Raw genomic sequence first — 72,089 nt, 5'->3', positions numbered from 1 at the left:
CATGCTCGAGGATCAACCACGAGTAAGACAACATTACGAAAATCATTGGTTTTGATTTTGATTTGACGATAACCCATACTCAAATCGAAGGGTTGGGTAAGACAATAAATCCAACAACTGAACACGGAGGTCAATCGATGAGGAGTTCATCTTACTTCAACACACACACACACACAGACACACACACAAAAGATATCCCTTAGAATGAACTAAGTAAGGCAAAGCTTTTATCTTGCAACTCCCTAAGTTGTTGTTTAGCTCAACCAACTAGTTCAGGGTATCCAACACAGAATCTTGGAGAAAGGGTGGTTTAGAGGGATAAACCACTTGATCACGAGCTCAACATAATGGTCAGGGGTCAACCTGGTGATACTTCCGAGAAGATATTCGGAAGATCACGAACCACCGATATGCTACTAAGCTCGAGAACAATCTTGATTTTCATGGCAGGATGATATGATCAAAAGAGCGAGGGTTTGACACAATCCTAACTCATTGATCGAAAGTGCACCGAAAATAAGGACTAGGTAGCACGATCAGTCTTAGAATGAAAATTCAATAACCAACACACTAAGAATGAGATTGTTATCCACAAACTACCAAGCAACGGGGTTGCTAGGAGTATTGATTTCACCCATCACGCTTCATTTGTCGGTATTCCGGTCGCAATGACACGGGAACCGAGGAATGAATGAAAATGGTGAGAAGTATCACTACATCAAGAATTCATAAGTTGGTGTGCAATTCCTATGATATTCTTGACAAAAGAGGGTAATACTCTAGGTAAAACAGAACAAAAGCTGGATTGGCATTATGATCTGCGGAATACAACTACTTTGACCAGTCCAAGAAATGGATGAGGTGCTGAAGTTTATTTCTCCTAGTCATTCCGGAATAGAATGGCTTGACGGATCACAGGAATAATAGGCATCGATAACACGAATGCACAACTACCCTTGACCAACAATTGACAGACGAAGGTCAGATAACAACCAAAGAGGGACAACTCAAAGGAACATATATCTTTATGAGTTGTGGATGCATAGATTAGTATGTTGAACAATGCTCAACATATTTCTTCCGGATAACCCATGCAGAAGAGGTAGGACTGGCAGATTCACAATGTAGAATGGAGAACTCATCAAGAGCACTCTGGTTGTGATCTTTTGGTTCAAAAGAACTTCTGCCATAAGCAGTTCATGGTATTTGGAACAAGGAAATACCACTGACCTCGAGGACTATCGCAAAGGTTACTAATATCCTAAAGGAACTAGCAAACATTATCAACATGAATGAGTAGAGTGAATCTCGGTTCAAAAACCCAGGAATAGAATGCCTACTAACTAAATGGCATCACCGGATGCTTTCGAGAATGACGGCCAAAATCATCACACTGGGAACACAAAACATGGCTAGATTACTAGGTGATTCTCTAAGATACCCTAGTGTCATAATAATAGCCTCAACCTATATGTCGAGGCAATGTAGTGCCTCAACTCAACGATTAGTGTGGTTAATCTGGCCCAAAGGAACATCGTGATGGGAAGAATTGTTCTGCAAATGCATCAGATTATTTAGAAACCTGGGATGACTCGGATAGTATAACGGCTATAAATGCTCAAAACTATTTGAGACATCCTGCAAAATGGTGGCATAACCACTCAACATCACAATATCAATGTTGCGAGAGCAACTTTCAACACACGGAGGTAGTAGGAACTGGACTGGGACTTGAATCCATCAATCCTATAAGTCTCTATCATAGTAACTCGTCATCCTAATAGATAGATGAGAAGGCCTAGTTCCTTAACCCCGTACGAAAGAAGAGGATGACTCAGATCAGAAGGGCATAAGGTATAAGGAGTAAAAAGAGCCTTACGTTCCCATCCACAATCAATTCCCTTATATAACTAAAGCATTTCTAGACTTGACTTCGACCATTTTGGCTTGGTAATCCTACAGGCAGTCAGGCTCTGATACCACAGCTGTCAGGACCCTGATCCTAAGTCACACCGATCTAGCATGTAACACATCATATCACTTTGCGGCCTCACGCACGGTATTCCCACGGGTGCCACCTTACCTGGCCCGGGACCATTTGCGCCTTTTGGCTCACGTATATGATAGTGTCGCTAGAATCCATATGACAGAGAACCCGGGCCGACATGACTAGTCGTGAATCCAAAGTGGCACTAACTTATAGGGAGAGGCATACATGACCCGGCAACGAACGTGTCGGTCATCAGCGAGTGAAACCGGGCTGTAGCAGCTGGGCTAACAGGACTCCGGAGAATCCGAGCTGTAGCAGGCTAACAGGACTCCGATAGACACCGCGTGACATTTCCCTGAAGGGACAGACACAGGAACAAAGAAGGACACATGCAGGCCAGCCTAAGTGTTCCGGAGCAATAGCAAGCTACCATGGCTCAGTGGAAGCACTAGGAGACATTTCCCCATAAGAGAGGCTACCAAGAATAAAGAACTAGGTTGTCGGATCCCACACATACCAAGCATTTCAATAACATACACACAATATGCTCGATGTGTGCAAATACAACATGGCATCACAACATAACTCTATGACTCGAAGTATTGATTCATTAGGCTCCGAGGAGCCAAGTATTACAAACATGGGTCTCATGACCCAACATACAAAGCATACAAGCAAAAAGCGGAAGCATAAACATGTCTGAGTATAGACAACTACAGAAGAAAAAGGCTGAGAAGCCTGACTATCTAAAAGACCCTCCCAAGGGTACAAGATCGTAGCAGAGGTAACAAGCTAAACGTCGAAGTCCACTCGGAACTACTAGTGAGACTGGAGTCTCTCTGCAAAAACATAAATTAAGCAAACGTGAGTACAAATGTACCCAGCAAGACTTACATCAGAACTAGCTACATATGCATCAGTATCAACAAAGGGGGTGGTGGAGTTTGACTGCAGCAAGCCAGCTTTGACTCGGTGGCTATCCTGTACTACGACTGCAAGTAACTCTTTTGAGGTGGCGCACACGAGTCCACATATTCACCATATCAATACACCACTCTGGATCCGCTCCCGTCTCCCTACGAGAAGGCCATCCATAGCACTCACGCTTATCTTGCGCATTTTTGAGTATCCACTTTCACTTGTCTATGCACTGTACAGGCAACCCAGAAGTCCTTTACCGCGAACGCGGCTATTCGAATAGATGATGTTAACCCTGCAGGGGTGTACTTCTTCACACAGCTCTCGCCACTTACCACCATGTACACGTCGTGTATCTCGGCAACCTTCAAGCGGAAGCCTGGCGAGGGAGTCGGCCATGACCTGACTAACCACACAAGTCTCTAGTCCAGGTTTATCGCCTATTCGGGTTCCATCTGCAAGGAGATCCGGCCGGGGTGTCGCTCACGGCCACAAACGATGTGAGCAGGGTTCCCAAGCCCCCCAAACGGGCGGCGCTTGGTACACCATGCCACTGCACCTAGTCTGACCCAAGCCCACCTGTACCGAATGCCACTTGGTAGACTACTAGCACTACCTACAAACACCAGAAACTAGTTGCAACTCCTGGACAGAGATCAGGTTGATTAATAAGTCGAGAGGGGCCGAGTTACCGGAACCCAATGTGTGGTAGTAGCTGTTCATGGATCACAAACACAGAACTCAGTTCCTGAGGACGGTTTCAATGAGACAACCCACCATGTACTCCTACATGGCCTCTCACCGCTACCTTTACCAAATCGTGTTCACACACTTAGTTCTCAATAGTAGGCCATGTTCACAACTTTCCCATTCATCCCCGATGAATCAGACCTGACACAACTCTAAGCAATAGCAGGCATGACAAACAAGGATGAATGAGTAGGCACATCAGGGCTCAAACAACTCCTACTCATGCTAGTGGGTTTCATCTATTTACTATGGCAATGACAGGTCATGCAGAGGAAAGGGGTTCAACTACCGCAACATGTAACAGTTGACATTGTTGTCCTAATGCAGTAAAAGAGAGCAGGAGCGAGAGAGTGGGATTGTATCGGAATGAACAAGGGGGGTTTGCTTGCCTGGCACTTCTGAAGATAGTATAGTTATTCATCGGTGTCATCGATCTCATCGTCGGGACCGCGTCTACTGAGAGGGGACAAATACCCGCAAACAAGAAAGAACACAATCAATGCAATGCCCGAATATGATGCATGAATGTGACATGGCAATATGCTGTTGATTGGGCTAATGCAACTAGCAACAAGTTAAATGAAGTTGGTTTGAACCCTAGTTTCAAATTCAAACTCCATATGTGAAGGTTTAAATGCCCTTTATATGATTTGTCCTAAACAGCAGCCATAAGTTGTTCTAACATGCATGAAAATGATACAGATGGATAGATTGAATTTTTCTGATCATTTTTCATATATAAATTATTTCATTTGGAGTTATACATTAATTTCTATAAATTTTTTAAGTTTAACCCTTTTTCTGGATTTTCTGATTTATTTTAAAACTAGAAAATCAACTACTACGTCATGCCTGCATCAGCAGGTAAACTGTGCTGACTGGTAAAACCTGACGTGTGGGGTCCACATGTCAGTGACATAGGGTTAACAGGGGGTTTATCTTAGCCTAACTAAAGTTTAGGGGCGTCGGGGCCCACTTGTCAGTGTCAGTGAGGTTTGGTTAAGTGGTGATTAGCCTGGCAGGTCATGCCCACTTGGCGGCGGCGGGGCTCGTCGCGGGCGACCTCTGGTCGCGGCAGAGTCCGCACTACGGGCAACGAGGGCGGGGGATGAGAGCATCGGGGCGTAGCACGGGCTCGTCCGCATCCAGCGGAGGCGACGGGAGGACGCGGGGAGGTTGGAGCTCGCTGGAAGTGAGCTTGCGGCGGCGGGGCTAGCTAGCGGTCGCAAAAGACGGCGGGGTTAGGGGGAGAGAGCGACGGAGCTCACATCGGGCCGGTAGAGCAGATTAGCGGGCTCGGGGACGCGCTGACGACGGTGTACAGTCGCCGGAGATCTTCACGGCCGAGGGTTGAAGAAGCGGGCGAGGATGACGATAAGGGGCTTCCGGCATCGCGTGAGTCATCGGATAGGACGAGTATGCCATGGAGGACCGGAGAGGCGAGGCCGTGGCGGTGGGCGCGGCAACAGCGGGCGGCGGTGACGGGGGCGTTCGGTCTCGGGAGATAGAGAGCGGCAGAGGAGGGGATGAGCACTAGGGGAAAGTGAGAGAGGCCAGGGGGTTGCGTGGCGCTCGTAGCGGCCTCCAGCAGCAGCAGCAAGCAGGAGCTGGCCGAGCGCGTGCGCGCGCGCCGCGGCCACACGCCCTCCTGCCTACTGGCAGGAGGTTAGGGGTGACTGGCACCTGGGCCTCGTGGGCTGGCTGTCCATTGGGCCGGCCAATTGGGGCGCCAGGTTAGTTGGCCCAGGTAAGTTTCCTTCCCCTTTCTTTTCTGTTTTTGTAATTTCGGTAGTTTGTTTTGATTTTGTTTTCAAACCAAATCATTTTATATAATTCTAAAAATATTTTGGGCACTCTTTGAATTAATCCAGTGTCCCTCAATAATTCTGAGAATATTTTGAGCTGTCAATATATATATATAGCATTTAAAAGCCCCAATTCAAATACAATATGGGTTAATTCAAAAAGTCCATAAATGGCCAAGAAATATGCTCATCATTTTTGGCAAAGGTTTTCACCTTATCAGAAATCATGAACATTTTCAAAGGGCATTTTGGGTTCTTTGAAAAAGATTTTATTTGAACCTATTTTGAATTCTTTCTGGTGGTAGGGTTTGATCAATCCCAATTTCAACTTTCAAATAATTTAGACATGATGCATTGATGCTTATGCAGTGACAAACAAAGACTAAGCTAGGGCTGTGACAGGTGCGTGGCTAGGAAATGAGGTGGGGCGCTATAAGTAGCCAGAGCAAGGGGGGAACGTGTCGCCGTCGAAGCTCTCTGGATGTGCGGCGAACGGCAACGAAAAGCTCCAGTGCGAGGGGGCAAGCACGTAGCGTCAACGCAGGAACTGCCCACGCTCGCGGACGAGCACAGGAGGCGGTGGAAGAAGCGGACAAGGGCATGCGTGCACTATGGCTTTTGGCCGCGCGGCAGGCGTCGGCGAGCGCTGGATCAAGCACGCGCTGAACAGAGAGGAAGGCGCCATCCAGAGCGTGTCGAGACGATGCCAGGCACCGTGTCTTCACGCGGCACCACGCTGGCATGGTCAAGACGACGCTGAAACGCTGCCAAACTTTGTCTACGCTCTAGTCCACGCAGTGTTTAGTCTAGCAAAGTTGATAGCTCATAGCCAGGCCGACAAGACTTGACTCAACTAAGCTGGCAAGTTTCTGACCAGAAACTTGGTCGCCAAGTTTGGCTAGCTTCTAGATGGCCATTAGGGCTAATCTCCTGGGGTTTAGGTTTTCTTAGGAGGGTAATCAAGCTCAAGAAAGATCAGGGCCAAAAGATCAAGGAAAAATGTACTTGCTGTACAAACTGGAATTTTGGGCCAGAAGAGAAATGATTTTCTATAGCAAAAATATTGCAAAAAGTCATGCAATATTTTTGCTTGGGAAGGTGTGCCAAGGTTCGAAGAATATTCAGGAATTATCTCAGATTTTTGGGAGCAATAAAAATGAGGGTTGCTTTGGAGCACAAGTTTCTGAATAGAGTTTCAAAGAGAAAAATGAATATTTTTCTTTTGTGAAAAATATTCATTTGATTATTTTGGGGATTTATCAAAGGAATAAAGTTGAATGAGGAGTAGATATGTCACTTGGGTGAAAGTCAAGGATATGCCCAAGTGACAAGTCCATTTGAATTGATTCCAAAACCCAAATCAAAGCAAGGCAAAAACCAAGTCCGGAAACAGAGAGAAGGCAAGTCCGGAAAAAGAGAGAAGGCAAAATCCAGGCTGTCACAACCAGCGAGGAGGCAGCGCTACAAGAAGAAGGGTAGCCGGCGATGCCGGCGAGGAGGCTGAGCTGCCAGTAAGCAGCAGTGAAGGTTTGAACTTGGAAAGCAAGGAGGAACAGTGGAAATGTGGCTTTTGGTGGGAGGGAGGGGCGGGGAGATAGATATTTCGGCGGTGGCAAAAAAATCACTCGGTGCCGCGAGAAACTGGCGCGCAAGTGTGGTTCAAGCTGGGACGGTGGACTGTAGACGACGAAGCTTCCTGCGTAAGCCAGACAAGACGGTGCGCCAAGATATTTTATATCGCGTCCCACACGATTCTTTCTAGTAAACTGTTTGTGGTATACCTGATTTTTTTCATTATATTTTGAAAGACAAAATGGTGTTACGGAGGGAAAGGATGGTGTTTGAATTGCTAGAACATTTACGTACAGTGAACATGCAACTAGTACATGAGTGTCGTGTTTAAATTTTGAATTATTCCGGGTTCGTTTGGCATTTTTATGCATTAATTGAGTTTCTGGGCATTTAATGTGCATAATTCAAATTTGAACTACAAGCACATGCTCCAATGCACCAAAGTTTGCTGAGAAATCACACATGTGTCTTTGGTTAAATTTATAGGTCCCATGCAAGAAATGGGAATAAAATTCAAACATCTGGGTGTCGTGGCTCGGCCGGAATGATTGAGAAAGTTGGTTTTCTAATTCCTATAAATCCAAAACAAGGCTGAAAATCATGAAACTTGGCATGGTGTCATGACATGGCACCAACATGCTGCAGTAAATTTTTTGGCCAAATTGGGACAAGCTTTGGTGTAAGCTTCTTGCAAACCGGAGATTCCCTCAAGAAGGCTCCTGGTTCCGAGAGGGAACGTGTCACCTCCGTGCGCGAAACGACATACGTACACTCCCTTCTCCCGCCTTAATTTTTTTACACAGGCAGATTAGACCAAATAGAAGTACCGTGCTAAATTTTGGAATTATTCCGGGTTCATTTGGCCTTTTTTATACATGAATTGAGTTTCTGGGCATTTAATGTGGATAATTCAAATTTGAACTACAAGCACAGGCTCCAGTGCACCAAAGTTGTTTGAAAAATCAAATGTCTGTCCTTGGGTGAATTTCTAGGTCCCATGCAAGAGATGGGACTGAAATTCAAACATCTGGGCGTCGTGGCTCGGCCGGAAAGATTGAGAAACTTGGTTTTTTAATTCCTGTAATTCCAAAACACGCCTGAAAATCATGAAACTTGGCATGGTCTGATGACATGGCACCAACATGCTGCGGTAATTTTTTTGGCCGAATTGGGACAAGCTTTGGTGTAGGCTTCTTGCAAACCGGAGCTTCCCTCAAGAAGGCTAATGGTTCCGTGAGGGAACGTGTCACCTCCGTGTGCGAAACGACATACGTACACTGCCTTCTCCCGCCTTAATTTTTTTATACAGGCAAATTAGACCAAATAGAAGTACCGTGCTAAATTTTGGAAATATTCCGGGTTCGTTTGGCCTTTTTTATACATTAATTGAGTTTCTGGGCATTTAATGTGCATAATTCAAATTTGAACTACAAGCACAGGCTCCAGTGCACGAAAGTTGTTTGAAAAATCACATGTGTGTCCTTGGGTGAATTTCTAGGTCCCATGCAAGAGATGGGACTGAAATTCAAACATCTGGGCGTCGTGGCTCGGCCGGAAAGATTGAGAAACTTGGTTTTTTAATTCCTGTAATTCCAAAACACGCCTGAAAATCATGAAACTTGGCATGGTCTCATGACATGGCACCAACATGCTGCGGTAATTTTCTTGGCCGAATAGGGACAAGCTTTGGTGTAGGCTTCTTGCAAACCGAAGCTTCCCTCAAGAAGGCTCCTGGTTCCGAGAGGGAACGTGTCACCTCCGTGTGCGAAACGACATACATCCACTGCCTTCTCCCGCCTTAATTTTTTTACACACGCAGATTAGACCAAATAGAAGTACCGTGCTAATTTTTGGAATTATTCCGGGTTCGTTTGGCCTTTTTTACAATAATTGAGTTTCTGGGCATTTAATGTGCATAATTCAAATTTGAACTACAAGCACAGGCTCCAGTGCACCAAAGTTGTTTGAAAAAGCACATGTGTGTCCATGGGTGAATTTCTAGGTCCCATGCAAGAGATTGGAGTGAAATTCAAACATCTGGGCGTCGTGGCTCAGCCAGAAAGATTGAGAAACTTGGTTTTTTAATTCCTGTAACTCCAAAACACGCCTGAAAATCATGAAACTTGGCATGGTGTCATGACATGGCACCAACATGCTGCGGTAATTTTTGTGGCCGAATTGGGACAAGCTTTGGTGTAAGCTTCTTGCAAAACGGAGCTTCCCTCAAGAAGGCTCGTGGTTCCGAGAGGGAACGTGTCACCTCCGTGTGCGAAACGACATACGTACACTGCCTTCTCCCGCCTTAATTTTTTTACACAGCCAGATTAGACCAAATAGAAGTACCGTGCTAAATTTTGGAATTATTCCGAGCTCGTTTCGCCTTTTTTATACATTAATTGATTTTCCGGGCATTTAATGTGCATAATTCAAATTTGAACTACAAGCACAGGCTCCAGTGCACCAAAGTTGTTTGAAAAATCATATGTGTGTCCTTGGGTGAATTTCTAGGTCCCATGCAAGAGATTGGAGTGAAATTCAAACATCTGGGCGTCGTGGCTCGGTCGGAAAGATTGAGAAATTTAGTTTTTTAATTCCTGTAATTCCAAAACACGCCTGGAAATCATGAAACTTGGCATGGTGTCATGACATGGCACCAACATGCTCCGGTAATTTTTTTGGCCGAATTGGGACAAGCTTTGGTGTAAGCTTCTTGCAAAGCGGAGCTTCCCTCAAGTAGGCTCGTGGTTCCGAGAGGGAACGTGTCACCTCCGTGTGCGAAACGACATACGTACACTGCCTTCTCCTGCCTTAATTTTTTTACACAGCCAGATTAGACCAAATAGGAGTACCGTTCTAAATTTTGGAATTATTCCGGGTTCGTTTGGCCTTTTTTATACATTAATTGAGTCTCTGGGCATTTAATGTGCATTTAAATTTTAACTACAAGCACATGCTCCAGTGCACCAAAGTTGTTTGAAAAATCACATGTGTGTCCTTGGGTGAATATCTAGGTCCCGTGCAAGAGATGGGAGTGAAATTCAAACATCTGGGTGTCGTGGCTCGACCGGAAAGATTGAGAAACTTGGTTTTTTAATTCCTGTAATTCCAAAACACACTTGAAAATCATGAAACTTGGCATGGTCTCATGACATGGCACCAACATGCTGTGGTAATTTTTCTGTCCGATTTGTGAAGGCGCACACATTAACAATCAACAAAGTCATTTTGGAACAAGTGCTGTCACGTTACAAATCGGAAACACAAGTATTAATGAAACCGTGGGCGTTCGACTTACCAATTACGTGCGGCCACGCGTCCCCTTTTTTTATTGGCTAGGAGGTGCCGTGTGGGGTAGCTATTTGAGTACGGGAGGCGTGCGATCAGACCCCTGCGCGTGCTCATCGGGAGGAGAGCCCTTTTGACCGCTACCCGCCACGCACCTCCCTCCCAACGTCTCCATTAATGGCGCCCGAGCACCTGTTCTACGGCGTGGTTATATGTCTCACTGGACTGAGATTTAGGAGAGAAAAATTAAAATTTGAAAAGAAAGTTTTGCACGGATCTTGATGTAAGATCCGACGGACCTATATAGCATCGACTGCGACTTATAGCAAGCATGATTAATATAAGGACGATGACATTGGATAATAATTGTCTTACATATTTATAAACATAATTAAAAAAGGCCACATGCGGCAACGCCCGATATACACAAGGGCAAAAGAAGAAGGAAGACAACTAGTCTCCGCGGCGGGCGGCGACGAGCTCTTTCTTGTCCTCAAGATGCTGGTTGAGAGCATCCACGGATTCCTCCACCAGCCTTCTGCGCTCGTTGCGCAGCATGGCATTCTCGTCCATAACTTTCTCGACGATGACGCTGGTCCTCTTCAACAAGGCAGTGGTCTGCTCCTACTACTCCGCACTTCCGACGACCTTCGCCCTAGTAGGTCGCGCTCGGCCCGGAGCTTTGTATTGCTCTCATTTAGTTGCCGGATGACGTCAGTAGACTGTTCAAACGAGGCTTGCAGGTCATCCTGCAACCTCGCCCACCTGGAGATCTGATCCATCTGCCTAAGGACAAGGGCACGCATGCGCCTGTAAGAGTCCTTGCCTGCCCGCGAGGCATTTTCCCGCCGCGGCAAGGGAGGACATCTCTGCTGCATTCGCGGCGCGGCGGGACATCTCTTTTGCTTCTGTGGCGCGTCCGGACCAGTCTGCTGCATCGACGGCACGGCGGGTCCTCCGTGCTGCTTCAGCGGCGCGGCGGGACCTCTCTGCTGCTACGGCCGTGCGGCGGGACATGTTGGCTACTATCGCAGCGAGGCGGGACATCTCTCGTGCTCCCGCTTCCAGGCTCGCCTCTCCCTGGTGGCAATCTCTTGACCTAGAACTCACGCTGGCCATTGCGGACGCAAGGGAACAATGATGAATGACTTATTTGTTTTTGACTTTTTGTGGATGAGGAGTTGAGGAGGGAATGTGCAGTCATCTTGGAGTAGTAGTATTTATAACCGCGTAGTAATACGCTCCTAAGTGGGAAACCGTTTAGGTTTTGATTAGTGTGAATAGGTTTGCAATTTGGAATGTGACGGGACGCATGCTCAAAATTTACTGACAGTTATAAGTGCGGCACTATTCCTGGAAGGCGTAACGTGGGCACGTACGCCTTCTCGGCCGCGTACGTGGCGTTTGAACCATAGGGTGCACCGCAATAGGCAATGTCAACACCATCGCGCATGGTTCTTTTAGTTAGAATGTGTGTGCCCGTCTAGCGCACACACGTTGATCTATCTAACTGTTTTAGTTTGTTGTGGCTAATCGCAAACAGTTCATCCATGTGAAGTGTATGCCATCAATCGCAGACACTTTGATCTGGCTGACCCTTTTCTGTTCTGTTGCCTAATCGCAAACAGTTAATCCTTCTGAAGCGTATGCCCTCAATCACACACACCTTGATCTGGCTGAGACAAACAGTTAATCCGAGTGAACTGTATGCTGTGTATCGCACACACCTTCATCTGGCTGCCCGTTTCTTTTGTTCCTCCTCATCGCAAACAGTTAATTGAACTGAACCGTATGCCCTTCATCGCACACGCAACTAAAACCTGAACCACGTTTGATGCATCTATCATCGCAAACGTTTTATACATTTCTGACGTTTTCATACATCACCGTTTGTGATTATTGCATCGCACACAGTTTCTCGAAGGGTCTCTGATCGTAGTGTCGCGTTAGCAGCATCCTGCAGTAGTGCTGATAGTATTTTGCATGTCTATGTTGTTGTAGATAAATGGCCCGTGCTACTGTTTCATTTAATTTTAATGCGTTCCTAGAGAAAGATAAGTTGAAAGATGATGGTAGCAACTACATGGACTGGGTCCATAACTTGAGGATTATCCTCATTGCTGCACAGAAGAATATGTCCTGGAAGCACCGCTGGGTGCCAGGCCTGCTGCAGATGCTACTGATGACGTTAAGAACGTCTGGCAGAGCAAAGCTGATGACTACTCGATAGTTCAGTGTGCCATGCTTTACGGCTTAGAACCGGGACTTGAACGACGTTTTGAACGTCATGGATCATATGAGATGTTCCAGGAGTTGAAGTTAATATTTCAAGCAAATGCCCGGATTGAGAGATATGAAGTCTCCAATAAGTTCTATAGCTGCAAGATGGAGGAGAATAGTTCTGTTAGTGAACATATACTCAGAATGTCTGCACACCACAACCACTTGACTCAACTGGGAGTTAATCTTCCTGATGATAGTGTCATTGACAGAGTTCTTCAATCACTGCCACCAAGCTACAAAAGCTTCGTGATGAACTATAATATGCAAGGGATGGATAATACAATTCCTGAGCTCTTCGCGATGCTAAAAGCTGCGGAGGTAGAAATCAAGAAGGAGCATCAAGTGTTGATGGTCAACAAGACCACCAGTTTCAAGAAGAAGGGCGAAGGCAAGAAGGGGAACTTCAAGAAGAACGACAAGCAAGTTGCTGCTCAAGTGAAGAAGCCCAAGTCTGGACCTAAGCCTGAGACTGAGTGCTTCTACTGCAAAGGGACTAGTCACTGGAAGCGAAACTGCCCCAAGTATTTGGCGGATAAGAAGGATGGCAAAGTGAAAGGTATATTTGATATACATGTTATTGATGTGTACTTAACTAATGCTCGCGGTAGCGCTTGGGTATTTGATACTGGTTCTGTTGCTCATATTTGCAACTCGAAACAGGGGCTACGGATTAAGCGGGGATTGGCTAAGGACGAGGTGATGATGCGCGTGGGAAATGGTTCCAAAGTCGATGTGATCGCCTTCGGCACGCTACCTCTACATCTACCTTCGGGATTAGTTTTAGACCTGAATAATTGTTATTTGGTGGCAGCGTTGAGCATGACCATTATATCTGGATCTTGTTTGATGCGAGACGGTTATTCATTTAAATCAGAGAATAATGGTTGTACTATTTATATGAGTAATATCTTTTATGGTCATGCACCCTTGATGAGTGGTCTATTTTTGTTGAATCTCGATAGTAGTGATACACATATTCATAGTATTGAAGCCAAAAGAAATAAGTTCAATAATGATAGTGCAACTTATTTGTGGCACTGCCGTCAGGTCATATTGGTGTAAAGCGCATGAAGAAACTCCATGCTGATGGGCTTTTGGAATCACTTGATTATAAATCACTTGATACTTGCGAACCATGCCTCATGGGCAAGATGACTAAGACTCCGTTCTCCGGAACTATGGAGCGAGCAACAGACTTGTTGGAAATAATACATACCGATGTATGCGGTCCAATGAGTGTTGATGCTCGCGGCGGGTATCGTTATTTTCTGACCTTCACAGATGACTTGAGCAGATATGGGTATATCTACTTAATGAAACATAAGTCTGAAACATTTGAAAAGTTCAAAAAATTTCAGAGTGAAGTGGAAAATCATCGTAACAAGAAAATAAAGTTTCTACGATCTGATCGTGGAGGAGAATATCTGAGTTACGAGTTTGGTCTTCATTTGAAACAATGTGGAATAGTTTTGCAACTCACGCCACCTGGAACACCACAACGCAATGGTGTGTCCGAACGTCGTAACCGCACTTTATTAGATATGGTGCGATCTATGATGTCTCTTACTGATTTACCGCTATCATTTTGGGGTTATGCTTTAGAGATGGCTGCATTCACGTTAAATAGGGCACCATCTAAATTCGTTGAGACGACACCTTATGAACTGTGGTTTGGCAAGAAACCCAAGTTGTCGTTTCTGAAAGTTTGGGGCTGCGATGCTTATGTGAAAAAGCTTCAACCTCATAAGCTCGAACCCAAATCGGAGAAATGTGTCTTCATAGGATACCCAAAGGAGACTGTTGGGTACACCTTCTATCACAGATCCGAAGGCAAGATATTCGTTGCTAAGAATGGATCCTTTCTAGAGAAGGAGTTTCTCTCGAAAGAAGTGAGTGGGAGGAAAGTAGAACTTGTGAGGTAATTGTACCTTCTCCCGAAATGGAAAGTAGTTCATCACAGAAATCAGTTCCAGTGATTCCTACACCAATTAGTAAGGAAGCTAATGATAGTGATCATGAAACTTCAGATCAAGTTACTATTGAACCTTGTAGGTCAACCAGAGTAAGATCCGCACCAGAGTGGTACGGTAATCCTGTTCTGGACATCATGTTACTAGACCATAACAAACCTACGAACTATGAGGAAGCGATGATGAGCCTAGATTCCGCGAAATGGCTTGAAGCCATGAAATCTGAGATGGGATCCATGTATGAGAACAAAGTGTGGACTTTGGTTGACTTGCCTGTTGATCGGCAAGCCATCGAGAATAAATGGATCTTCAAGAAGAAGACTGACACTGACGGTAATGTTACTATCTACAAAGCTTGACTTGTTGCGAAAGGTTTTTCGACAAGTTCAAGGAGTTGACTACAACGAGACTTTCATGCCCGTAGTGATGCTTAAGTCTGTCTGAATCATGTTAGCAATTGCCGCATTTTATGATTATGAAATTTGGCAAATAGATGTCAAAACTGCATTCCTGAATGGATTTCTGGAAGAAGAGTTATATATGATGCAACCAAAAGGTTTTGTCGATCCAAATGATGCTAACAAAGTGTGCAAGCTCCAGCGATCCATTTATGGACTGGTGCAAGCCTTTTGAAGTTGGAATAAACGTTTTGATAGTGTGATCAAAGCATATGGTTTTATACAGACTTTTGGAGAAGCCTGTATTTACAAGAAAGTGAGTGGGAGCTCTGTAGCATTTCTAATATTATATGTGGATGACATATTGTTGATTGGAAATGATATAGAATTTCTGGATAGCATAAAAGGATACTTGAATAAAAGTTTTTCAATGAAAGACCTCGGTGAAGCTGCTTATATATTGGGCATCAAGATCTATAGAGATAGATCAAGACGCTTAATTGGTCTTTCACAAAGCACATACCTTGATAAGATTTTGAAGAAGTTCAAAATGGACCAGTCAAAGAAAGGGCTCTTGCCTGTGTTACAAGGTGTGAAGTTGAGTGAGACTCAATGCCCGACCACTGCTGAAGATAGAGAGAAAATGAAAGTCATTCCCTATGCTTTAGCCATAGGTTCTATCATGTATGCAATGCTGTGTACCAGACCTGATGTGTGCCTTGCTATAAGTATAGTAGGGAGGTACCAAAGTAATCCAGGAGTGGATCACTGAACAACGATCAAAAACATCCTGAAATACCTGAAAAGGACTAAGGCTATGTTTCTCGTTTATGGAGGTGACAAAGAGCTCCCCGTAAAAGGTTACGTCGATGCAAGCTTTTGACACTGATCCGGATGACTCTAAGTCGCAAACCGGATACGTGTTTATATTGAACGGTGGAGCTATCAGTTGGTGCAGTTCTAATCAGAGCGTCGTGGTGGGATCTACGTGTGAAGAGGAATACATAGCTGCTTCGAAAGCAGCAAATGAAGGAGTCTGGATGAAGGAGTTCATATCCGATCTAGGTGTCATACCTAGTGCATCGGGTCCAATGAAAATCTTTTGTGACAATACTGGAGCAATTGCCTTGGCGAAGGAATCCAGATTTCACAAGAGAACCAAGCACATCAAGAGATGCTTCAATTCCGTCCATCATCAAGTGCCTGAAGGTGACATAGATATTTGCAAGATACATATGGATCTGAATGTTGCGGACCCGTTGACTAAGCCTCTCTCACGAGCAAAACATGATCAGCACCAAGACTCCATGGGTGTTACAATCATTTCAATGTAATCTATATTATTGACTCTAGTGCAAGTGGGAGACTGAAGGAAATATGCCCTAGAGGTGATAATAAAGTTGTTACTTATATTTCCCTATATCATGATAAATGTTTATTATTCATGCTAGAATTGTATTAACCGGAAACTTAGTACATGTGTGAATACATAGACAAACAGAGTGTCACTAGTATGCCTCTACTTGACTAGCTCGTTGATCAAAGATGGTTAAGTTTCCTAGCCATTGACATGAGTTGTCATTTGATGAATGGGATCACATCATTAGAGAATGATGTGATTGACTTGACCCATCCGTTAGCTTAGCACGATGATCGTTTAGTTTGTTGCTATTGCTTTCTCCATGACTTATACATGTTCCTATGACTATGAGATTATGCAACTCCCGAATACCGGAGGAACACTTAGTGTGCTATCAAACGTCACAACGTAACTGGGTGATTATAAAGATGCTCTACAGGTGTCTCCAATGGTGTTTGTTGAGTTGGCATAGATCGAGATTAGGATTTGTCACTCCGATTGTCGGAGAGGTATCTCTGGGCCCTCTCGGTAATGCACATCACTATAAGCCTTGCAAGCAATGTGACTAATGAGTTAGTTGCGGGATGATGCATTACGGAATGAGTAAAGAAACTTGCTGGTAATGAGATTGAACTAGGTATTGAGATACCGACGATCGAATCTCGGGAAAGTAACATACCGATGACAAAGAGAACAACGTATGTTGTTATGCGCTTTGACTGATAAAGATCTTCGTAGAATATGTAGGAACCAATATGAGCATCCAGGTTCCGCTATTGGTTATTGACCAGAGACGACTCTCGGTCATGTCTACATAGTTCTCGAACCCGTAGGGTCCGCACGCTTAACGTTCGATGACGAACGGTATTATGAGTTTATGTGTTTTGATGAACCAAAGGTTGTTCGGAGTCTCGGATGTGATCACAGACTTGACGAGGAGTCTCAAAATGGTCGAGACATAAAGATCGATATATTGGAAGGCTATGTTTGGACTTTGAGATGGTTCCGGGTGAGTTTGGGCATTTACCGGAGCACCGGAGGGTTACCGGAACCCCTCGGGGAGTCTATGGGCCTTAGTGGGAGAGTGGAGGAGGCGGCCAAGGTGGGGGCGCCCCCCCCCCCCCAAGCCCAATCCGAATTGGGGTGGGGGCCGGCCCCCCTTTCCTTCTCCCTCTCTCCTCCTTCCTTCTCCTACTCCAACTAGGGAAAGGGGAATCCTACTCCCACCGGGAGTAGGACTCCCCCCTTGGGTGCGCCATGAGAGGGCTGTCCCTCCCCCTCCTCCACTCCTTTATATACGGGGGAGGGGGCACCCCATAGACACACAAGTTGATTGTTTAGCCGTGTGCGGTGCCCCCTCCATAGATTTTCACCTCGGATATCGTTGTAGTGCTTAGGCGAAGCCCTGTGTCGGTAACTTCATCATCACCGTCATCACGTCGTCGTGCTGACGAAACTCTCCCTCGACCTCAGTTGGATCTAGAGTTCATGGGACGTCACTGAGCTGAACGTGTGCAGATCGCGGAGGTGCCGTACTTTTGGTTCTAGTATCGGTTGGATCGTGAAGGCGTACGACTACATCAACCGCGTTGTAATAACGCTTCCGCTTACGGTCTACGAGGGTACGTGGACAACACTCTCTCCTCTCGTTGCTATGCATCACCTAGATGGATCCTGCGTGTGCGTAGGAAATTTTTAAAATTACTGCGTTCCCCAACAAAAAGACCTCTTCGGCCTTGACTAGGATCATATCGCTCGTAAAGTGGAGAAGTCTGTTGACCAGTGGCAAGGTAAACTCATGTCATGTGGAGCGAGACGGACCCTTAAGAACGTGTGCCTCTTGGCCATTCCATTCTATCCTATGGACTTGTTCCTCTTGGGTGGCGGGACGCACAACCAATTCGAAAAAGTTAGATCGTGTTTTTTCTAGAAGCTTACGCAATCAAGAAAAAGTATTACATCATCTGTTGGGAGCAGATTTGTAAGGTGGAAGCCCACAGAGGACTTGGCATGACCACCTCAAAGAAAATGGACCTCACCCTTTTAATCAAGTGGGTTTGGAATATTTCTCAAAACGAATCTAGTCTGTGGGCTCAACTCTTAAAGGCTAGATACTTTCCAAATTCATCTTTTTCACCTTCAAAGAAATAGGGCTCTCTATTCTGGAATGGGATCCAGAAATGCAAAGAGATTTTCCACATGGTTGCTCAGTTCTCTGTTGGCAACAGGTCCGACACCAAGTTCAGCCTCACCAAATGGCTTCATGATATGCCTCTTTACACCAAATACCTAGAGCTATTCGCAATTGCTTCTAGCCCAGATACCCTCATCAAGGATGTGCTACGATACAACTAGATCAACCTAGCCTTCCTTAGAAATCTTAGCAATGCGGAGAGAGCATCATGGGACACCTTGCTCCTCAACCTTTATCAGGTCCAGCCTTCGAACGATAGGGTTGTTATCCATTGGGGCCTTGAAGCATTGGGTTGCCTCTCGGTCAAATCTACATAAGCTAAACTTTTTCATGCTCTCCAAATCCGTTACACCAAGGCTCGTTGGGCCATTGCAGTCCCTCTCAATATTCACATTTTCCTCCATCAAGCAGCCACGGGTCGTCTCCCCTCGGCCATCAACCTCGAAAATGACATGGAGCTGGCAATGGTTCATGTGCACTTTGTGGGGCCCTAGAAGATGTGGATCATATTTTGTTCCAATGCGCCCTAGCCAAATTATTGTGGAGTTGTGTTAGGGAAAATTTATCTACACATGGGACACTGGTTCGTTCCAGCAGATTATTCTCCTCCTTGCCAATACCATGGGTCAATTGCGTAGGATTGTGTGGCATACATTCACGGTCCATGTGTGGGCTCTATGGGACTAGCCAAAACAAACTGACTATTTAAAATCACCCCGCTGACTACGTATTCAAATGGTCCTTATTTTTCCAGTAGTAAAGACCTCTAGGAAAGAGAAATGACAATGAGGTGGCTCGAGCGGTGAAGAGAAAGATGTTCACTTCGTCAACAGAAACAACCTTGCTTGATCCCTTCATTGGGCATGCCCTTTAATATTTAAGGTCTCTCTTTATTTGAGAGGGCATGTAACTTATTCTATCACTAGAAGAACGCCCGTGCGTTGCAACGGGGCCGCATTAACTTTAAGAGTTTAATATTAATATTCTCATACATATCAAGTGACATTGGTGACCCTTTTTACCATCAAAAATTCACACAGACATTCTCTCCCTCCCTCTTCCTCACTCTCTCTCCCCCTCTCCCTCTCTCTCTCTAACACACACACATATCCATCTTATTGGGTACGGGACCATAATCCATTTATTTCACACACACACGCTAGTGCATAACAATATGGATTATGTGTATTATATTTGCCACCATAACAATATGGATTAGGTGGCCCGGGTCGGCGTCGGCGCCGTCCGGCGCAGGCCACGGGCCCGCTTCCAAGTGCGTCTGCGCGTCGGCCACCCACGCCGGGTCCTTCAAGTGCCGCTTCCACCGCACCAACTCTCAGGGCCAGGGCCACGGCCACGGCCAGGGAAGCCGCCCTTCTTCGCCCCCTTCACCGGCCGCGGCCAACGCGGTACCGCAGCACCCGGCCTTGCCGTCCTCGTCCTCCGGCACCGTCGTGACCCAGTGACGCAGCCCAAGCATCGGCCTCGAGAATCAAGAACGCTCGACAACAAAGAGGGAAGGGAAGATCATATACATGTCATAAGAAAGGGAGTTTATTTACTGCTCCCTCGATGTATTTTTCCTTTGTTTGGAGATTGATTACCATCCGTGAGTTAAGGTAAGGTTAATGTGATTGAGCGATTTTTTTGAAAATCAATTATTTGTTTTCTAATTAATGTGATTGAGTGATTTAAGGTAAGGTTAATTAATTTAGATTTGATCTTTAGAGATTGTTCGTGATTGATTCTACATTACTAAATAACTTGCGCCAGTATGGAAAGTTTTGATCCGTTCAGATTTCTTTCGTTGTGTGAGAGGGTGACGCGAAAATAAACCGATGAAGTGGGGGGATGGGACGAAAAAATCTACGAAAAAAACCAGCGAAGGTGGGAGGAGGTACAAAAAAACCATGAGAGGTAGGACGAAAAAAAACCTGGAAGCGAGACTACCAACTACTCCATTAGAAATAGAGATATGCTCGGGTTGTAACCCTTTGACCATGTTATGTATGTTAGCCTTGTTGGCTTTATTAATTTATAAATTTGGGCGCTCCTTGTGCCTTTTATATATAAAAAAAACCCTTGAAAACAACATCCTAAGCTGGCGATCAAGCAATGCGCATAGATTTCGGTAGCGCATCATGACTGAAGGGATTAGTCGTATGAACCATAAAGAGAGAAAGCCAATGAATATCCTTCACAAGATTCTCTAATTCACCCAGGAATCAAGCTCTACCTCTTCTTCGCATGCAGCTTGCGGGCCGCGAGCTTGTCTTCTATTTCATCATCATGATCTCTTGAGGAATCATGTCCCTCACTAACACCCACCAACGGCGGGTTAGCTGTTGGTTCCTTCTCTCACTCTGCCATGACAACTTGGAACAAACCCTCAGATCAAACACAAACATATTGCATGTTTAAGAACTCTTAAGCGCAAAGGGCCACCACGATCGAGGATGAGATTTCCATGGTTATTATTAGTACTGTGCGTGCGCCTCCAAAAGATGTGGTGGAAGCCTATGAAACCGTAGATACCTGTTGTGGTCTTCATCTTTTTTTGCAGGTTCGAATGTCTACTACTTTTCAATAATGGTGGTTGTGTGCATCACAATTATGCAATAGGCCGATGTTAATCCCTCTACCAAATGAACGATACAATGTGAAGGTGATGGTGACTGAAGTTCATTATAGTTTATCAACGTGTAGACTTGACAATTGAATTCAAAAGTTGGCACCTTTAGTTACCCCATGAAATAACTGAATGGTACACCATACCATTTTCTTTGGCCCTAAAAGAATAAAGTGGTGAATCTAGCCTAAAAGAATAAAGTCGTATATATACTTGCATGTTTGTCATTGATCATGTGGTTGATTCAGTTGAAGAGGATTAAGAAAATAATGTATACTTGCATACACATTGATGGCTTAGTGGTGTGCTTAACATGTTTTTTATGCTGCAATGCGAGTGTAATTCATATGGGATAACTGAAAAGAATAACCCGCATATATAAGGGCATCTCCGACGCTAACCCGCAGACCTCCCACAACCGTCCGGACCACGCTGTTTGGACCGTGGAAGTCATCCAACGCCGACCCGTATCGGTCCGCAGGACGGTCCGGACGCGATTTCTCCTGCAAACCGGAGACAAAAGCAGTGGAGGTTTGCGGGAGTCCAGACTGAGGCCAAGCCCGCTTCTGACTGTCCTGGCCCACCAAAAAACGCTTCCCCCTTCTCCTCGCGCATCCCGCTAGGTGCCAGCTGCCCGCATTCATGCCGTTGTAGAGTGTGCCGCCCCGCATTGAAGGCGACTCAGGGCGGATGCAGCCTCTCACTGCCTCGGCGGTGGCCTTCAATGAGAGGCTCTTCTCTTGCGAGGACCTCCGTCGATCCAACATGGGCTCCATGGAAGTGGAGCCGCCGCCTTCCCCTCCCGTTTAAGCATCAGCCGAGGGTTTCACTCCGGTGAGCGGTGGGGAACCGAACCGTCCTTTGCGTTGAAGCATATACCTCCGGGGCTCCCGGCAGGCCAGTGATCAGGCTGCCGGACATGAGGAAGACAAAGGGATCTGTGGACGGCCATTTAGATTAGGTATTATTATACCTCCAGAGCCGGACTAGCACCACTTAGCTGATGTAAATGTACTGAAATCCGTCTTGTTTGTATGAAAATCCGACATTTTCATATGAAATCCAGTCGTGTTTGAACGAATTTTGTTCGGTTGGTTTGAGTTGTTCTGCAAATGTATGCGGCTACGGTTGGATGGCGTCCTCCGCATCTAAGTCCGCAGACTGCCCCCCCCCCCCCCCCCCGGTCCGTGGACGCATGAGGGAGGAAATTTACGGGTTGCCGTTGGAGATGCCCTAATACAACTATCGAAGAGAGATGTATATTAGTCAAGTAATCATGCATGTTTTCACTAAATCAACTATGCTACCAAGTACTTCGTCCGTTTTTATTTGCTCCGCATATTAGAGTTGACTGAAGACCAAGTTTATAGAAAAGAATATAAATATTTACCATAACAAATCTATATGATGTGTGGAAGTACATTCGATAATGAATCTAATAGTGTTGATTAAAGTTTACAAAGTTTTATTTTGATCAAAGCTAATATGCGAAGTAACTAAAAACGGAGGGAGTACTAATAATTAAGGTTGGTGTAGCCGATTGACCTTGAACAAGAAGGAAAGAAGACGATGCAATGCATGTTCACGACTTCAATGGTTTGCTCGATCTCCGGTAGTTAGTTTAGAAGGCGACATTCAGTTGCCGTGCTTCAAGGATTTGGAGGGAGTTGGGCTTGCACTTAGAGACAGTTTTAGTTAGTGTTGGCTAGCGGGAATTGCAGCACCACCGAAAGAACAATTTTTAATGTAAAATACTCCGGCTTTCGCTTTCAGCTACTTGCCTATCCAGTTGAAAATTGTACAGTCCGAATGTAGGTATAGCAAAGAAAATTGAACGGTTGCATATTCTCTGGTGCGAAATACGACTGATGCCTTAATTGAACGGTTGCATCTTCTCTCAATCAGTGTATAGGAAGAAGTTCTCTCCCGATACGTTAATTGAACGTTTGCTAATCATCTCTAATTGCACAAAAGCGAGCTACCTTTTGCTGCTACTACAAGCTATAGACTTAGTAGACTAGACTCCGGAAGCATGTCAAATTAGTTGTATTCAGTTAACCTAACATTTTGGAAGTATTTAGTTAAGAAACGACACCCATCGATCAGACCTGCGTTCGATGATTAGAGCGCGCAAGTCCATCGGTGGAGGTTGCATCCATACGATCGTTGGAACCGCGATCTCATATGTTAGTTAATTAAGACGACAACCATTCCTCTCGATCTCATATGCTAGCTAGATCCTATTTAAGCACCACCATTGTCGCAATCATTCCTCACCTCCAAATCCACTCTCGGTCGCCACAACATCTAGCAAGTTAGCTAGGTGCGTGAGAAGATCAATCATTTATTCATCTCTCCCTGTTTCAGGTACTCTCTCTCGAGCAGAAAGATGGCAGCAGGGATGCGCTTCCTGCAGCTGTTCGCCGCCGTTCTCGTGTTCTGCTTCACGCTGGCCAATTCCGACTGGATCCCGGCCACCGCCACCTTCTACGGCGGCGCCGACGGCTCCAATACAATGGGCTAGCTAATCAAGAGTTAATTCCGGCTTGCTCCGGTACCATCAATTTTCCCAATATTACAATTTATGGTACGCATGCAATGCGTGTGTGCATGTTTGAATGTGTTCGCATGTGCAATATCCAGGTGGCGCGTGTGGGTATGAGAACCTGTACGTTGCGGGTTACGGGATCAACAACGTGGCGCTGAGCACGGCGCTGTTCAATGACGGTGCATCGTGCGGGCAGTGCTACGTCATAATCTGCGACACCAGCAAATCGGATATGTGCAAGCCCGGCACATCCATCACCGTGTCCGCCACCAACTTCTGCCCTCCCAACTGGGACCTCCCCAGCGACAACGGCGGGTGGTGCAACCCTCCCCGCCACCACTTCGACATGTCGCAGCCCGCCTGGGAGAACATCGGCATCTACCGTGCCGGCATCATCCCTGTCTTCTACCAGCAGGTCAAGTGCTGGAGGCAGGGCGGCGTGCGGTTCACCATCAACGGCTTCAACTACTTCGAGCTGGTGCTCGTGACCAACATTGCCGGGAGCGGGTCGATCAGGAGCATGTCGGTGAAAGGGACCAACACCGCGTGGATCCCTATGTCTAGGAACTGGGGTGCCAACTGGCACTGCCTCTCGGAGCTTGTCGGGCAGGCACTCAGCTTCGCCATCACCTCCACCGGTGGCCAGTACCTCGTCTTCCAAGATGTTGTGCCGGCCTGGTGGCAGTTTGGTCAAACCTTCACTACCTGGCGCCAGTTCGACTACTAGAACGAACACTACTAGTATTATCAACTCATTTCTAGACATATATACACACTACTAGTATTGTCGACGAGGTGACGCTGTACATGTAATTTCTCATCTGTATGTATGATTGTTTCTTTGATTCATTTTGATTAACTGTTCAGTCCTGATCAAGTGGCAATACACTAAACAGTGAAGACTGAATTGTAAAAATATGCAACCCCACATATTCAAGGATTCACTACGGGAATATGCTTCTTTGTCATGCGTGGGAGTATTTGTCAAGTGTTCTCCCACAGACACTCGACAAATAGATCTTTGCCGAGTGTTTTCGAAAATACACCATGCAAACATCTAAGCAACTGCAGAGAATTCAGAGACAATGTTTATGGAGGAAGGACCGGAACCTGCAACATCCTTGGATGCATGGGATATGGTTTGTTGACCAAAAAACAAGGGAGGTTTGGAGTGCAGCAATTCGGTGCCTAGGGTCATCTGCACCCGGTCAAGAAAAACATCACAAAATATTTAAAATAATTCAATAAATTCCAAAAAAAATTGCATGGTAGATAATTTTATTGCGTGACGTTCGCTCCAACTTTCAGATAATTTGTACACTTTATAGCTCTCAGCAAAAAAGACAAATTGGGTCAGAACAGTACAAGAACATTAAACTTTTTTACAAACCCCGAATTTGTCTTTTTTGCCGAGAGCTACTCAGACGTCTAAATGATCTGAAAATCGGAGCGGACACCAAAATATCTACCATGAAAAAGAAATTTGGATTTTTTTTGAATTTTTCTAGTATTAGTTTTGATATATTTTTTGTCAACGCAGATGTAGATGAGCCTGGGTTAAGAAATGGATATTTGGGAGGTTTGGGTATTCTCTATCTCGGGGTTCAGAATGAGGCTCTGCTCTTAAAGGTTGCACATGAATTCTATAGCAGACATAATATTCCATGGGTGCATACTATCATGATAGAGTGCCACATGCTACTTTGTGTGGCCTATTTTGGTGGAAAGATATTGCAAGGCTTTTTTGACAAGTTTAGGGCCAATTCTTTGGTAGAAGTCAACCAAGGGGACTCTGTCCTTTTTTCGTCTAATCAATGAAGGATCGATGACTCAGTTGTACCTTCGCAACAGAGGATTAAGAGATTGTTCTCTTATGCAACAGACATGTTGGTTTCAGCCAAGGAGGTTTTAGACAGTGATGATTTTATACAATCCTTGAACCTATCTTTTTTTGCCCAGGCCTATCAGGAATTGGGTTTTTTTAAGGATCTCATCTCTTCACTCTCAAGAGAAGATTGTAAGCGGGATGTTTGGTTGATCTCCAATGGAGTTGTGCCTTATAAACCAAAGATTTATTATGACATAATCCACAATCCTATTTTACCAAATCCTATATTAAATTGGACCTGGAAGAGTTGTTGTACCTTGAAAATCAAAGTGTTTGCATGGATTTGATTATGGGCAGGTTGAATACAAAGGACATGCTTTAGAGGAGACACTGGAATGTAGCTGATGGGACATCTTGTGTCATTTGCCCCACTGATGTTCGGGAAGACATGAATCATCTTTTTTTTTCAATGTAATTTCTTTGTGAGAGTATGGAACTATCTGCGGATTTGCTGGCAAGTGGGAGATGTTATGAGGCAATTTTTGTGCATGCCAAAAGGTCTCAATAAACCATTCTTTGTGGAAGTGGTATTCTTGGCTTGTTGGAATATTTGGATATCTCGAAATGCCAGGATCTTGAGAAATGAGAGACCAACATTCTATAGGTGGAGAAGTCATTTTGTTTTGTGGATGAAGTCTCCCTATTGACCCATAGGATTAAGCCTAGGCATAGGCACTATCTCATGAGAAGGGTTGCATACCTCTCTTTTTTCCTTTTGTTGTGCCTTTAGCCCCTTTACATATTGTACTTTATGTTGTGATGGAATAAAATTGCAAGGCTCTGGGGGGTTTGCCCTATAGTTCACAGTCAAAAATAAGATGCGACACTAGGTAAAATCGAGTTTGCATAGTGTTACACTCAACAAAGACACATCTTTGCGTAGTATCGGAATAAAAACATTCAACAAAGATGCATCTTTGCCGAGTGTCTGGGAGAAAACATTCGACTAAGATTTTTTGTCCATTTCTCCCTTTTTTCATTACTTTTTTCTTTTAATTTTTTTTATTTCTTCCTTTTTTGTATTCATTCTTTTGTTTATTTGTTTTTCTGTATATTCATTTTTTCTTTCATTTTCTATATTTTCGTTCTTCTATTTTTATTTTTATGTCTTAACTATTATGTCGCCAGAGTTGCTCCAAGCAAGCATTGTACTACAATATCAGCAAATACCCACATTCAAATAAAATAGATAGCACCACATCACGCACAACTATTACGTATTTCAACAACACATTACTTGCATGTCAAGCGATCAAATCAAATTCCTCTTTCACCATTGCATTCCTGACAAAGAGATGTTTGGAACTAGATCACACACGGGAACATTACAGCAAATATTTTTGTAAAACAACTTTATTCAATGAGAAAAAAGTTTCTCATATAATCATGTTTCTCGAGATGGACTGGTATATTGATAATCGGTTTGGATAAAATTAGATCCGAACTAATCGGTTTGGCTAAAATGTAGTTTATCATATAAACATGTTTTTCTTGCATTTTCTGAATGCACCAATTATGAGCACCAAACTAGAGAACCTAAATGGATACCTTATGGTAAAAGGCAACTTGTGGTGATGGAAAAAAAAAGTAATAGTATAAACCTACTTCTAGCAGGTTGCCTGTTATGAATTGTATGTGCGGAAATAAATTTTCAAGCCAATAATTGTTTGCACTGCTCTCAAGAATTCTTTTATGCACTTTTTAGAGTTTGCACTATTATTTTTAAATGAAAATTAGGGTGAAAAAAGTAGTGTCAGTTGCTTCACATTTGACTTTGAATCTTTTTCTACGCTCAACATACACCATCACATGTTCAATGTCAGAATTATACATTTTTCAGGTTTCATTTGCTATATTTAAGTCATTTCATTTATTTCTAAGCATTTAGTGAATATATAATTCAAACATTAATTGCAAGTGCGTAAAAAAGTTAGCAAAAATAGGGTTGAAAATACCTATTTGTGTTCTTGAATCCATTTATGTCTTATCAAGAAAAGAAAAGGAATTCCATATATCAAGACCTCAGATCCCTCACCAACACCCGCCGCCAACGGGTTAGCTGTTGGTTCCTTCTCTCGCTTTGCCATGACGGCCTAGAACAAGACCTCAGATCAACAAAGACAAATTGCACATTGAAGAACTCTCAAGCGCGAAGGATAACATCGATCACGGATGAGATTTCCATGGTTATTATTGGTACTCTCTGTGCGCCTCCAGAAGATGTGGTGGAAGCCTATGAAATTGTAGACCGGTTGTGGTCTTCATCTTTCTTTTTGATAGTTTGAATGTCTACTACCTTTTAATAACGATGGTTGTGTGCATCACATTTATGCAATAGGCCGAGGTTAACCCCTTTTCAGGAAGAATGTGTTTTAATATATCTTAACATGTTTAATGCTCATAGTGTAGATGATGAGGTAAAATATTTTGTTGTCGAGGCAATGGTCCAATACATAGATGAAAATGATCGACACTTTGTTATAATGTTGATGTCGTTGTCTACCAAATGCACGATACAGTCTGAAGGTAACAAACATATAGACTTGACAGTTGAATTCAAAAGTTGGTACTTTTAGTTACTCCAAGAAAGAACTGAATAATACACCGTACCATTTTCTTTGATCCTAAATGAATAAAGTGGTGAATATAGCTTAAATTGTTACTGCAGATGTTTTTATCATTCAATACTTCAAGTATGACTGCATATCTTTGGATCTTAAAACATTCTGTCCGACCTTATAGCTACATGGCCTCTTCCTTTCACTTTTTTTTGAAAAAGGAGGAAGACCCCCGGCCTCTGCATCTGGACGATGCATGCAGCCACTTTATTAATTATTCACGAAGATCTTACAAAGTAATACATCAGTAAGACTGAAGACACCGTCTAGGCAACAACTGTCGCTACTCCTATCCAGTAGATGAAGAGATGCTGATAGTCTAGACCTAATACCAAACAGACCTCGCAGCCAAACCTAACATCTAAGACCTGAGGCCCCGACCAAGCCACCTGCCGGGTATGGGGCACCACCGGTCCAGCGCACACTCAGAGGCCGCCGGTGCCAACTGCCACCAATCCATCTTCAGAGTTGTACTAACGCATCAATCTTGCCCGGTCTAGCTGTCGTCGACGCCACCATGACGCCAGACAACGCCGTCATCATGCGCTCGTCCATCAACACACGCCCAGCAGCGAGACCCCGCTGCTCCATGCCGCTGGGAACCGCCATTGTCGACGTGTCAGATGCAACGCTGCACCTCCTTCGCGAACACCACCTGCTGCCACTGGTCCTATCCCCTCCAATTGCAGTTCGTCTGCACTCCCAAACGAGCCCAAGACCCCCGACGACACCTCCAGGAAGGTCACGACGTGAAGCGCCGCTGCCGCCAAATTCGAAGAGGATTGTAGGTTTTCACCCGGCATGAGATCGGGGTGGGTAGATTGGGCCCTCAGCTGTGCCTTCATGAGGGAAAGCGACGCCCATGGACGACGTCGCCGCTGGGCCAGCCAGACCGGCCAAGGTTTCCCCCGGGCCCAAGGTACACCAGCAGCACTCACCATCACCGGAGCCTGCAGTCGCCAACCACCGGGACGACGAGAGAGGCAGCAAGAGGGAGGGGAACCACCAGATCTGACGCCGCGACACCAAACCGCCGGAGGATCACTGGCCGTCGGATCCGATCGCCGGCAACCCACCTGCCCCGCTGCACCAGGACGAGGAGGCCAGCCTAGGGGCCGCCGCCCCGGATCCAGCAGCCTCCGCCCCAGATCAGGCAGAGCATAGCCAGGCTGCCGTCACGCGCGGGCTTAGCACGGCGCCGACCACCAGCGGCGGCGGCGGTGGGGAGAGCGGGAAGGATGAGGGGGCCTCTTCCTTTCACATGATAGGAGAAGATACAAATTCTAGAAAATTGGAATTTGCAACAAATAATGATTGACAGTCACTAGTAGAAAACAGGGCTTTCGTTCGGACCTGGCCAGCCCATTAGTCCCGGTTCTGCACGAACCGGAACCCATGGGGGCATTAGTCCCGGTTCGTGAGCCCAGGGGGGCGGCGGGGCCTCGTGGGCATTGGTCCCGGTTCATGTGGACCCATTTGTCCCGGTTCTAGGCACGAACCGGGACCAATGGGCCTCGCTCCTGGCCCACAACCGTTGGTCCCGGTTCGTGGCTCGAACCGGGACAGAAGGGGGAGCTTTAGTCCCGGTTCCAGCCACGAACCGGGACAAATGAGTTGCCTATATATATACCCCATCGCCGCAGCAGAGCACTCCACAGTGCTTTGTTTTTTGCTGGCCGGCGAGGGGGAGGGCATTGGGTGCTCTAGCTCACCTCCTATGCACATGAGGTGTTCGATGAAATGCCCGAGCCACACTAGTTAAGCTTTCTCCTCTCGAAGCTCGACCTCTGAGCTCCATTTTTCCCGAGATTTGTCTAGGTTTATATTAGCGGTCCGTCACGCCCCATCCCCGTCTTCACCGCCGTAGATCGCCCGCACCGATCTCGTCGCCGGCACCACCGTGGTGAGCCTCTTGTTCTTATCTTCTTTCTGAAAGAAAAAAATTCTTACTTTACATAGATACTTGTCTAATTTTCTTACTTTTGACACACATAATTATATATAATGCACGCAGATGAACCGGCAATGGATGTACGGTGACAGACACACCTCCGAGTACATTAAGGGCGTGCATGATTTCTCGAAGTGGCTGAGGCAAACAAGCAGAATGGTTTTATGTGTTGTCCATGCCCTAAATGTGGGAATACGAAGTCTTACTCTGACCAGAAAATCCTTCACACCCACCTGCTTTACAAGGGTTTCATGCCACACTATAATGTTTGGACGAGGCACGGAGAAATAGGGGTTATGATGGAAGACGGCGAAGAAGAAGAGGACGATGACAACTATGTGCCCCCTGAATACGGTGATGCTGCAACGGGGGAAGCTGCTGAAGATCAAGAGGAACCAGACGATGTGCCCGATGATGATGATCTCCGCCGGGTCATTGTCGATGCAAGGACGTAATGCGAAAGTCAAAAGGAGAAGCTGAAGTTCGATCGCATGTTAGAGGATCACAAAAAAGGGTTGTACCCCAATTGCGAAGATGGCAACACAAAGCTCGGTACCGTACTAGAATTGCTACCGTGGAAGGCAGAGAATGCTGTGCGTGACAAAGGATTTGAGAAGCTACTGAATATATTGAAGAAGAAGCTTCCAAAGGATAACGAATTGCCCGACAGTACGTACGCAGCAAACAAGGTCGTATGCCCTCTAGGATTGGAGGTGCAGAAGATACATGCATGTCCTAATGACTGCATCCTCTACCGCGGTGCGTACAAGGATTTGAACGCATGCCCGGTATGCGGTGCATTGCGGTATAAGATCAGACGAGATGACCCTGGTGATGTTGACGGCGAGCCCCGCAGGAAGAGGGTTCCTGCGAACGTGATGTGGTATGCTCCTATAATACCACGGTTGAAACGACTGTTCAGAAACAAAGAGCATGCCAAGTTGATGCGATGGCACAGTGAGGACCGTAAGAAAGACGGGAAGTTGAGAGCACCCGCTGACGGGTCGCAGTGGAGAAAAATCGAAAGACAGTACTGGGCTGAGTTTGCAGGTGACCCAAGGAACGTATGGTTTGGTTTAAGCGCGGATGGCATTAATCCTTTCGGGGAGCAGAGCAGCAATCACAACACCTGGCCCGTGACTCTATGTATGTATAACCTTCCTCCTTGGATGTGCATGAAGCGGAAGTTCATTATGATGCCAGTTCTCATCCAAGGTGTCGGGGATATACCCCGCGGCGTAAACCGGCCGAAAGTATAACCCGGCCGGACTTGGCGGTTTACTTGAGACCCGGCTGAGAATTGACGATCCACTGGTGACCCGTTTGGACCTGGTGGTTTACGATTCATTGGTAATCCGGCAGGCGGGTCAGAGGAGCGACAAGACCCAGTGGCCCAACGGGCGGTTCATGAAGGCCGATTCATACTATGGTGGGCCGGTTTACAAGGAAAGGCGTGAGGAATATTTGTCTTACAAGGAGTTAAGACCTGGACTTGTATCCAGTTTGTATTAGAGATAGACTAGTCCTAATCCTAATAGGACTCCACATGTAACCCGCCCCTTCAACATATATAAGGAGGGGCAGGGCTCCCCAAAGAGGGGGAAGGCAACAATCAATAATCTCTAGGGCTAGACACAATTAGAGGAGAGCCGGTTTACGGCGACTCCCTCATGAGCGTAATGAGATCTAGCCTCAAACAGCATGTAGGGTTATTATCGGATGATGTTTCCCGGGGCCCGAAGCTGTCTAAATCCTTGTCTTATGTTGCGTCTTTCGATTCCGCTCAACCCCTTTCAAGCTACCACATAGATGCGTGGCCTCACGACTAAGTCCTCACACTAGGACATCTGCCATGACAAAAACCACGACAGTTGACGCCCACCGTGGGGCTCGCACACGGTAGTGTTGAGTTCTTGGAGGGATCTTTTCTAGGGACCGAGAAGCTTGCGATGTGCCGGATTAACAAGCCGGTACGGAAGGATCTACTTCAACTTCGAGTTCATCAGATTGAGATGGAAATTCTTTCTTAACCTCCGGTTTAAGTCGCAGCCCACGCCTGTCTCTAATCCGCCGAGATCGACGGGATTTGACTGCGCGGTCGTCCGTATCCAGATTAACAAGACACAGACTCGGAAGGCTACAGCAGTACCAAAGCGAATTCTGCAACACCGTGCAGTCTATCTTTGTCACGGAGTACAAACAAGATCAATGGGCATCGGTGGCTGAAATAATAATAAAAAAATCCAATGATACGGTCTGATACTATCTAACTCGGTGTCCACCTCAAAGCATTGAAGTCAAAAGTACTACTGAAAAAAAAACAGGACTACGTTGCTCAAGCCAGGAAAATATCTCCTTTACGTGGACGTTTCCATCGATCACGTGGAGCCAACGATGGAAGGGGATGAGGTCACGGACTCCGCCCAACGCTGGCTCGTCTCGCCTCCGCCTCGAGCGGAGTTGCTCCGTTGGTCTTCAGACACGGCCGTTCTCCTCTGTTGTGGCCGACTTCGCGCCAGGCCGGCTTGCTTCCGCCGCATCGCGTGCGCTATAGCGGCCCCCAAACCGTCACCGTCCTCCGCACCGCGGCCCATCTCCGGGCTCCTCCACCGCCTCGAGCTGCCTTGTTCCTCCACTGCAGTGGCTGCGACCTCAGCCGCCCCTCCAGCTGCGTTGACCCGCCGTCTGCCGGTTCGCTGTCTACGCGGAACTCTACCACTGCCGTGCGCCGTCATCGCATGCTGCCAGCACGTCGCTCCATCGTCGGACGTTGAGCCGCCCTCGCGCTCCCCATGAGCCGCCAGCTGCAGCCTCGGCTTCCGCCGCGAGCCGCCGGCCGCTGACGGGCCGTCTGGGCCTGCGGTTTTTCACCGCGTCGCTGCCCCGCCGCTTGTCTCTGCCTCCGTAGGCTCCACCGTTTCGCCTCTGTTCTTCTAGTAGACAAGCTATCCGGCTCCTTTGACTGCTGCGGCTGCTATATACGCGGTCACAAGCGCGAGTACAGAAGGTTCAACAAGGGATTTTCTAATCTACAAGAAGATTCTCTGTCACAAGTTCAATAACTAGAACGAGTAAAAATAAGGGCTGCTGTACCGACGGACTGGAATTTTCTGCTACTATTTCTACTGCTCAGATGATACATGCCGAATGGAGATAGCACAAAGAGCTAGCAATTCTGCATACATGGAGGCAGATTCTGCATTTGGTAACATCAGATTAGTGGAGCTGATGGGAAGAAGCAGCGGATTTGTCACAATAAATGTTTCCTGTCAAGCACAGTTAATGTTTGCATGGCCGCAACGCTACTGGAGTTATCTACAGACATCACTTATGGATTATCGGTCGTCCGAGCAAAACAGGTGATATCCATCCAGATTTGTTTTATTAGCGCATATCTTTTTTGTCGAAAAACAATCACTTCGTTCTGTAATATTTTTTATGTAGGACGGCTATTAAAGGAAAAAGGGTGGTGTTATACCGTGGATGCACGTTCGGCGATGCTGCATGGCTTCACGGGCACGCGTATCGCGGTCCAGTTTACATCAAACACGCCAGCTGACTCGCCCGTCCGCACCGCCTTACAACACCACGGACGACTCGCCCGTCCGCCCTCGCGGCCGGTTCACGTGTCCGCGCCAGCTTACAACGCCGTGGCCGACTCGCTGTCCGCGCCGGCTTACAAACGTCGCGGCTGACTCACCCGTCCGCACCGGTTTACCACGCCGCGGCCGGTTCACCCGTGAGCGACTTCAACTTCACCTAGCGATCATCAATTTCATGGCGGATTATTTCCGGCCTGGCAAATCAGGTGATATCCATCTAAAATATATTTTATTGGTACATATTATTTTTTGTCAAAGAGCAGTTTATCTTTGTCTTGGTCTGCAATATTGTTGATGCAGGACAATTGTTCACTACATCAAAACGATGTGGTTAACTCGCCCGTCCGCGCCGGTTTACAACACCGCGGCCGGTTCTTCTGTTTGAGCCACCTCTGATGCTGAGGTCATCTTTTCCGTCCTCCTCCCGCAGCCTGGTCTACATCAACACACCGGGCCGCACATGTCTGCATGAGGTGTTTATTGAGTATAAAGCAAGTCACGGCTTGGGTAGCCCGGTTTTCTTTCAAATTGCAGGCAAATTATCATCAACCGCCGTCTGCACTGGATGGATCAATGGGCAGGCACACAAGTCGCCACCACTACAGTTGGTTAACTTCAAATAGCCAATTGGAAGGAACCATTGGCCGAGTTGCTGACACGGCTCATACGGGATCATTTACAACCCGCTGCAGTCACCTCAACCTTCTGTGGATTCACATCGTGTTATCAACACCAATGATATACAAGTTATGCCGGTTTATATCACGGTCAAAATATGGAGAATCTCAACAACTCCTCGAGTCACCTTTGAGACTCGGGGGCTACGATGACATGATTCAGCAAATCTTGCCAGTTTCAGCAAATTTAAAGAACCCCGGGACGATGGAGGGACAGATAACCCGGTCCCGGTGGCTACTGTTATATTGATGAAAATTTAAAGGTCGTTAGAAAATTTCCGGCTTAGAAAGTATATGACAGTTACAAAATCCCGGCTCAATGAAGAATTTCCGGGTCATCAGAAAGGATCCCGGTTTAAAATCCGGCTCAAGGGAAGTCAGTCTCACTGAAGCTCTCAAATATCCGGTTTACAATCCGGTTCAAGGGAAATCTGTTCTCCCACAAAGCTCTGAAGCTCTCAAATATCCGGTTTACAATCCGGTTCAAGGGAAATCTGTTCTCCCACAAAGCTCTGAAGCTCTCAAATATCCGGTTTACAATCTGGTTCAAGGGAAATCTGTTCTCCCACAAAGCTCTGAAGCTCTCAAATCCGGTTTGAAAATGTCCGGTTCAAAAAGGAATTAACTTCTCGCAAGTTCGAGTTTAAAGGCCGTTAGAAAATTTCTGACTGAAAATGAAGATTCCGGTTTAAAATCCGGTTCAAGGGAAAGATGTCTCCCACAAAGCTTTGAAGCTCTCAATATCCGGTTCAAAATCCCGGTTCAAGAAGGATTTATCTCTTGCAAAAAGTTAAAGGGTGCCAAAGAGGACCTGCTGCCATGATGCGCGGTTCAAACATGGGTGTCATGCCTTATTGTCTTATCATATTATTTATCACTAGGGGGCTTGGTTGAATCTTAACCATAGCTATGTCTCTTGATCGGCGTAATGCCACAGCATCACTTGGGAGCTTGGTCGTATCCGAACCATAGCTACGCCTCTTGATCGGCGTAATGCCACAGCATCACTTGGGAGCTTGGTCGAACCCGAACCATAGCTACGCCTCTTGATCGCCGTAATGCCACAGCATCACTTGGGAGCTTGGTCGAACCTGAACCATAGCTACGCCTCTTGATCGGCGTAATGCCACAGCATCACTTGGGGGCTTGGTCGAACCCGAACCATAGCAACACCTCTTGATCAAATTTGGGGCCTGGTAGCCCGTGAAAAGCCTTGACTACAACGGTTTTATTTGCCTTTTGCTAAGTTTCCCTTTCTTTTGATAAGATTTGTGATGTTTTTAAACCGGTGTTCATTAACCCAGCTTGACTTTCAACTACAAGTTGTCAGTATATGATTAGTCATAATCCGGAGATTATCAACCCGGTCTGGTTTTGACTACAAGTCGCCAGTATTATATATGGTTAATCCGGTGTTTATCACAACCCGGCACGGTTTTATCATAAACCGGCACAATATGGAAGGAGTTATCAGTACTCAAGATTGGGGTTATCACCCTTACTACAAAAAGTTGGTAAACCAACGATGTGATTCAATGTCACAGGTATGATATATTTCATATTTGATTATTCTTAAGTGCAGCCTTGATTATCAACCTAGGTTATATGTTGGGCATTATGACCCGTCCGGCGGTAAACCGCCAGGACACTTTAAACTTCTTGTATGCAGAAACAGGTTGAATAAAGCGTGATTATATAAATCACCGGCGTTTATTAACCCGGCCTGGCTTTCGACTATAAGTCGCCAGTATGATGATAAATTATCCGGTGTTTGTTAACCCGGCCTGGCTTTGGACTATAAGTCGCCAGTATATATTTGGATTGCGCCATTGGAATCATGCGCTTATAAATCATTGGGTTATATTATTCAAATAGCCAAACTTGGCTGAATTTTCATTATGATATTGAATGAATAAGGTTTTCATACCGGATTATATTATCTTGAATAGCCAACATGGCTGGATTTTTAATATGGTTATTAGTAACCGGTATTATTGAGGTTTTCAAAGTCGCTTTAGTGCAATGTCTATTATTTTATCAAAGGATATGATTTATTCTACAATGGAAGGAATAGTCCCGAGTCGCTGCAGGCTTACGACCCGGCACTTGGGGGCTACATTATTCTAATTGAGATTACATGCAAGTCTCATGTCGCTGCAAGCATGCACCATGACACTTGGGGGCTAATGCAAAGTCATTTTTTATTGGCCTTATTGAAGACCCGACTCATCACATCATAATGAGCCGGCCCTTGGGGGCTACCAATTGCTCATGTCAAACATTCAAGGTATACAAGCCTTAATCCATTATATTAAAGGGTTCATTGCTCAGTTGGTAAAGCACAAAGCTCTTAACATTGTGGACGTGGGTTCAAGCCCTATGATGGAAGCTACATTATAAGATGTTATTTTCATTGAAGTATATATCAAGTCCCGGTTCAGTATTATCTTACTAAGCCGGCCCTTGGGGGCTACACCGATTGAAGTTTTTATAAGCAATTACAAATCCCAGGTTGCTGCAAGCATGACAACCCGGCACTTGGGGGCTACATATATGGAGTATTCAGTTTATATGATTGAGATGAAAAAACCGGATTTCTTCAAGGTTGAAAACACTTATTGGAGCATGTCTTAAGTTATCACTATGTTCTCCTCTTAAGACTTGGGGGCTACAGGTATTATGCATATAAAGGAGGAACGTCTTCAGTTTATCAGTTTTGAGCAAATCAGGAAGATCAATTACATGACCCGGTGTCGACAACAATTATGACCCGGTGCCATCAATATTTATAAACCGGCAATTTTGACAATGATAAACCGGCAAGTTCTACATTTTCAAACCGGCGGATATCAGTTGAATATTTGAAGACCAATATTTTTGTCAAGTCAGAGCATTGAAGGCCGATTCAAATGGATTCTTTATTTACAATATTTATTCTACAAGTAAATTGATTATGAAGCTGGTCTATTGACCCGGATTTTCTAGAAGGAGGAAATGACAAGGACTTAAGGATGATCAGGTGCCGGTATACAAGAATTCTTAACCCGGAGCACAACCTATCAAATTTGTTCTTGTGTTTGTTTTACAGGATCAGTTTAACATGGATAAATCCAAATTAAACTGGGGGCTAATGTCGGGGATATACCCCGCGGCGTAAACCGGCCGGAAGTATAACCCGGCCGGACTTGGCGGTTTACTTGAGACCCGGCTGAGAATTGACGATCCACTGGCGACCCGTTTGGACCTGGCCGTTTACGATTCATTGGTAATCCGGCAGGAGGATCAGAGGAGCGACAAGACCCGGTGGCCCAACGGGCGGTTCATGAAGGCCGGTTCATACTATGGTGGGCCGGTTTACAAGGAAAGGCGTGAGGAATATTTGTCTTACAAGGAGTTAAGACCTGAACTTGTATCCAGTTTGTATTAGAGATAGACTAGTCCTAATCCTAATAGGACTCCACATGTAACCCGCCCCTTCAACATATATAAGGAGGGGCAGGGCTCCCCAAAGAGGGGGAAGGCAACAATCAATAATCTCTAGGGCTAGACACAATTAGAGGAGAGCCGGTTTACGGCGACTCCCTCATGAGCGTAATGAGATCTAGCCTCAAAGAGCATGTAGGGTTATTACCGGATGATGTTTCCCGGGGCCCGAAGCTGTCTAAATCCTTGTCTTGTGTTGCGTCTTTCGATTCCGCTCAACCCCTCTCAAGCTACCACATAGATGCATGGCCTCACGACTAAGTCCTCACACTAGGACATCTGCCGTGACAAAAACCACGACAGAAGGCCCTAAGCAACCCGGCAACGACATTGATGTGTACCTAAGGCCATTAGTTGAAGAACTTTTACAGCTGTGGAATGGAAATGGTGTACGTACGTGGGATGAGCACAAACAGGAGGAATTTAACCTGCACGCGTTGCTGTTTTTAACCATCAACAATTGGCCCGCTCTCAGTAACCTTTCAGGACAGACAAACAAGGGATACCACGCATGCACGCACTGTTTAGCTGACATCGAAAGTATATACCTGGACAAATGCAGGAAGAATGTGTACCTGGCCCATCGTCAATTTCTTCCGACCAACCATCAATGTCGAAAGAAAGGCAAGCATTTCAAAGGCGAGGCAGATCACCGGAAGAAGCCCGCCATGCGTACCGGTGATCACGTACTTGCTATGGTCGATGATTTACACATAATCTTTGGAAAGGGTCCCGGCGGACTAGCTGTTCCGAATGACACTGAGGGACGCGCACCCATGTGGAAGAAGAAATCTATATTTTGGGACCTACCCTACTGGAAAGACCTAGAGGTCCGCTCTTCGATCGATGTGATGCACATGACGAAGAACCTTTGCGTGAACCTGCTAGGTTTCTTGGGCGTGTATGGAAAGACAAAAGATACAGCTGAGGCACGGGAGGACCTGCAACGTTTGCCCGAAAAAGACGGCATGCCTCCAAAGCAGTAAGAAGGTCCTGCCAGCTACGCTCTTACCAAAGAAGAGAAGGAAATCTTCTTTGAATGCCTGGTTAGTATGAAGGTCCCGACTGGCTTCTCGTCGAATATAAAGGGAATAATAAATATGCCAGAGAAAAAGTTCCAGAACTTAAAGTCTCATGACTGCCACGTGATTATGACGCAACTACTTCCGGTTGCATTGAGGGGGCTTCTACCGGAAAACGTCCGATTAGCCATTGTGAAGCTATGTGCATTCCTCAATGCAATCTCTCAGAAGGTGATCGATCCAGAAATCATACCAAGGCTAAGGAGTGATGTGACGCAATGTCTTGTCAGTTTCGAGCTGGTGTTCCCACCATCCTTCTTCAATATCATGACGCACGTCCTAGTTCATCTAGTTGACGAGATTGTCATTCTGGGCCCCGTATTTCTACACAATATGTACCCCTTTGAGAGGTTCATGGGAGTCCTAAAGAAATATGTCCGTAACCGCGCTAGGCCAGAAGGAAGCATCTCCATGGGCCATCAAACAGAGGATGTCATTGGGTTTTGTGTTGACTTCATTCCTGGCCTTAACAAGATAGGTCTCCCTAAATCGTGGTATGAGGGGAGACTGACTGGAAAAGGCATGCTTGGAGGGGACTCAATAATATGCAGGGACGGGCATTCTTGGTCTCAAGCACACTACATAGTTCTACAGAACTCTACCTTGGTGACCCCGTATGTCGATGAACACAAGAACAATCTGCGCTCCAAACACCCGGAGCAGTGCGACGACTGGATTACATGTCAACACATCAAGACTTTCAGCAGTTAGTTGGAAACACGTCTTAGAGGTGACAACACTGTTTGTGATGAGCTGTACTCGTTGTCCACGGGACCATCTTTGACTGTATTGACTTACAAACGATACGAGATAAATGGGAATACATTTTACATGATCTCCCAAGATCAAAAGAGCACCAACCAAAACAGCGGTGTCCGCTTTGATGCAGCAACCAAGAGGGGAAAGGACACATATTATGGTTACATAGTGGACATATGGGAACTTGACTACGGACATGATTTTAAGGTCCCTTTGTTTAAGTGCAAATGGGTCAATCTGTCAGGAGGCGGGGTACAGGTAGACCCACAGTACGGAATGGCAACAGTGGATCAGAACTATCTTGGATACACTGACGAACCGTTCGTCCTACCCAATGATGTGGCACAGGTTATCTATGTGAAGGACATGTCTACCAAACCGAGAAAAAGATAAGATAAGGAAGTGAATACACCATACGATGAGCCAAAGCGCCACATAGTTCTTTCAGGAAAAAGGGACATCGTGGGAGTGGAGGGCAAGACAGACATGTCTGAAGATTATGAAAAGTTTCATGAAATTCCTCCCTTCAAAGTCAAGGCTGACCCAAGCATCCTGATAAACGATGAAGATTATCCATGGTTACGGCACAATAAGCAAAGGACACAAGCGAAAAAAAAGTGGAGACTTTCTCTCCACAACTATTATGATGATACCATGCCAACTTTCAACCTTTTCGTAGTTCATTTGAAATGCCTGTTGTAACAGACGAGTTTCCGTATGAAACCCTGATATCTCGAAACAGATTGTCCGTTTTGTACACGAAGTGCATCCAGTTTTTGCCATAACCCTCTCAACTTTCTTGCACTTGCTATGTGGATGAAATGATGATACCATGCCAACTTTCAACCTTTCCAGAGTTCATTTGAAATGCTTTTCAATTTCAGGGTCTTATAGCTCAAAATAATCAGTGAATGCATGAAAAATAACAAATGAAGTCAGAAAGGGTTGAAAATTGGTGATGTGGCTTTGAATGGTGCATTTTGAACACACAAAAAGTCAGGAGTTCAAATAAGTTTTAAAAATGAAATCCCTTTGTAACAGACGAGTTTCCGTATGAAATCCTGATACTTCGAAAGAGATTGTCCGTTTTGTACACGAAGTGCATCTAGTTTTTGCCCCTCTCAACTTTCTTGCACATGCTATGCGGATGAAATGATGATACCATGCCAACTTTCAACCTTTTCAGAGTTCATTTGAAATGCTTTTCAATTTCAGGGTCTTATAGCTCAAAATAATCAGTAAATGCATGAAAAATAACAAATGAAGTCAGAAAGGGTTGAAAATTAATGATGTGGCTTTGAATGGTGCATTTTGAACACACAAAAAGTCAGGAGTTCAAATAAGTTTAAAAAAATGAAATCCCTTTGTAACAGACGAGTTCCCGTATGAGAACCTGATACTTCAAAACAGATTGTCCGTTTTGTACACGAAGTGCATCCAGTTTTTGCCGTAACCCTCTCAACTTTCTTGCACATGCTATGTGGATGAAATGATGATACCATGCCAACTTTCAACCTTTTCAGAGTTCATTTGAAATGCTTTTCAATTTCAGGGTCTTATAGCTCAAAATAATCAGTAAATGCATGAAAAATAACAAATGAAGTCAAAAAGGGTTGAAAATTGATGATGTAAGTAGAAACCAAATAAAATAAAATAAACTTTAATAAAATATATAAGTAGGAACAAAATAAACTTTTATAAATAAGTAGAAAGAATTATCAAGTATTTTCTGTTCAAAACATTAAAAGCAAAAAAGATTTTTTATAAAATAAATACAAAAAGCAAAAAAGAAAATAAAATAAATAAGTATAAACAAAATAAACTTTTATAAATAAGTAGAAACAAAATAAAATAAAATAAAATAAATAAGTAGAAACAAAATAAAATAAACTTTTATAAAATAAATAAGTAGAAACAAAATAAAATAAACTATAACAAAATAAAAAATAAAGCAACAAAGAAAACAAAAAAACTGGAAAAAAAATAAAAAAAATGCCACCTACTGGGCCACCACGGCCTGAATACGACTAGAAACCCAGCTAGTTGGGCCAGGATTCAGGCCCGCAGAAGGCCTAGCGGGCCCACAGGCAGATACAGTGTGTTTAGGCCCGAAAGCCTACATTTAAGAGGAGCTCGAGAGGGCAGCGGGAGTGGGGCTTATAAACCACTCTCGAGCTCCCTTAACTAGCGAGGTGGGACTAAACTTTCGTGCCGCGACACGGGCAGCACAAGGCCTTTAGTCCCGGTTGGTACCACCAACCGGGACTAAAGGTATGCATTGGTACCGGTTCATGCCAACAACCGGTACCAATGCCCACCCTTTACTCCCGGTTTGTGCAACCAACCGGGACCAAAGGCCTCTGCTTCCCGCCCTTTGGGCTGCTCAAAAGAGACCTTTGGTCCCGGTTGGTGCCACAAACCGGGACTAATGGGGTCATTGGTCCCGGTTGGTACCACGAACCGGGACCAAAGCTCTGGCTATATATACAGCACTTGTCGAAATTTTCATTCAGTTCGTCTTCCCCGCCCCGACGACGCCGCCAGGCTGCCCCTCTGCCTCGCCGTCGCCGTCATCGCCCTGCCTCCGACGTCGTCCCGCGCCGCCCCTACGCCGCCCCGCGCCACCCCGTGCCACCCCTGCCCCGACACCGCCGGCCCTGCCTCCTCATCGCCATCGCCGCGCCCTGCACTGACGTTGTCGCCGCGCCCGCTGTCAGCACTGCCCCGATCCCCTCCTCCTCCTCCCTGTACTGGCCGCCGCCGCTGCCGCCGCGCCGCGGCGCCCCCTATGGTTTTTTTAGATTATATGTATATATATGTGTGTGATTATACGTATGTGTGTATATATGATTATATGTCCTGTTTTTTCAGATTTTTTATTTGGGTTGTTAGTAGATATCGATTTTAGGTTAGTGCATTTTAGGTTAGTGTAGAGGAAAAGGTAAAATAAGGAAAAGGAAGAAAAGAGGAAGAAGGAAAGAAGGAAGAAGAAGAAGAAGAAGAAGAAGAAGAAAAAGAAGGAGAGGAAGAAGGAGAAGAAGAAGGAGAAGAAGAGGAGACGAAGAAGAAGAGGAAAAAAGAGGAGAAATCTTATTTTCTATTTTTTCTTCTTCTCCTCTATTCCTTTCTTCTTCTCCTCTTTTTTTTCTTCTTTTTTTCTTCGATCTTCTCCTCTATTCCTTTCTTCTTCTCCTCTTTTTTTCTTCTTCTTCCTCTTCTTATTTTTTATCGGGTATGTCGTTCTCGATATACCCCCTCCCCGATAACTTCGACATGAGGGGGGGTCGATAAATAATAGAACTAGTTAAACTAGTTTATTTTTAGTAAGTACTACTTTATTTTATTTATAGTAAGTGCTTAGTAGTTGAACTATTGATTTAATAAAACTACTTTATTTTACTATAGAAGTAGTTTATTTTTAGTAAGTACTACTTTATTTTATTTATAGTAAGTGCTTAATGAGTAGTTGAACTAGTTGATTTAATAAAACTACTTTATTTTACTATATATAGAAGTAGTTTATTTTTAGTAAATACTACTTTATTTTATTATAGTAAGTGCTTACTAGTTGAACTAGTTGATTTAATAAAACTACTTTATTTTACTATATATAGAAGTAGTTTATTTTTAGTAAGTACTACTTTATTTTATTTATAGTAATTAATTGCTTAGTAGTAGTTGAACTAGTTGATTTAAGAAAACTACTTTATTTTACTATATATAGAAGTAGTTTATTTTTAGCAAGAAAATTAATAGAACTAGTTTATTTTTTTAGTTCAAGCAATTATTCCTGCATCGACGTCGACGATGTCTATCCCGCATCCTCGTCGTCGACTTGGCGGACGAGGCGGGCTTGATCAGAGGGGCCATGTCTGGGACTGGGCTCCGTCGGGCTGGTATTGGGAGGTGCTACCTTCCGGGGGGCGTAGGTTGGTGAGGAGCCAGCCCGTCGTTGATCCGATCCTTGTTTGGTGGCGGTCGCGTGGGCCAGTGACGGTGCTGAGGCTTCCGGACACCGTGGAAGTGGTACGTTACCGTGTCAGCGAGGAGGACGAGCACGTCCGTCGCTACATGGTTGCGTTGGAGGGCAGGTACGACAATACCTGGCAGGTTCTTCAGGGACCTCACTGGAGCTATGATCCTGTGATGGTTCCTTCTCTTTAGGTGTCCACCGCCCGCGCCGATACCCGTCGGGCGCTACGGTTCTAGCTGTATTAGCGATGCTATATGTATGATAGTATTCGAGGTGTATTAGCAATAATATTCGACGATGTACGGACGCAAGAGATGATGTAGTTTTGCTTATAATTGAATGCATGCTAATTTGAATACTACTTTATTTTACGATTTGGTTTTGCTTATTGAATGCTCACCGACGGTCGAATATGTACACCACGTGAGCTAAGAGTTTTCAAAAAAAGACTCGACAGACCAATAGTCTGCCTATGATGAATAATAATGATCTAATTTAGGTTTTTTAAGTACATATATTTAATTGTATAAGTTTAATATTTGAATTATGAACATAGGAAATGTCGTACTCGGACGACGAAAGTCTCCCGGGGGAGTGCGACTGGTGCCACGACGACCGAGGTCTGTGCGACAGGCCTCACCTGGACGAAGATCGACGCTTCAACATTAAGCTAGAGGAGACCTTCGATGTTGAAACGGTACGCAACGATGACAAGTGTTTTTTTCGTAATTAAGCACGACTTCAACTATTTCAACGTGTAATTTTCATCTTTTACAATTCGACTAGCTTATCCCATGCCATGCAAGACGCTATGTCTTGGAGAGGATGGGTTTTGAACCATGAAAGTTTTGAAACAAAGAAAAATCACCTAAGGACCCATCATGGTGTAGATTTTGAAGTAAAGTTGTACAATTCTGAGAGCGTAACCCATTTTGGTTGCAAAAAATGGAAGCACTTTGCAAGATGTATGGTTTCATGAGGATATGCTTGTCACCATGGATCTTGGTGATCCTGAAATCGAGCAAGACAATATGGACATTTGGGTCCTTATTGATACGCCTCCAATTCTACCGCTATGTGAGTTTCTCAAACATAGTTATTAGCTAATTTATATTGTTTATTTCAAAATAGTTGACAGCTTATTTCCATTGACAGCTTATTTTCATTCTTCAAAAAATGTGCGGAAGATGGTAGACAGAACCTACTACACCGAAGGCTCCAAATTAACTTATCAGGAGAAAAATCATCTGATCACATTTTGTACTGATCTTGAGAATTACAATATCTACAATCAAACTCCTCAACATTATGGTCAATACGTGCCACTAGTGCATGTGTTGAACAACGGTAACTACTATGGAGATACCCTGGTAAGATTTTTTACTATTACGACATTCGTGCATCTTTTGCATACTTCTAAAACTAGTACATCATTGCTAACCTATGAAGTTATTACTATGTTTTTCAATAGATAATCCCAGAGGATTGTGTGCCTCATTTGATGTATCAGAATGGTAGCCTTGATGTTTTGAACACACAGCCAGGTCATCCTACGAATCTCAACTATCCATACCGGATTTCTAAAAGAAGTGGAGACATGAAAATCAAAGAATGGAAAAAATGTATGGACAGTCGTAAGGAGATTCTTGCAAGCAAAAGGAAGCGAAGCGCAAGAATTGGAGACAAGATGATCTCCATTCTCCATAATGGAGAGTCAGGGTCGATATTGTTTTATGATATTTTACCTTAAAGAGGGTATTTAGGTCCTACCTAATACTGATGATCATGTGCTAAGAACAATTAAGTAGGGTTGGTTCGATGACTACGAGGATGATGATCGTATGACTTGTTATTAATAATGAGTAGAAGTTGTATGATGATGATTAGTAGGACTTATTATTATGATGATGCATGATGCGAGCATGAAGAGTTATTATATATCAGTGGGTGAAATGAACATGGATTGGATTGAAGTGAAGGCAACATGCATGTGGTGCACGTAGAAAGTAGTACTAATCTCCAAACTTGATCAAGTTAGGATTAGTATTACTTTCGACATGCACCACATGTTGCCTTCACTTTAATCTAAGCCATGTTTAGGCATAGCAGTAGCGTTGGTAAACCAAGCACGGAAATAAGAGAGGACACTTCTCTTTGTTAGCTTAGCTAACACACCCTAAATTACCCCCTAAACCAGCCCCTTTCAGAAGAAAAAAAAACAAAAACATCAGCTCCTGCCAGCTGCTGACGCGTGGATGCCTACTGGTCCCGGTTGGTGCCACCAACCGGGACTAAAGGCCCTCCTGCCTGGGCTTGCAGCACCGGCCACGTGGAGCCCCATCTGTCCCGGTTCGTGTAAGAACCGGGAATAAAGGCCTAGGGCTTTACCGAAAAAGGCTTCCGCCCTGTTTATATATAAAGCAATGACCCTCATACAAACGAACCACACAACACAACACCCAAACACACACAGAGAGCAAGATACAAAGGTGCCGGAGATCAGCTAAGCCAACTCGAAGCGGACAAGGGATGTACAACAAGCATCACTACGAAGATGACGGAGCCCTCCACCGAGAACAAGCCACCGTGAAGAACATAGCTGATCGCCGACGAACCATGAGCTCCAAGGTAGTGCCTTCAGGAAGGGCACGACACCGGAGCGCTGACACCACCCGATCCAAAGATCAAGATTTTCATCCGGAGCAACACGGAGAATCAGGAGAGACCGCGACGGAGCCTACAGGAAGGGGACAACGCCCGCGGACGCCGCCACCGTCGGTCTGACCGTGGTCAGACAAGGATTTCACCCCGGTATACCTCTCCATCTCCGATCACCACGGGTCGCCGAGCCCGAGCCACCCCGCCGCCCACGCGACCAAGGTCCCCAGTCCGCACCCGAGCTGCGAGCTCCGCTCACAAACACCGCAGCTCCCACCGCAGAGCCGCCGCCCTGCCACCCGACACCCCCAACGACCGCCCAAAGGAACGAATCACCACCACCAGCAGACCCCCACCATCGTTGGAGCCGCCAGCGCCTCGACAGATGGAGCCGGAGGCAACCAGGCCAGGGAGAAGAGGAGGGGGCGGAGCGGTGCGAGACCTCGACCGGCACACCCCCGCGTCGGTGACGGGTGGGCAGACCACCCATCCCTCCAGCCAGCCTCCTCACGTTGCCCCCTGCAACGCCCCACCACGGCCTCCAGATCAGATCAGCGAGGAGCACGTCGAACACCCGGCTGACGACGAGGACGCGAGACGGTCAGATCCGTCCTGGAGATGACCACAGGAGGTGCCACGCCGGGCCTTGCACATCGGCCACCGGCAGCCGCACGAGCCGCAGCAGATGCACCGCGACCCGCCGGCGAGATGGCCCGCGCCGTCCAAGGCCGCCAAGCCGCGGATCTGGCCGAGCCAGGCCCAGCCGCCGCCCCAGCCCAGGACGCGCGCACGCCCGCGAAGCCCACCACGCCGCCGCCACGTGCTCGCAACCCCGCCGCCAGAGCTCGCCGCCGCGCCCCTCGCCAGCACGACGTAACGCCCGCCGCCGCCGGCTCGCGCCAGCCGCCGCAGGGCGAAAGGATGAAGGGGCCCCGCCGACGCCGACGCCCGCGGGCTTTGCCCGCCGGCGCTGCCTGGCAACGGCGAGGAGGGGAGGCGGCTAGGGTTTCCCCCCCTGGTCGCTCGCGGGAGCGACACGGGAGGGGGAGGGGGAGGAGGGGGAGGGGTCGGCCTAGGGCTTTAGTAACGACCCTTTAGTCCCGGTTCAAAAACCGGGACAAATGGGCCTTACAAACCGGGACAATAGGCCCTTTTTCTACTAGTGAGTGCCACATAAAAGCATATGAATATTTCCAAAAGGTTGATGTTAATAGAAGTTTTCTCATTAAATTTGACACAAAGGAATCTTAACAAAAGAATTCGTACACGAATTTTGATCATAAAATTAAAGCAAAGCACATAGGGAAACTTTATAAGGTGTACACTCATTCAAGTATTCTTTAATAATCCCATTGAATCAAAGGGGCCTTCAAGTAAAGGTTTGTGTAGTCGATTGACCTTGAACAAGAAGCAATGCATGTTGACTACTTCAATGGTTTGCTCGTCTCCGGTAGTTAGTTTAGAAGGCCACATTCAGTTGCCGCGCTTCAAGGATTTGGAGGGAGTTGGGCTTGCAGTTAGAGACAGTTTTAGTTCCTTCACAAAAGAAAAAGACAGTTTTAGTTCGTGTTGGCTAGCGGGAATTGCAGCACTACCTAAAGAACAATTTTTAAGGTAAAAATACTCCGGCTTTCGCTTTCAGCAAGAAGCAAACAAGAGGATGCAATGGATGCATATTGTTTGACTACTTCAATGGTTTGCTCGATATCCGGTAGTTAGTTTAGAATGCGACAGTCGGTTGTGGAGCTGCAAGGATTTGGAGAGAGTTGGGCTTGCAGTTAGAGACAGTTTTAGTTAGTGTTGGCTAGCGGGAATTCCAGCACTACCTACAGAACAATTTTTAATGTAAAATACTCCGGCTTTCGCTTTCAGCTACTTGCCTATCCAGTAGAATATTGTACAGTCCGAATGTAGGTATAGCAAAGAAAATTGAACGGTTGCATATTCTCTGGTGCGAAATACGACTGATGCCTTAATTGAACGGTTGCATCTTCTCTCAATCAGTGTATAGGAAGAAATTCTCTCCCGATACGTTAATTGAACGGTTGCTAATCATCTCTAATTGCTCAAAAGCGAGCTAGCTTTTGCTGCTACTACAAGCTATAGACTTAGTAGACTAGACTCCCGAAGCATGTCAAATTAGTTGTATTCAGTTAACCTATCATTTTGAATGTACTTAATTAAGGAACGACATACCCATCGATCAGACCTGCGTTCGATGATTAGAGCGCGCAAGTCCATCGGTGGAGGTTGCATCCATACGATCGTTGGAACCGCGATCTCATATGTTAGTTAATTAAGACGACAATCATTCCTCTCGATCTCATATGCTAGCTAGATCCTACTTAAGCACCACCATTGTCGCAATCATTCCTCACCTCCAAATCCACTCTCGATCGCCACAATATCTAGCAAGCTAGCTAGCTGCGAGAGAAGCTCAATCATCTCTCCATATTTCTGGGACTCTCGAGCAGAAAGATGGCAGCTGGGATGCGCTTCCTGCAGCTGTTCACCGTCGTTCTCCCGTTCTGCTTCACGCCGGCCAATTCCAACTGGATCCCGGCCACGGCCACATTCTACGGCGGCGCCGACGGCTCCGACACAATGGGTAAGCTAGCTAATCAAGAGTTAATTCCGGCTTGCTCCGGCACCATGAATTTTCCCGATATTACAATTTATGGTACGCATGCAATGCAATGCGTGTGTGCGTGTCTAAATGTGTTTGCATGTGCAATATTCAGGTGGCGCGTGTGGGTACGAGAACCTGTACGTTGCGGGGTACGGGATCAACAACGTGGCGCTGAGCACGGCGCTGTTCAATGACGGTGCATCGTGCGGGCAGTGCTACGTCATCATCTGCGACACCAGCAAGTCGGATATGTGCAAGCCCGGCACGTCCATCACCGTGTCCGCCACCAACTTCTGCCCTCCCAACTGGGATCTCCCCAGCGACAACGGCGGGTGGTGCAACCCACCCCGCCACCACTTCGACATGTCGCAGCCTGCCTGGGAGAACATCGGCATCTACCGTGCCGGCATCATCCCGGTCTTCTACCAGCAGGTCAAGTGCTGGAGGCAGGGCGGCGTGCGGTTCACCATCAACGGCTTCAACTACTTCGAGCTGGTGCTCGTGGCCAACATTGGCGGGAGCGGGTCGATCAAGAGCATGTCGGTGAAAGGGACCAACACCGCATGGATCCCCATGTCCAGGAACTGGGGCGCCAACTGGCACTGCCTCTCGGGGCTAGTTGGGCAGGCGCTCAGCTTTGCCATCACCTCCACCGGTGGCCAATACCTCGTCTTTCAAGACGTCGTGCCGGCCTGGTGGCAGTTCGGGCAAACCTTCACCACCTGGCGTCAGTTCGACTATTAGAACAAACACTATAGTATTATCAACTCATTTCCAGACATATATGCACACTACTAGTATTGTCGAAGAGGTGACGATGTACATGTAATTTCTTATCTGTACCTATGATTGTTTCTTTGATTTATTTTGATTAACTATTCAGTCCTGATCGAGTGGCAATACACTAAAGAGTGAAGACTGAACCGTAAAAATATGCAACCCCACATGTTCAAGGGTTCACTACGAAAATATGCTTCTTTGTTATGTGCGGAGTGTGTGACGCCCCCGATTCAATCGTACACTAATCATGCACGCAAACGTGTACGATCAAGATCTGGGACTCACGGGAAGATATCACAACACAACTCTAAAACATAAATAAGTCATACAAGCATCATAATACAAGACAGGGGCCTCGAGGGCTCGAATACAAGTGCTCGATCATAGACGAGTCAGCGGAAGCAACAATATCTGAGTACAGACATTAGTTAAACAAGTTTGCCTTAAGAAGGCTAGCACAAACAGGGATCCAGATCGAAAGAGGCGCAGGCCTCCTGCCTGGGATCCTCCTAAACTACTCCTGGTCGTCGTCAGCGGCCTGCACGTAGTAGTAGGCACCTCCGGTGTAGTAGGAGTCGTCGTCGACGGTGGCGTCTGGCTCCTGGGCTCCAGCATCTGGTTGCGACAACCAGGAAGAAAAGAAAGGGGGGAAAGGGGGAGAAAAGCAACCGTGAGTACTCATCCAAAGTACTCGCAAGCAAAGGATCTATACTACATATGCATGGGTATATGTATAAAGGTGCCATATCGGTGGACTGAACTGCAGAATGCCAGAATAAGAGGGGGATAGCTAGTCCTATCGAAGACTACGCTTCTGGCAGCCTCCATCTTGCAGCATGTAGAAGAGAGTAGATGGTAAGTTCACCAAGTATCGTCGCATAGCATAATCCTACCCGGCGATCCCCTCCTCGTTGCCATGTTAGAGAGCGATCACCGGGTTATATCTGGCACTTGGAAGGGTGTGTTTTATTAAGTATCCAGTTCTAGTTGTCATAAGGTCAAGTTACAACTCCAAGTCGTCCTGTTACCGAAGATCACGGCTATTCGAATAGATAAACTTCCCTGTACCCATTGCAACCCACCCCGCCACCACTTCGACATGTCGCAGCCTGCCTGGGAGAACATCGGCATCTACCGTGCCGGCATCATCCCGGTCTTCTACCAGCAGGTCAAGTGCTGGAGGCAGGGCGGCGTGCGGTTCACCATCAACGGCTTCAACTACTTCGAGCTGGTGCTCATGGCCAACATTGGCGGGAGCGGGTCGATCAAGAGCATGTCGGTGAAAGGGGCCAACACCGCGTGGATCCCCATGTCCAGGAACTGGGGCGCCAACTGGCACTGCCTCTCGGGGCTAGTTGGGCAGGCGCTCAGCTTCGCCATCACCTCCACCGGTGGCCAATACCTCGTCTTTCAAGACGTCGTGTCGGCCTAGTGGCAGTTCGGGCAAACCTTCACCACCTGGCGTCAGTTCGACTATTAGAACAAACACTATAGTATTATCAACTCATTTCCAGACATATATGCATACTACTAGTATTGTCGAAGAGGTGACGATGTACATGTAATTTCTCATCTGTACCTATGATTGTGTCTTTGATTTATTTTGATTAACTGTTCAGTCCTGATCGAGTGGCAATACACTAAAGAGTGAAGACTGAACCGTAAAAATATGCAACCCCACATGTTCAAGGGTTCACTACGAAAATATGCTTCTTTGTTATGTGTCGGAGTGTTTGCCAAGTGTTTTCCTGCGGGCACTTGACAAATAGATCTTTGCGAGTGCTTTCGAAAATACACCCAGCAAAAAGCTAAGCAACCGCAGAGAATTCAGAGATAGTGTGTATGGAGGAAGAACAGACAGGAACCCGCAACATTCTTGGCTGCATGGGATTTGGTTTGTAGACCAAAAACAAGGGAGGTTTGGGTATTATCTATCTTAGGGTTCAGAACGAGGCTTTGTTTTTAAAGCATGCACATAAATTATATAACAAACATGATATTCCTTGGGTGCATCTGATATGGAATTCCCACTATCATGGTAGAGTGCCACATGCTACTTCTTTGTGTGGCTCCTTTTGGTGGAAAGATATTGCAAGCCTGTTTTGACAAGTTTAGGGCCATTTCTTGGGTAGAAGTCAACCAAAGGTACTATGTCCTTTTTTGGTCTGATCAATAGAGGATGGATGGCTTAGTTGTACGTTCGCAGTAGAGGATTAAGAGATTGTTCTCTTATGCAACAGATATGTTGGTTTCAGCCAAGGAGGTTTTAGACAGTGATGATTTTATACAATCCTTCAATCTACCTCTTTTTGCCCAGGCCTATCAGGAATTTGGGGTTTTGAAGGATCTAATCTCTTCACTCTCAAGAGAAGATTGTAAGCAGGATGCTTGGCTGATCTCCAAGGGAGATGTGCCTTATAAAGCAAAGATTTATTATGACATAGTCCACAATCCTATTGTATCAAATCCTATATTAAATTGGATCTAGAAGAGTTGTTGTACCTTGACTGTCGAATTAAAAAGTTGGTACTTTTAATTTACTCCATGAAAGAACTGAATGATACACAGTACCATTTTCTTTGGTACTAACAGAATAAATGGTAAATCTAGCTTGAATTGTTGGGAAACACTTTCTATCTATAGTCTGATAGAAGTTCAGCGCCAGACCTGTCCAACACCGTCGATTCAACCGAAATCTGACGCCTCACAATTTGTGTTCCTTGACTAAAAAAACATCGGCAATAACTAACTACCCGCAGCCCCCGCACGTAAACCTCTCGCTAATCTCTCCCCTGATCTCTCCCTCGCAGCCACTTCCGGCCCGATCTCCCTTCACCACGCCCAGATCCCCTCACCCCCTCTTCGCACGCAGGTGCCTCCTACCCTCCTCGCCTTCTCCAAGTCATGTCGTCTTCTCCACTGCTGCGACCCTCGGGCGACAACGCTAGTGCGCCATCCTGGCGTTAGGGATCGAGCCTCCTATCCTCATCTATGATTCGTGCTTCGTCAGGTTAAATCAGGTACCTTATATATACCCTTGCCTAGTCATGTTAATTCACCTTCACCTACTTGTGTTCACGAGCATCAATCATGTCAACCAGAATGGAGGATCAGGCAAGGCTAAGCAAGAAGGCGCGCGCGTCTCCGCCACAGCCTGCGGTGCGCTCTGGCGGCCTGACGGCATTCGCGCTCCGCTTGGCAAAAATGCTGACCGCGGGTGACGGCAACGTTGCCTTCTCGTTGTTGTCAATCACCTATGCATATGATGTGCATGCATGCTTGGCGCCTCGTCCCCCGACGAGGCCGCCAGGTTCGTGAGCGGCCTCGCCTCCGACCCATCCGGCTTCGGCGGGCCCCTCATCACCTATGCATATGGTGTGTTCCACCAGTAGAAGATGGAACTCACGCCAGCCTACCTGCACACTGCCGCAGTCGTACAAGGCCTTGATACATACTGTCGACTTCGCCGAGGTCTGCACGTTCATCTTTCTTTTGTTGCCGCTAGTGCTTGATCTGGCATATATTTTTGCTAGTGCTTCGTCTGGCATTGCAATGAATATGTGTGTGCAACGGGTGCTTCTAATATACTACTGTTTTGCACCACATGATAATTTGCTTCCATAGTTTTTTTTTTATTTTGAAACAGTGCTTTCCATCCATAGCTCAATCAAATTCTATAAGCTTTCTGGAATGTAGGTGATCAAACCATCTGTGAGTTCTGCTCGGCGCTGCCCTTGATGACGCGCGGTGGCCATAGCCTCAAGTTGTACGCGCGACATTTGCGGTGTTGTAGAAGACAGAAAAGAGCCTGTGACCGTGCCATGCTTAGTGAGGAGATCATGGGTGGATAAGATAGAGGCTAGTGACGATATTGTCTACAGAATAAACAATGTGCCTCTAGCTTTTAAGAAAGTTTTGATTTCCTTGGATGCAAATTATATTTTCTTCGGAAGCAGATTCTAGTATCTCTAGAAGCAATGTCTGGTTGATGGATTTTTTCTGTTGGGAGCAATTTCATTTTACACTTGAAACAAGTTTTCGGTCGTTGTATTGTCTATACATGGCAAAGAAAATACAATGATATATTGTACACAAATTTTCACTAGATCGAAGCAATCATCCGCTGGCATGAAACAATTTCTCGGCGACTAATGTGACTAAGTTACAAGTTTTTCTGCTTTATTCAACTTGTTTCATGCTTCCTTGGACGCTTGCTTCGTGTACATACGTTTTCTGTACTTCATACAACTTGCTTTCATGTTTCAATGAACGCATTCTTCGAATTTGATCACAACGGACTCCCGGTCCGCAACGGTTGCTGGCTTGTTCAAAATATAAACCACATAGGGAAGCACACAAACAGCGGAGTCAAAAGCAAATATTATGTAGAAGACGTAACAGATGATATGAAGCATGTTAAGTTATGTTGATATGGAAGCAAAATTTTGGCGATCAGAATGAAGCAAATATTTAGGTCCTTCGAAACAATTATTATGATGAAGCACTATGATATCGGAGACGAGAAGGAAGCAAATATTTACGTTGTTGGAAACATGTTATACGAAGCGATGAAGCATGTTAATTTTCAGTGGAAGCAAAAAACTTAGTCGATGAAAGCATAGATTTGGTGCATTGCAAACGAATAGAAACGACTTTTTTGGAGTGTAAAAATAACTTATATTTGCATAGGAAGCAAATTTTGGTACATTGGATGCAAAGTTTGCCGCGTATGGAAACAACTGCATGGTGCGGAAGCTTATTTCGCCACATTGATTATCTTCCGTTAAAATGCAGAATTAGTTTCCTAAGATAAGTTTTGCTTCCTAAAATCATGGATCTGTTCCCTCCAATCACGTGATCAGTGCACAGTTATTAGTATCCTTTAACCACGCAAGGCTATGCACAGTTATTAGCGTGGGGACCATTTCCTATCCAACAAACCATGCGTGGCCACTAGCAGATTGGACGGCTACTATTCTTCTAATCCTACGGTCTTCGACTGGTCTGATGAAAAGCAATTAGCAGTAGTCTGATCCCTAGTGCTGCCCATGAATTGTTACTGCAAATGTTTTGATCATTCAATGCTTCGAGTAGGACATATTATCTTTGGATCTTAAAACAATTTGCCCAACCTTATAGCTACATGGCCTCTTCATTTAACATGATAGGACACAAAATCTAGAAAATTGGATAAGATAAGAATTTGCAACAAATAATGATTGATGGTGCCACATAAAAGCGTATGAATATTTCCAAAATCTTGATGTTAATTGAAGTTTTCTCATTAAATTTGACACAAAGGAATCTTAACAAAATAATTCATGCATGAATTGTGATAGTACAAATAAAGCAAAACACATAGGGAACATTTATGAGGATTACACGCATTCAAATATTCTTTAATAATCCCATTGAATCAAAGGGGCGTTCAAGTAATTTGCAAAGTTTGGTCAACCCGACAACCCTAGAGCACTAATTGGTTTTCTCCACAAATAAGTGATCAACTTTCATATGGGTTTTTTAAGTTAGCATAGACATTGGATGCATGAAGCAAGTTTAATGGTATTCATATAACAAAACCAGCGTGAAGAGTTTCACCTACAAAATATGTTGCAGACATAACTGTCGTATAGTTGCATAATTGTATTTGATCATATGGCTTATTCAGTTGACAAGGATTAAGTAATTAATATATGCTTGTACATGCAATGATGCATTGGTTGTGCTTATCATGTTTTTATGCTGCAATCCTAGTGTAATTCAAACAGGAGAACTGATAAGGATAACCCACATATATAATACAACTATTGAGGAAATATTAGATTAATCAAGTAATCATGCATGTTTTCTCTAAATAAATTAGGCTACCAAGTAATAATGTTGGTTTAGTCGTTTGGCCTCAACAAGAAGCAAACAAGAGGATGCAATGCATGCATATTGTTTGACTACATCAATGATTAGTTCGATCGCCAGTAGTTAGTTTAGAAAGCGACAGTCGGTTGGGGAGCTGCAAAGATTTGAAGAGAGTTGGGCTTGCAGTTAGAGACAGTTACAATTAGTGGTGGCTACCGGGAATTCTAGCACAACCTAAAGACCAATTTTAAATTTTAAAATACTCTGGCTTTCGCTTTCAGTTACTCGCCTGTCTAGTTGAAAATTGTATGGTCCAATGTAGGTCGCAAACAAAATTGAACTGCTGCGTCTTCTGTGGTGCTAAAAAACATACATTGGCTAAGCAGAAGAAAAAAAATCATAAACGTGTACACTTTTCATAGCAGTTCAGTAGAAGCCTCTTGCAGGAATATTTGTGCGCGCTGAACAAAAACGAGCTAAGCTATAGACTTAGTAGAGTAGCAAAACTCTGGAAGCATGTCAAATTAGTTGTATTCAGTTAACCTATCATATTGAAAGTATTCAGTTAAGAAACGACATCTATCTGTCAGACCTGCGTTCAATGATTAGAGCGCGCAAGTCAATCGGTGGAGGTGCATCCATACGATCGTTGGAACCGCGATCTCATATGTTAGTTAATTAAGACGACAATCATTCCTCTCGATCTCATATGCTAGCTAGATCCTATTTAAGTACCATCATTGTCGCAATCATTCCTCACCTCCAAATCCACTCTCGGTCGCCACAACATCTAGCAAGCTAGCTAGGTGCGAGAGAAGCTCAATCATCTACTTACCTGTTTCTGGGACTCCCTCGAGCAGAAACATGGCAACTGGGATGCGCTTCCTGCAGCTGTTCACCGCCGTTCTTGCGTTCTGCTTCGCGCCGGCCAATTCCAACTGGATCCCGGCCACCGCCACCTTCTACGGCGGCGCCGACGGCTCCGACACAATGGGTAAGCTCGCTAATCTAGCGTTAATTCCGGCTTGCCCCGGCACCATCAATTGTCACAATACTACTACAGTACGGTTTATGCATGCTACGCATGTAATGCCATCCATGTTTGCGTGTGTCTGAAACTCTGAATGTGTTTGCATGTGCAATGTGAAGGTGGCGCGTGTGGGTACGAGAACCTATACGTTGCGGGGTACGGGATCAACAACGTGGCGCTGAGCACGGCGCTGTTCAACGACGGCGCATCATGTGGGCAGTGTTACGTCATCATTTGCGACACGAGCGAGTCGGATATGTGCAAGCCTGGAACCTCCATCACCGTCTCTGCCACCAACTTCTGCCCTCCCAACTGGGATCTCCCCAGCGACAACGGCGGGTGGTGCAACCCTCCCCGACACCACTTCGACATGTCCCAGCCCGCCTAGGAGAACATCGGCATCTACCGCGCCGGCATCATCCCCGTCTTCTACCAACAGGTCAAGTGCTGGAGGCAGGGTGGTGTGCGGTTCACCATCAACGGCTTCAACTACTTTGAGCTGGTGCTCGTGACCAACATCGCCGGGAGCGGGTCGATTAAGAGCATGTCGGTGGAAGGGACCAACACCGCCTGGATCCCGATGTCCAGGAACTGGGGCGCCAACTGGCACTGCCTCTCGGGACTGGTGGGCCAGGCGCTCAGCTTTGCCATCACCTCCACCGGAGGCCAGTACCTTGTCTTTCAGGATGTTGTGCCGGCCTGGTGGCAGTTTGGACAAACCTTCACCACCTGGCGCCAGTTCGACTACTAGAACAAACGCTACCAGTATTAGCAAATCATTTCTGGACATATACACTACCACTATTATTATCGACGAGGTGTCATTGTACTTGTAATTTCTCACCTGCACATATGATTGTTTCTTTGATTTATTTTGATTAACTATTCGTTTCCCGTATCAACTGTGAATTGTAGCCTCACTTGTTCAAATATTATTTGGCGTGAAACTACTAGGGAAGATCAATATTTAATATACATCCTCAAATCACTGATGGTTTGTCATGAAGGCAATCATCAGACCTTTACAAACTTACGGGAGCACACCACATGCAAGGATACTTCCAGGAAAGACTCCTCCGCCTAAGATTCCCAAAACTCTAAGGGTAACAAGTTTGGTATAGCACAAGTAGGAAGATCACGATTTTCTTTGGTGGAACTGTAGATCTAGGGTTCCTCTTTGAATCCTCAAATATTTGTCCGAGGAATCAATGGGGGATGAGATTTTTCCGTTCAACAAAGGGGGAGGGCGGCTCAGATTTCCAGGATTGGGTCTAGAGGTAGAGGAAGGGTGGCTTATATAGCCCCCTTTAAATGAAATTGTTACCCCTACTTGCAGCGCAATCCAGAGGTCAGGGGCCGGAGCCCTTGAGATCAGCCCTATCCAGAACCAAAACCTGAGGATCGGTATCCCGGAAATCCTAGGTATGGAGCCCTAGAGATCCAGCCTACCCAGAGAAGGTGACATTGGGTACCCCGAAGATCCAGGGGTCAGGGTTGGAGTTCCGGGTGTCCAACGGCGATGCCAACTGGACCCTCGAGATCCGGGGGCCTTGGACCCTTGGAGTTCCGAGGTATACGGAGGGGATGCCAGTGTTGGGTTTGAGATGGGTTTTTCTAACATGGCTTTGTGTATGGATCTTTGGTGTTGGTTTTGATGAAAATGGTGTATCATGATCCCCAAACTTATACAAGACCTAAACCCCACTTAATAGTTCACCCTCCTATGACTTAAAAGACAAGATTCTCTTACCTTTTGCAGTAGTCGACACCTTTTTACCTGAATGGAGGTCTCTCACCTCCATCCTTTTCATCAATTGCGACTAAACACCTGAGGGTCGCTCAGTTAAAGTGTTAGTCCCACTAATCATATGTCATGAACACTAAAACACACTTAAGGGGTTTGATACATCTTCTATATCACTAAGCTCCCTAAGGGTGGAAGGGCTAAGAATCAATTGAGGAGAATTGATTTTGCTGGGTGACCCCAATTTTGACACACCCACGGCCCACCATGCCTCCCCTCCCCTCTTCTCTAACCTTCCGTCCCTTCCTCTTCTGAAAATAAAAATCTCCTGTTTCTTTCGAGCAGATCCAACATCGTCGGTCCATGGCTCGCCCTCGCACCCCCTCTCCCCTGCCTTCCTCTCCTATCTCTACCTCATTGTCTTTCCTCGGCCCACGACCTCGATAGCCCCTCATAGGGCGTCCTCCCTGCCTCGGCGGGTGGATTGTCCCATGACAGCGGTGGGTGGGGGCGACGGGCACGGGCGGGAGATTTGGGCATCTCCGGCTGTAGTCGAGCGCGTCAGTGCGCGGGAATCCAGTCGTCAGGCTGAGCTTGAATTTTCAATTAAGGGGCTGGAAGAACGTCAAAACACACTGAAACTAGATAAAATTTAACCAAAATCAAAAAATGTAACAAGGGTCACAAGCGGTGATGGGTGGTGGATTGGATGCCAGTGTGCGATGCGTAATAGAATGTGGGCATGATAAATCGATTCCATCGAGGACAAAGGGCTTACTGACATTGACTAACGCCTACTGGTGAGGTGATGAGGCCATTGATCGACGCCAGTGCTCACCGTCCAAATCTTCACTCCGATGCTCAACGCCGATGCTCACCGTCCAAATCTTGTGCTCGCCGCCGCCAGTGTGAGAGTGGAGAAAGGGAAGAGTGAGTGATGAGAGAAGGATGAGGGGAGTTATGGCGGCGCTTCCGGAAGCACTCTCAAGGAGAGCATGGCTCCTCGCGTGTAGCCTCCAATGCACATGTGCCTCGAGTTGCATCACTCGGGCCTGGCTGTGAAAAAACGGTTGATTCAAGCGTTCCTCCTCAACCAAGCCCGAAGGTGCTTTAAGGTTCGTGCAGGCTAAGATTTTGGTGCTAGACAGCAACCAAACATGCCAAAACTGCATCGCACGGGTCTGGTTGTACCTAATGCACTCAACCAACCGCGCCCCATATGATTTCTGTCCTTGCTGGAGATACGTGGCCTAAAAAACGTGCAAATATGATCTCAGTCCCTGCAACTTACGCATCCGATCGGTGGTTGTACATACGCTATACCTAGCGCCCTGCTGCTGTCAAAACAAGGAAAAGATAAAACTTTGCCTCAAAATAAGTGAGAATGTGACTGCTCTGAGAACGCAAGTGCCTGAAACAATCCACAAACCAGGCATACACCACGTGTACTTTGCAATCCACGCAGAAGAAACAGCATACACCAGCCTCCTCCAACAATTCAGATACAGATACAGCAACCCCATATGCAACAGCTGTGCGCATATCGAATTCCTTGCGCCACGACGAAGATTTAGCACAGGTATCTAACATTAACAACTAGCCAGACTCATCGAATTCTAGCCGGAGTGTGATGCAACAATTCTTTGTACAACAATCAACACTGAGAGGCATGATAGCAAGAAACTATTTGCCCCGGCGTGCATGTGTTTTGGTAAACCGAATGCCTGAACGTTTGCGTACCCATTTGCATTCGAGTTTCTCTTCAGACGTACTGCTCTTCTCCATCACAACCACTAAGATCAAAACCGCAAGACATTGCAGGTGACAGATCAATTTTGTAAAGTGTACATGATGTCAGCCTCTCTTCTTGTACTATCTGATAGCTCCAAGAAGATTTGCTCCTCCAAGCTTAGCACCGGTTAAATCCTGTTACCAGAGCAGACATAGTTTAATATTTAAGATAAAGGAGGTAAACAAAAGAATGCAAGATTCTTCAGGATTTCTAATCCTATATAACCAAAAAATGAAACAAGAATATATAACAAATTATTGCTCTTTGTATTCTCAAAATAATTGGGGTAGATAAATTGTTCGAATTATGCATGAAGTAAAATATTTACTATTATTCAGGTAAAATAAATAGCAAACAGGACAACATACAGTTTCACGCAAATCAACTTCTCTCAAGTAGGCTCGCTGAAGATTTGCCCCTTGCAAGTTTGCACCCGACAACTTAGCCCCCTGCAAACCAGACTAGCTTAGCATAGGTGTATGAATGACATAATGAGGACAAGTATGCGAATACATTGTCAGGTAAGACACCAGAAAAAAATGTTTGACTTAACTAATGTCTTTCATTTATGCATGCTTCATCAAACAGAATAGGTAAACAACATGGCTTACATAACATATCGAACAGTCAATATTCTGGACAAAGATGATGGGTACTGACTCCATGCTATGATAGTTTACTGAGGGTTAGTACACTTTAACTTGTGTGAATGTTAGATGCTTACAGAGAACTAAAGAAAGCCCTGATAGATACTCCCTCTGTAAACAGAATAACTTGTGTGAATGTTAGACGTCTTATATTTGTTTACAGAGGGAGTAGATGTTTGTGAGAACTGAGCGCTGGCTTGGATGGCTAGAGCTCACAGGTGTAAGCTTGGCCAGCCACGTTCGATCCACAGGGAGGTCACATTTCTACCTAAAAAACATACAGTTAAGGGAGGGAAATCCCCCCTTTAACCATGTTTTTTAATCTAAATAGATGTTTGTATATGTTGACATTATGACACTACTTAGTACGGAAGAACATTTAAGATGATAGCACACTTTATTTTAGCTGGAAGCTTCAAACTCTTCAGTTCCAAACATGAAAGTAAAGACAGACTACAAATCCATAAAATTAAACTTCAAGCTTTACGATGAACAGGCATGTATGATATAGAATGTGTAACATAAGATTTGCTACAATAGTTTGACAACAAGATATTGTGCCACACTAGATATCAACCAGATAATCAGCAGACTGTAGCGGTGAGGTTTTCGTTTTAATAAATTTCTATCATAAAGTTATTTTACCTTGAGATTGGCCCCTTCAAGGTTAGCTCCATTCAAATCAGCACCCGTAAGATTAGCATTCTGAAAGTTCATTGGAATTTACAATAAGACACAAGAAATGAAATAATCAACACCCAAACGTTGACGTTTTCTAATTACTAAAAAGAATATTTATAGGAATCTTCTATGTGTGACTGTCTAGAGAAGAACGACATGGACCTATGGGGACAAAAAGATAGAAATTTGTCCTGTATGAAGTTCAAAATTCAGGCATTAGTCTGATGCTTTTTGAATTGCTAAAAGTAACTCCACAGGAAGCTTTTACATGTGACTATCTAGGGAAGAATGACATGGAACTATGAATACAAATAGATAAAACATATGTCATGTATGCAGTTAATACTTTGGGCATGTGCAGGACTCTGCTTACATATTTCGGATGCTACACACGTTGCAGAGGTGGAAAATAGATATACCTAAGTGCCACTAGTGGCAGAATTAGCATCTAAGAAGTATGCTTTGCGTCATTGTTTATACGGCGGTAAGACGAGCACCAACCACCCTGACACCTAAGCGCCTAAAGCAGACATAATTGTAAGGCGCTGCCAGGGCGTCTTGCCGCCTAAGCGACTAAGGCGGGATGCCTTATAAACAATGCTATGTGTATGGTGTTGTTCATTATGATTATTTTGTATGGTGCACAGCGACTTCATATGTCACTATGTCAGCAGGGACTTTCAGCAGCAAAACACAAAACAGGGAACGTTTATGAAGAAATACAATACTCACAACAATTTGCAAACCTGTAAATGGGCTGAACGGACATCTGTCTCAATGAAGCTACATCCCATTAAGCATGCATCTGCAAAATTGGTCTAGCAAATCAATCGCTTCATACTTGGTTTTTTGAACCATAGCAACTTATAAGAATCTTTTCAAGTATATGATTAAATCTACTTTAGCACGCCCCACAGGGAAAGAGAGGGCAAAGGACAGCTTAAGGGCATCCGGGGGGCGGGGGGGGGGGGGGGGGGGGGGGGGGGGGGGGGGGGGCAGTCCATGGACATGGATGCGGGAGCCGGCCACCCGGTTTCTTTTAAGTCCGCACGCTCAAAATAGCCGCATATCTAGTTCCAGTTTAGATTAAAAAAATGTTCAAATGCAACAGTAGTTCTAATTTAAATATTACAATCCAACAAAGTATTCAAATTGTAATAGTTCAAACTTGAATTTAACTACCACATATGTACTAGTTGTCCCCTTTGACCTCCCAGAGATGCTCAATCAAATCTTCCTTCAGTTGCTCATGAGTTGCCCGATAAAGAATTTGTTGATGCATTTGAACAAACTCCTCAAATGTGGCCGGATTCTGGTCTGAAGTTCGATAGGATCACCCATGTTCTCAAATTCAAGAGCTATGGCAGCATCCTCACCCTCATCCTCCACGATCATGTTGTGCATGATCACACAACATATCATCACCTCCCACAAGGTCTCCGGATCCCATTGTTTTGCAGGTCCACGAACAACTGCAAAACGATGCCCTCTCAACATCCTTTCTAGCTGCTTCTTGTTTCTGGGCAAGGGGGAAACGGAGTCGTCGCGGCAAGGGTGTGGCGGGAGGTCGGGGCCGCGGATGCAAGAGAAAATGGATGCAGAGAAAGGTGGGAGGATGGAGGCGCGGGGTCCGAGAGGGGTTTTGGGTGGGACAGGAGTGTCGGAGTTCTACGTGGCTGCTGACTCCCGCAAAGCCCCCCCCCCCCCCCCCAAGTTTATTTCGGCTTTGCGGGGACCGGTCGGTTGACCGATACAGGCCCACGTTGGATGGCTAAACACATCTAGACCGCGTCCGCTTTGGAGATGCCCTGACATGGTAAGTTACAAAGAACTGCCCTAGTGAAACAGTGGTCACAAAGGAAAGAAAACGTAGAAATAGGGAAAGCTTCAGATTTACTTTAGCGATATACAGTGTGTGTAAACAAAAATAAAAAATTGCAAAATAAGCTGTGATCAAGTTAAATACATGATTTGGGGTAGGGTGGGGGGATCGTATACCTTGCAGGTTTGCGCTTTGAACGTTTGCTCTGTCCAGGACAGCTTCTTGAAGATTTGCTCCAGTAAGCTCACACCTGTTATTATCCAAAAATGAGCACTTACAAACAGCATATACAAACAAAAATCAGCATATAAGGAGACAAATGGATATTAACCAGTTTCTTAGGCACCCATACAAAAAGAAAAGGATAGAAAATATCATCTTAGATACTATCTATGAGACCAGAAGAAGATTGATGGTGTATCTTACTCATGTAAATTTGCCTGTTCAAATGTAGAATGTGCAGCTTCCACCAGCTGCAAAAAACATGCAGAGCAACGCGTTAATGATACAGTATTTCATATTCCATACAAGAATGTCTTGGAAAGTTCCATTTAGCTAGTGAAACTGGATTGAACTGCTTCAAAAGAAGATAACTGACAGTGCAGAATCTTGGTGTGAGTGATAATGTGATATACCCTAAACTTTGCTTTATGAAGATTAGCACACGAAAAGTTGGTTCTCTCGATGCACGCATAGCTGAAGTCCACCTCTGATAAGTCCTGCAAAGTACCAAAAAATGCATTTAAAATAGTGCAATTAGTATACAAGGAAAAACTTAGGAAAAAAGAAAATTGCTTGTTCGACTTTATCATCTATGTAAGATAAGCTGACTAAGTACAGGAATCGCAGCTGTAAACAGTAGTGGCAATAGAGAACAACAAGCAGAGTCTCCCTGGAATCTTACAAGCTTAGATAGATCAAGGCCAGATAGATTCAGTCCACGAAATCTGATTTTCTGGGCTTGAATGCACTTGATCACATCTTTGCGTGTCAATTCGGCCTCGCACGAATTGTCAGTCTTTTTCAAAGCCAATTTCTCATTTATGTAATCAGCCAAACCCTACAAAACAAATCATCATGATATGACTACATCTGATTCCGAAGCTAGAACCCATTAAATCAAATGTACAATGGTGAGTTTCTGAATCTATTACGAGCAACTGGTAGTACTCCGCTTCTCGCAGGAGTTGGTGGTACTCGGACTCTGAGAGCGTGGGGATGGCACCGTCCCTTAGCCAATTGAGGATGTGCCTGAAATGCTTCCCATCCCTGTCCACGAACACCGCCCCCTGCACCCACACTGAGCCTCTGAGCCTACAGCTGCCGGAAAATCGCAACGAGAGAGGCAGGGAGCGCAGTCTAGGGACCGTACCGTGGTGGGGTGCTGCGGGAGCGTGTGCCTGCCGCTGAACATGGCGGCGAGCATGGAGTCGGGCTCCCGCTGCGTGAGCGTCTCGGCGGTGGTCGCGTACTTCGTCCCCCCTGCGGCACAGACAACACCGCAGTGATAAGCCTCGAATTCGCGGCCGCGTGGGCCAGACGGGAGAGAGGAATAAGGGGCGGACCGATGTTGAGGAGGACCGGCGCGGCGGAGGAGGAGGACTCCGGCGACTGCATCGCCGCCGCGGCTCGGCGGTTCAGGGTGGAGAGCGGCCGGGGGTTTTGTCCGTGGCGACGAGGTAGGTGAGGAGAGCGGAGCGGAGAGGGATCTGGATTCAGGTGGGGAGGCCGGCCGGGTCGACTGTTCCACTTGCTTCGCCGCTCCCTAGCTTAGCCCGCACACTATTGCGTTCGCTGGTCGCTCTCTATTTTTCATTTTATTTTATTTTACTGATGTTAAATTGCTCTCTTTATAACTTCCTTCTTTGTAATATGAACTGATTTTGTAAATGTTCAAATTTTCGGTTTGATAAAATTTTGCCTTTCGTTTTTAATTATAAAGTAATATTAACTCATGCACAAGTTGCCTTGAAAGAATATGAAATTACAAGCAAATCACTCATGAAACCAACATTGTCCTCCTTCTGCAACCATCAGCGGCGCGTCGCGAGTAGAGTTCTGACTCTAGGTCCTTGTATTACTGGAGCAACCTTGTTCAAGAGTTGAATAAGCAGAGGTGGAGAAGTCATCGATATAGATCAGAAGACGTCTTTGACCACTATATGGACTAATCGATGACCCGAGAAGGCTAGCGCCAGGCAGGGGCCAGAAGATAATCTGAAGTTTGGGGAGACAGAGGAGAGGGACACAAACCTCGCAAGTTCCAGCCGCATCTGGCTAAACTTTATCGGACCAAGAAGGAACTGGAGAACAAAATCACGTCACGATGTTGTCCCCTCGTTAAAACGCCATGCTGTGACAAAACCCTAATCACGGCGGGCTGAACGATTGCGGATCAACACCATCCTCGACTTTGTCAACGCTGCTCCGATGGAAGTAGTCGACTTGGGAAAATTCAATGAGCCATTAGTCTCAAGTTGTCACTGCACCAACTCCACTGGTGATAAAGGACAATCTCACCCATAAAATCACAGAACCAACGTGCATACATCCAAGGGGAGGAGAACACCCCCCCCCCACACACACACACACGGCGATATAGTCGGAACGAGTGGAAACTATAGTCGCCCTCTTTTCTCCTTTACACTAGGAAAATCGACGCTCGTTTTACATTTCCGTTTAACCACCAATTTTCCACAAATTAATTGAAATCAACTAAAAATTTGGGAAAACTCGACAAGATTGAATTACGTTTGAATTCCGCTCAGATAGTTTGTCACCACATAGTTTTAAACAGTCTGTAGTAATTTGTAACTAACGCAAACTCGACATAGATAATTTGATTATTGATCTGCTGCAATTGGAATCAGTATTTTATCACGTTCTGGTGATTTTAAACAATTGTTTTCGTGAACAGAAAGTTTCTGGAATTTTCAGCAAGATCAAATAACTATCATCCAAGAAGATCCTATAGGTCTTACTTGGCACAAACACTAATGAAAACATAAAACCACATATAACTAGAGGCTAGATGATTTATTTATTACTAAACAGAACCAAAAAGCAAGAAACTAAAATAAAATTGGGTTGCCTCCCAACAAGCGCTAACGTTTAACGCCCCTAGCTAGGCATGATGATTTCAATGATGCTCGCATAAAAGATAAGAATTGAAACATAAAGAGAGCATCATGAAAAATATGACTAGCACATTTAAGACTAACCCACTTCCTATGCATAGGGATTTTGTGGGCAAACAACTTATGGAAACAATAATCAACTAGCATAGGAAGGCAAAACAAGCATAACTTCAAAACTTTAAGCACATAGAGAGGAAACTTGATATTATTGCAATTCATAGAAGCATATGATCCTCTCTCATAATAATTTTCAGTAGCATCATGAATGAATTCAACCATATAACCATCACATAAAGCATTCTTTTCATGATCTACATGCATATAATTTTTATTACTCTCCAGATAAGCAAATTTCTTCTCATTCGGAACAGTGGGAGTAAACTCAACAAAACAACTATCATGTGATTGAAAATTAAGATCAAGATGACAAGTTTCATGGTTATCATTATTCTTTATAGCATACGTGTCATCACAATAATCATCATAAATAGGAGGCATGCTTTCATCATAGTAAATTTGCTCATCAAAGCTTGGGGGACAAAAAATATCATCTTCATCAAACATAGCTTCCCCAAGCTTGTGGCTTTGCATATCATTAGCATCATGGATATTCAAGGAATTCATACTAACAACATTGCAATCATGCTCATCATCTAAATATTTAGTGCCAAACATTCTAATGCATTCTTCTTCTAGCACTTGAGCACAATTTTCCTTTCCATCATTTTCACGAAAGATATTAAAAAGATAAAGCGTATGAGGCAAACTCAATTCCATTTTTTTATTTTCTTTTATAAACTAAACTAGTGCGAAAACAAGAAACAAAAAGATTCGATTGCAAGATCTAAAGATATACCTTCAAGCACTCACCTCCCCGGCAACGGCGCCAGAAAAGAGCTTAGTTGACGGGGTGTGAGTGCCGCTTACCTAGCCTCCCCGGCAACGGCGCCAGAAACTGCTTGATGTCTACTACGCAACCTTCTTTTTTAGACGTTGTTGGGCCTCCAAGTGCAGAGGTTTGTAGGACAGTAGCAAATTTCCCTCGAGTGGATGGCCTAAGTTTTATCAATCCGTGGGAGGCGTAGGATGAAGATAGTCTCTCTCAAGCAACCCTGCAACCAAACAACAAAGAGTCTCTTGTGTCCCCAACACACCCAATACAATGGTAAATTGTATAGGTGCACTAGTTCGGCGAAGAGATGGTGATACAAGTGCAATATGGATGGTAGATATAGGTTTTTGTAATCTGAAATTATAAAAACAGCAAGGTAACTAATGATAAAAGTGAGCGTAAACGGTATTGCAATGCTAGGAAACAAGGCCTAGGGTTCATACTTTCACTAGTGCAAGTTCTCTCAACAATAATAACATAATTGGATCATATAACTATCCCTCAACATGCAACAAAGAGTCACTCCAAAGTCACTAATAGTGGAGAACAAACGAAGAGATTATGGTAGGGTACGAAACCACCTCAAAGTTATTCTTTCCGATCAATCCATTGGGCTATTCCTATAAGTGTCACAAACAACCCTAGAGTTTGTAGTAAAATAACACCTTAAGACACACATCAACCAAAAACCCTAATGTCACCTAGATACTCCAATGTCACCTCAAGTATCCGTGGGTATGATTATACGATATGCATCACACAATCTCAGATTCATCTATTCAACCAACACATAGAACCTCAAAGAGTGCCCCAAAGTTTCTACCGGAGAGTCAAGACGAAAACATGTGCCAACCCCTATGCATAGGTTCATGGGCGGAACCCGCAAGTTGATCACCAAAACATACATCAAGTGGATCACGTGATATCTGATGTCTACTACGCAACCTTTTCCTTGTAGACGTTGTTGGGCCTCCAAGTGCAGAGGTTTGTAGGACAGTAGCAAATTTTCCTCAAGTGGATGACCTAAGGTTTATCAATCCGTGGGAGGCGTAGGATGAAGATGGTCTCTCTCAAACAACCCTGCAACCAAATAACAAAGAGTCTCTTGTGTCCCCAACACACCCAATACAATGGTAAATTGTATAGGTGCACTAGTTCGGCGAAGAGATGGTGATACAAGTGCAATATAGATGGTAGATATAGGTTTTTGTAATCTGAAAATATAAAAACAGCAAGGTAACAAATGGTAAAAGTGAGCGTAAACGATATTGCAATGAGTTGAAACAAGGCCTAGGGTTCATACTTTCACTAGTGCAAGTTCTCTCAACAATAATAACATAATTGGATCATAAAACTATCCCTCAACATGCAACAAAGAGTCACTCCAAAGTCACTAATAGCGGAGAACAAACGAAAAGATTATGGTAGGGTACGAAAACCACCTCAAAGTTATTCTTTCCAATCAATCCGTTGGACTATTCCTATAAGTGTCACAAACATCCCTAGAGTTCATACTAGAATAACACATTAAGACACAAATCAACCAAAACCCTAATGTCACCTAGATACTCCAATGTCACCTCAGGTATCCGTGGGTATGATTATACGATATGCATCACACAATCTCAGATTCATCTATTCAACCAACACATAGAACCTCAAAGAGTGTCCCAAAGTTTCTACCGGAGAATCAAGACGAAAACGTGTGCCAACCCCTATGCATAGGTTCATGGGCGGAACCCGCAAGTTGATCACCAAAACATACATCAAGTGAATCACGTGATATCCCATTGTCACCACAGATACGCACGGCAAGACATACATCAAGTGTTCTCAAATCATTAAAGACTCAATCCGATAAGATTACTTCAAAGGGAAAACTCAATCCATTACAAGAGAATAGAGGGGGAGAAGCAACATAAGATCCAACTATAATAGCAAAGCTCGCGATACATCAAGATCGTGCCAAATCAAAACACGAGAGAGAGAGAGAGAGAGATCAAAACACATAGCTACTGGTACATACCCTCAGCCCCGAGGGTGAACTACTCCCTCCTCGTCATGGAGAGCGTCGGGATGATGAAGATGGCCACCGGTGAGGGTTCCCCCCTGTAACACCCACGATGCGGCTATATCTCCCACGTGTCGAGGCACGACTTAGAGGCATAACCGCATTGTGGTTTTGTCGCAAGAAGGGTCATCTTCACACAATCCCATTTAATTAACAAGAATGGGATAAAGAGTTGGCTTACAATCGCCACTTCACACAATACATAAATAAATCATACATCAATCAGAGTACACACATAGGTCCGACTACGGAACCAAAAGAAAAGAAGACAACCCCAAATGCTAGATCCCCGATCGTCCCAACTGGGCTCCACTACTGATCAACATGAAAAGGAACAACACAACGAACAAGATCTTCATCGAGCTCCCACTTGAGCTCAGTTGCGTCACCTGCACTGGTATCATCGGCACCTGCAACTGTTTGGAAGTATCTGTGAGTCACGAGGACTCAGCAATCTCATACCCGCGAGATCAAGACTATTTAAGCTTATAGGAAAGGATGGTGTAATGAGGTGGAGCTGCAGCAGGCACTAAACATATATGGTGGCTAACATACGCAAAAGAGAGCGAGAAGAGAAGCAACGGAACGGTCATCAACTAGCAATGATCAAGAAGTGATCCTGAACTCCTACTTACGTCAAACATAACACAAGAACCGTGTTCACTTCCCGGACTCCGCCAAAAAGAGACCATCACGGCTACACACGCGGTTGATGCGTTTTAATTAAATCGAGTGTCAAGTGACAAGTTCTCTACAACCGGATATTAACAAATTCCCATCTGCCACATAACCGCGGGCACGGCTTTCGAAAGATAATACCCTGCAGGGGTGTCCCAACTTGGCCCATTATAAGCTCTCACGGTCAACGAAGGATAAACCTTCTCCCGGAAAGACCCGATCAGTCTCGGAATCCCGGTTTACAAGACATTTCGACAATGGTAAAACAAGACCAGGAAAGCCGCCCGATGTGCCGACAAATCCCGATAGGAGCTGCACATATCTCGTTCTCAGGGCACACCGGATAAGTCAAGCTACGAGTAAAACCAGACCTCGAGTTTCGCCGAGGTGGCCCCGCAGGCTGCTCGGTTCGGACCAACACTCGAAGGAGCACTGGCCCGGGGGGGTCTAAAATAAAGATGACCCTTGAGTCTGCAGAACCCAAGGGAAAAGGGGATAGGTGGTAGAAAATGGTAAAACCAAAGGTTGGCCTTGCTGGAGGAGTTTTATTCAAGGCAAACTGTCAAGGGGGTCCCATAAATCACCCAACCGCGTAGGACGCAAAATCAAGGAACATAACACCGGTATGACGGAAAACTAGGGCGGCAAGAGTGGAACAAAACACCAGGCATAAGGCCGAGCCTTCCACCCTTTAACAAGTATATATATGCATTAATTAAATAAGATATATTGTGATATCCAAAATATCCATGTTCCAACATGGAACCAACTTCAACTTCACCTGCAACTAGCAACGCTATAAGAAGGGCTGAGCAAAAGCGGTAACTTAGCCAAACAACGGTTTGCTAGGAAAGGATGGTTAGAGGCTTGACATGGCAATGTGGGAGGCATGATATAGCAAGTGGTAGGTAACGCAGCATAGCAATAGAGCAAACAACTAGCAAGCAAAGATAGAAGTGATTTCGAGGGTATGGTCATCTTGCCTGCAAGGTTCTCAGAGTTGTCGAAAGCTTGATCCTCGTAAGCGTACTCAACAGGTTCCTCGTTCACGAACTCGTCTCCCGGCTCTACCCAAAACAATAACACAAGCAACGAAACGACAATCAATCACGGGAAATGCACAAGCAACATGATGCAATACATGAATGATATGCAAGATATGATATGTGATGCATATGCGTGCTCCGGAAGAAAAGTGATGAACAAGGCAGTAACTTGGCAAACCAAGCATGCCACTGGAAAGGTGAGATGGTTTCAGTCGAAATCGATATGAAGATCACCGGAAACGGATGCACGGTTTGCAAATGGCAAGCAAAATAAGAATGACACGAATCTGCGATTAACAGCATGATAGCACGTAAAATGCAACAAGTAACAATGCTACAGCACTCCAACATAGCAACAAAGCATATGCCAGTAATCTACAGGTGATGGTTGACAAAAGATGAACACTGAGCTACGGCTAGATCACAACAAAACAGGTTCAAACAAGCATGGCAAAAGTGCAAAAGATATCAGGTTCACAGACTTGATGAAATTACTGGACATGCCTGAAACAGCATCAGGTAGCAATGTTCAGAGCAAGAAAAACACATGCTACAGGAACTTAACATGGCAAAACAAGGCATGACATGAATCTACTAAATGCATAGAACAAAAATCCCTTACTGACCATAAGCCAAAAAGGATCAGAAGATATGATGGAAACCATGTAAACATAGCAAGTTTCGTTAACAGGTTTCAGACTTGGCAGAAAACAGAAGGCATCTTGGTGAGCTTGATGCACTCACCACAAAGCAATGCATGACAAAAAAGTATACCTACTGCAAGATGGCATGTTTATGAAGCTATCCATGGGAAGAGCAAGTACATAGCATGTATGAAACAACTACAACAAGCTTGGCAAAATTGAATATCATATTCGCAATCTACCAGAAATA

The 72,089-nt window shown here is 45.2% G+C and overlaps 4 protein-coding genes and 1 pseudogene across 4 annotated transcripts; 4 read left to right on the top strand and 1 right to left on the bottom strand.

The window, feature by feature from the left end:
• The first annotated feature begins 23,543 nt into the window (after nucleotides 1–23,543).
• LOC123100241 (expansin-A31-like) lies at nucleotides 23,544–24,429 on the top strand. Its single transcript, XM_044522195.1, has 2 exons — nucleotides 23,544–23,673; nucleotides 23,798–24,429. Exons 1-2 carry the CDS (start codon nucleotides 23,544–23,546, stop codon nucleotides 24,427–24,429), a joined length of 762 nt encoding a protein of 253 aa, XP_044378130.1.
• A 24,442-nt stretch (nucleotides 24,430–48,871) lies between these two features.
• On the top strand, nucleotides 48,872–49,766 carry LOC123100239 (expansin-A19-like). Its single transcript, XM_044522194.1, has 2 exons — nucleotides 48,872–49,001; nucleotides 49,135–49,766. Exons 1-2 carry the CDS (start codon nucleotides 48,872–48,874, stop codon nucleotides 49,764–49,766), a joined length of 762 nt encoding a protein of 253 aa, XP_044378129.1.
• Nucleotides 49,767–50,901: 1,135 nt separating this feature from the next.
• On the top strand, nucleotides 50,902–51,234 carry LOC123100238 (expansin-A19-like). The gene has a single exon (XM_044522193.1). It carries the CDS (start codon nucleotides 50,902–50,904, stop codon nucleotides 51,232–51,234), a length of 333 nt encoding a protein of 110 aa, XP_044378128.1.
• Nucleotides 51,235–56,519: 5,285 nt separating this feature from the next.
• Nucleotides 56,520–57,436, top strand: LOC123100237 (expansin-A19-like; annotated as a pseudogene).
• A 2,384-nt stretch (nucleotides 57,437–59,820) lies between these two features.
• On the bottom strand, nucleotides 59,821–65,133 carry LOC123098464 (FH protein interacting protein FIP2). The gene is made up of 11 exons (XM_044520451.1): nucleotides 64,937–65,133; nucleotides 64,744–64,853; nucleotides 64,526–64,660; nucleotides 64,276–64,431; nucleotides 64,007–64,090; nucleotides 63,798–63,844; nucleotides 63,548–63,621; nucleotides 62,296–62,354; nucleotides 61,514–61,573; nucleotides 60,590–60,670; nucleotides 59,821–60,355 (listed from the first exon to the last, which is right to left on the bottom strand). Exons 1-11 carry the CDS (start codon nucleotides 64,986–64,988, stop codon nucleotides 60,302–60,304), a joined length of 912 nt encoding a protein of 303 aa, XP_044376386.1. The 5' UTR covers nucleotides 64,989–65,133; the 3' UTR covers nucleotides 59,821–60,301.
• Between the last annotated feature and the right edge of the window lie 6,956 nt (nucleotides 65,134–72,089).

The sequence above is a fragment of the Triticum aestivum genome, chromosome 4D (assembly GCF_018294505.1).
Source record: "Triticum aestivum cultivar Chinese Spring chromosome 4D, IWGSC CS RefSeq v2.1, whole genome shotgun sequence".
NCBI lineage: Eukaryota > Viridiplantae > Streptophyta > Magnoliopsida > Poales > Poaceae > Triticum > Triticum aestivum.
This window is presented reverse-complemented; position numbering and strand designations above follow the sequence as displayed.

What these genes read in the sequence shown, in the direction of transcription:
- LOC123100241 (XM_044522195.1), top strand. Translation starts at nt 23,544, where the DNA reads ATGGCAGCAGGGATGCGCTTCCTGCAGCTGTTCGCCGCCGTTCTCGTG. An exon ending in CGACGGCTCCAATACAATGG is followed by an intron (nt 23,674 to 23,797) that starts GCTAGCTAATCA and finishes TGCAATATCCAG; the next exon opens with GTGGCGCGTGTGGGTATGAG.
- LOC123100239 (XM_044522194.1), top strand. Translation starts at nt 48,872, where the DNA reads ATGGCAGCTGGGATGCGCTTCCTGCAGCTGTTCACCGTCGTTCTCCCG. An exon ending in CGACGGCTCCGACACAATGG is followed by an intron (nt 49,002 to 49,134) that starts GTAAGCTAGCTA and finishes TGCAATATTCAG; the next exon opens with GTGGCGCGTGTGGGTACGAG.
- LOC123100238 (XM_044522193.1), top strand. Translation starts at nt 50,902, where the DNA reads ATGTCGCAGCCTGCCTGGGAGAACATCGGCATCTACCGTGCCGGCATC.
- LOC123098464 (XM_044520451.1), bottom strand. Translation starts at nt 64,988, where the DNA reads ATGCAGTCGCCGGAGTCCTCCTCCTCCGCCGCGCCGGTCCTCCTCAAC. An exon ending in TCCCGCAGCACCCCACCACG is followed by an intron (nt 64,661 to 64,743) that starts GTACGGTCCCTA and finishes GTGTGGGTGCAG; the next exon opens with GGGGCGGTGTTCGTGGACAG. An exon ending in TTCATAAAGCAAAGTTTAGG is followed by an intron (nt 63,845 to 64,006) that starts GTATATCACATT and finishes TGTTTTTTGCAG; the next exon opens with CTGGTGGAAGCTGCACATTC.